Below are 70,000 nucleotides of genomic sequence, written 5' to 3'. Positions count from 1 at the left end.
GCGCTGAATCCATGCGAAACATGAGCAGAGTTTGTCTTAGTATCAACACATTTATATTGAATTCTTTGGTCTCCGTAAACGGTTTCTTCTCTTTTGACTATATTTTGTTATAGGAGTCACTGGCAATAAGCAAATAAAGGGTTAACTCCCCTCCATAAAGTGAGAAATACCAGTTAGGTTACACAAAACTGTATTTTCTAAATTAGACAACTCCAACTAGTTTAGTTTCAGGGTATTAAGGGACAAAACATTTTACTTTTTTGTTTTTTTCATTCTGAAATTCATCAAAAAGAAAAAATAACATACAAGTGCTTCTCAATAAATTAGAATATCATCAAAATGTTAATTTGTTTCAGTAATTCAATAAAAAAAGGGAAACACATATATTATATAGAGTCATTACACACAGAGGGATCTATACCTATATATTATATAGAGTCATTACACACAGAGGGATTTATTCTTATATATTATATACAGTCATTACACACAGAGCGATCTATTCCTATATATTATAGAGTCATTATACACAGAAGGATCTATTCCTATATATTATATAGTCATTACATACAGAGGGATCTATGCCTATATATTATATAGAGTCATTACACACAGAGGGATCTATTTCTATTTATTATACAGAGTCATTAAACACAGAGGGATCTATTCCTATATATTATATAGAGTCATTATACACAGAGGGATCTATTCCTATATATTATATAGTCATTACATACAGAGGGATCTATGCCTATATATTATATAAAGTCATTACACACAGAGTTATCTATTTATATGTATTATATAGAGTCATTATACACAGAGGGATCTATTCCTATATATTATATAGTCATTACACACAAAGGGATCTATTCCTATATATTATATAGAGTCATTACACACAGAGGGATCTATTCCTATATATTATATAGAGTCATTACACAGAGGTATCTATTCCTATATATTATATAGAGTCATTACACAGAGAGGGATCTATTTCTATTTATTGTATAGAGTCATTAAACACAGAGGGATCTATTCCTATATATTATATAGAGTCATTATACACAGAGGGATCTATTCCTATATATTATATAGTCATTACATACAGAGGGATCTATGCCTATATATTATATAGTCATTACATACAGAGGGATCTATGCCTATATATTATACAGAGTCATTACACACAGAGGTATCTATTCCTATATATTATATAGAGTCATTACACACAGAGGTATCTATTTATATGTATTATATAGAGTCATTAAACACAGAGGGATCTATTCCTATATATTATAGTCATTACACACAGAGGGATCTATTCCTATATATTATATAGAGTCATTACACACAGAGGGATCTATGCCTATATATTATATAGAGTCATTACACACAGAGGGATCTATTCCTATATATTATATAGAGTCATTACACAAAGAGGGATCTATTCCTATATAGTATATAGAGTCATTGCACACAGAGGGATCTATTCAAGGTTACAAGCCTGCAGTGTCAATATGTCACCATAAGATGGCAGCAATGCTCCAGAGAGAACTGCAACCGCGAGCAAAGTACAAACACTTTACCCAAGTGCAAACCACCGAGCGGCATAAGACCATCAAACAGAAAAATAAATGAATAACATGGGATTTCCATATTACCTCAAAGATTTACTGTGTTTTTCCAAAAATAAGACCTCCCCCAAAAATAAGCCCTAGTCGCTGATCAATAATGAAGTGTCCATGCAGCTAAAAAAGATACAGATACTGCAGGACACTTCATTATAGAAAGCGTGCACTCCATAGTCACACTCCCCAGACACCGAGCAGAGGACCTGCAGCGATCGCACCCCCGCACACAGTCATATCTCACACACACAATCAGTTCTCACATACAAACATCAGATCGCACACACAATCAGATCACACACACAATCAGATCACACACACAATCAGATCACACACATAATCAGATCACTCGCACAATCAGATCTCACATACAAACATAGGATCGCACACATAATCAGATCGCACAAACAAACATCAAATGACACACATAAACATTGGATCGCACACACATCAGATCGCACACATACTCACCTCATCCAGCTACACCGATCTCTTCTCACCGACAGAATCATTAGAGGCAGTGTGGTGGAGCGCAAGGACTTGCAGAACAGGACCTGCAGACGGACATGTGTCTTCCTCCCATCATTCCTTCCGGCCGATTGCGCTGGATGTAATGTGATGTGTGCAATCTGCTGTGTGTGTGTGTGTGCGATCAGCTGTGTGTGTGTGCAATCGGCTGTGTGTGTGTGCGATCAGCTGTGTGTGTGCGATCGGGTGTGTGTGTGATCTGCTGTGTGTGTGATCTGCTGCGTGTGTGTGTGATCGGGTGTGTGTTTGATCTGCTGTGTATCTGCGATCTGCTGTGTGTGTGTGTCAGTGTGTCAGCCAGCAGCAGGGGAGGACAGCGTGCAGTATCCACTGAAGATCACAAGGAGGACCTGGGAACCACGCAGACGTCCAGGTCCGGTAAGTAAGAGTCTCCTGGGAAGTGGGGGTGTCTGCTTTTTTGGGGGGTAAAATTACCCCCAACCGTGTTTCTCCAAAAATAAGACCTCCTCCAAAAATAAGCCCTAGTGCTTTTTTGGGGGGCAAAAAAAATATAAGACAGTGTCTTATTTTTGGAAAAACACGGTAGTTCACCGTGTCTGAAGACCTCGGACTGTGTGTAGTCCCTCACCCCAACATATGTTTCACGCCTGCTTTGTCAGGGGGCGTGTCTTGGAGAGGGAACCATATGATTTTTTTATGCGTGTGAGCCAATGGGGGAAGTATTAATAAATGACCACAGCACTAGGAGGAAGGCGGCGCCTAGTGCGACTAATGACATCACCTCCGAAGGAAAAGTGACTTTCAGCCATTGCGGCGATGGAACGCAAATCTGCGTATCAGCCACCATTATAGTGGGAGTAAGCACACATACGTGCCGAGTGCGCCGGGTGGAAGTCAGAGGAAAGTCGTAGCTGCGCAGGCGCACTCTCCGGTCATGGCCACTACAAATAATATATGTATTACCTGTATGTTTTAAGGACTCGGAGACTAACTAATATATATGAATAGTATTACATTCATGAATACAGGAATATTAGATGATGATATAAATATTATTACATGCCAAATATACAGTATAAAGGTATATATTCCATAAGTATACAAAAATAAAAATTCCTAAGCTAATAAATATGTCATTAATATCAACCCATGTATATTGAATATGTAAAAAAATACATATAAAATAAGTTTCTACCTATATGTAAAAGTGATGCTTTAAAACCAGAAGTGATAATGACAATAATGTGGGGATGAATAGTAAAAGATGTGCAATATTAAAGTGAATGAAAATAATAATAATAAGACGGCGTGATGTAATGACTATGTACTAAAGTATCACGTAGATTACGGAAACGTTTGTCCACTATGGATGACATCTAAGGCTAGTTTCACACTTGCGTTAAACGGTATCCGTAGCATTGCGTTGTGTGACAGATGCAACGGATGTGTTGCATATAGTGGCACAACGGATGCAACGGATCGTACAAAATAACGGAATCAGCCTTTTTTTTTTTTTTTACACAGTTTCACCGGCGGCAGACTATTGTGAACGATCAGCTGATCGCTCTCAGCAGCCGGTCACCGGGTGATCAGCTAATTGCTCCCAGCAGCCGGTCGCCGGGTGATCAGCTGATCGCTCTCAGCGCCGGGTGATCAGCTGATCGCTCTCAGCGCCGGGTGATCAGCTGATTGCTCCCAGCGCCAGGTGATCAGCTGATCGCTCCCAGCGTTGGGTGATCAGCTGATCACTCCCAGCGGCGGGTGATCAGCTGATCGCTCCCAGCGTCGGATGATCAGCTGATCGCTCGGCCGCCGATAATGTGTGCAGGGGGCTGAGTGCGGAGTGGGTTGAGCCGAGCGGAGCCATGTCGCTGAGGACAGGTGAGTGTGTGTGTGTGTATGTGTATGTGTTTGTGTGTGTGTGTGTGTGTGTATATATATATACACATGCGGAGTGGCGTGCGGGAGGGGGCGGAGCCGAGCGGGGAAGTGTCGAGCTCCCTGCACACGTGGCCAGGGTAAATATCGGGTAAAGCACTTTGCTTGGTTACCCGATATTTACCTTGGTTACGGGTGCAGGGAGCCAGAGAGAGCATGCGCAGTGAAATCCTAAGGATTCCGCTGCTCAAAAAAACGTTACATGCTGCGTACCTCCCGCTGGGCGGAAGCAACGCAGGTCCTTTTGGCACAATCCGTCATCCATACACGTCTTTGGGAAACAGCGGAATCCGTTAACGGATTCCGCTGTTTTCCAAAAGGGCGGATTGTGACGGAAGGAAAACAACGCAAGTGTGAAAGTACCCTTGGGTAAAACATTTCTGAGAATGACATCCGATTGTAAAGCGGGCTTTAAACGCTATGATATTGTTAGCAATTGCTAGCGATATCGTACGCAAAAGCACCCGTCCCGTCGTGCATGCGATATCGTGTGATCGCTGCCGCAGCGAACATTGTCGCTACGGCAGCGTCACACGCACTTACCTGGTCGGTGGCATCGCTGTGACTGCCGAACAATCCCTCCCTCAAGGGGGAGGGACATTCGGCATCACAGCGACGTCATCGGGACATCACTAAGTGGCCGGCCAATCAAAGCGGAGAGGCAGAGATGAGTGGGACTAACATCCCGCCCACCTCCTTTCTTCCGCATTGCGGCCGGCGGCAGGTAAGGAGACGTTCCTCGCTCCTGCAGTGTCACACATAGCAATGTGTGCTGCCGCAGAAGCAACGAACCACATCGATAATCAACCATTACCGATTTTTTTTTTTGGGACGACCTCTCCATGGTGAACGATTTTCACCATTTTTGAGGTCGCTTATGGTCGCTGGTCAGTGTCACACGCTGCGATATCGTTAATGACGCCGGATGTGCGTCACTAACAACGTGACCCCGACGATAAAACATTAACGATATCGTAGCATGTAAAGCCCCCTTAAGTCTTCCAATGCTTACTAATAATGTACCTCATTTTTTGCCATTGATTATGATAGGTAGTGATGAATCGTACTTGGGAGTCTTCTTCTTTTTTGCACAATTCATTATTAGAAAGCAATAATAACAATCTTCTCTGATTATTGTGTTTGGTCTGCTTTTTTATGCAGCAAACTCACACTAAAGGGGGCTTTACATTCAACGACATATCTAACGATATGTCGTCGGGGTCATGGAATTTGTGACGCACATCCGGCGTCGTTAGCAACGTCATTGCGTGTAACAGCTCTGAGCGAGTGTTAATGATCAAAAATACTCACCTTATCGTCATTCATTTTCAAAATCTTGCTGGTCGTTGTGGATGTAGGTTGATCGTCGTTCATGAGGCAGCACACATCGCTACGTGTGACACCCCGGGAATGACGAACAACAGCTTACCTGCATCCTGGGCGTGTCGTTAATGCGGCTACTCTCCGCCCCTCCACCCCTCCGCTTCTATTGGATGCCTGCCGTGTGCCGTCACTGTGACGCCGCACGAACCGCCCTGTTAGAAAAGAGGCGTTTTGCCGGCCACAGCGACGTCACTGGGAAGGTAAGTCCGTGTGACGGGGCCTAGCGATATTGTGCACCACGGGCAGCGATTTGCCCATGATGCACAAACGACGAGGGCAGGTGCTTTCACGAGCGATGTAGAAAAAAGTTTTTTCAGCTCACCTGTCATCCGACGCCATACAAATATCCAGGGTGCACGTGGTCCACCGGCCAGTCTGTGCCGGTATAGCAAAGAGATGAAGAGGATTGATATGGACCCGCCACAAATTCCTTAAAAAAATCTTTGATCCTTTATTGAAAAAATCTTAAAATTCAGCCAAAAAACGCCAGCCAGAGAAAGCACTGTGTAAGGCCCGTTTCACACTTCACACAGACGTTCTTCACTGACATGTAAAACACGCACATGTCCCTCTGTGTTCCGTGATTCACGGCACACGTGATTGCATATGGACATTACTCACCTGCCTTCACTGCTGCTGTCCATGGTGCTGATCTCCTCGGGTCTCCAGCGTCCGCCCACAGCTCTCAGCACCTACTTCCTGGTCGGGTTTTCCTGCCCCTCATAAATATTCATGAGTTAGGCAGGAGCTGTCGAGAACAGAGGGTGCACAGCGAATCACAGGCAAGGTAAGTTGAAAATATTTAATATTTAATATGTTTGTGATTTACTGGTACGTGTTTCACTGATCACACACTGATCACACCATAGTGTGGTCCGTGCGTCATCAGTGATGCCAGAAAAAAACTGACTTGTCTCCGTGCAGAATCACGGCCCCGGTGTACGCTGCACGGAGACAAGTTCAGTGAAAAATCACTGATGTGTGAGCAGACCCATTGATTATAATGGGTCTGTGTATGTCAGTGATTCTGGTACGTTTAAAAAAAAGCACAAACGTACCAGAATCACTGACGTGTGAAAGGGGCCTAAGGGTTACATTACAGGTTAGTCCGTGTGATGGGGCCTAGCGATATTGTGCACCACGGGCAGCGACTTGCCCGTGACGCACAAACGACGGGGGCGGGTGCTTTCATGAGCGACATCGCTAGCGATGTCTCTGCGTATAAAGCAGCCTTTACACATATGGAAAGTAGAAAAGGGGAAAGGAGTGACCAAACTCCACAGGTCCCTGTACAGACTAAAAGACCATAGCTGCACAACTAAAAAACACTACTTTAGACCTGGCTCCCTGAAAGGCCACCAAAGAGTTTCTCATACTTTGTAAGGGATGTTGGAGGAAGCCACCCCATACACTGCTAACAAGTATCGAGCAAGGTGTGCAGGAACAAACCCAGATTGAAGTAAACTGAAATAATTTACCAGGTGGAGGAGCTGGGAATGAAACAAAACCAACACACAGCAGACACTCAACTAGTATTTACTCAAAATTAAACTCCCTAGGCTAAAGGGTAGGAGCCCTCAGTGATTAATCCACATCGAGATATGACCAGCAAGGAAATAAGGTGAGTGGTGAACATATATAAGTAAAGCAAGAATCTGATAAGGCAAACCACAATGAGGAAATGAGGAACACCTTATGAGAAGCAACCAAGAACAGAAAACAAAGACAATAGAAACCATCAAGGCAGAAAAAGTAATAGCTCTTTGAACAGAGGAACCAATCATGAAACAGAAGGTCACCGTATTGAATCACCAAGACATGACAAAAATGTCCCTTGTCCTGGCCCCATCCTGCAATACTGTCCCTCTGTGGTTGTATGTAACAGTGCATGTGTAGTGGCCATTATTGAATACTCAATCTCTGCTCCTATTTACTTCAATAATAAACAATCACTGATCTTGGGGAGACCAGCCAGAGAAAACACTGCCGGCAGCCAGCAAAGGCGCTCAACACAGTGAAATCCTAGGTGCATTGCCCCCTGGAAGTTTGCAAATCAAAAAAGGTCCATGGAGCCTCTGTTAGGAGTCACAACACGAAAAATAGCCAGGTATCTCTTCGGGAAGGACCTAGCCAAGGAGTGGCTCTTTTTAGGAGACCACCATAAACATCATATTAAGTGGCCCTTTTAGTCAATATCCAGCTCTTGACCTTTTTTGATTTGCATACTTCCAGGGGGCAAGGCACCTAGGATTTCACTTTGTTGAGCACCATTGCTAGCTGCCGGCAGTGTTTTCTCTGGCTGGTCTCCCCGAGATCAGTGATTGTTTTGTCTTGCTGGTTCACTAGGCATTGCTCCCACCTGGCCAGAATCCTACTCCACACTGATGAGGGGCAATGTAACACCTGCCTGGATCAACAGACTCAGGTAGGATGTAATGGACAGACTAGAGGGAAGCCCCTCACCAAGCAGGACCCCAGAACCCTTTAACCCCTATACAGGGATTTGGAATTACACAGGGTCCTGGAGATCTCTACCCGTGGAAAGCTGCAGTCCGATGAGAGTAGTCGTCAGGCAGGGTCAAACCAGGAACAGCAGAACAGGGACAGAATCGGCAGGCAAAGGCGTAAACAGAAAACGTAGCAGTGGTCAGATCCGGGTCGGGCAGCGAGGTACAAAACAGCAGGCAGGAGGGTAGTCAACAACAAGCAAGTCAGCGCACAGGAATCACAAAACAAACAGCACATGAGCCAGAATCAGAACTATCTCTGGCAGAGGCCAGCAGACAGGAGAGGGAATAAGAAGGGTGTGGCGTCTTTCCATTAGCTGTAGCTGAATGATGGCACTTCAGCTGGGAGACACCCGCCACCCACAGTCAGCCAGCGGTACTGCAGATTCCAAGATAACCCAGCCCAGTGGATGATCGGAGCCTGCGCCCACTGGTGCCGCTGGCATCGACTCCTCTCCCATCACCAGCACCATCCACGGCAAGAACACGGCGTCGCCTGGCGATCGGAGCAAAAGTCGCTGGAGCAGACTCCGGCGGTGACGTAACAGGCAATACCCCGAAACAGCTGTCTGTGGATTGATACCTGGCCTTGGTATTTCTCTTGTCATATCTTTGAACTCGTCAAGAGTTGGATATTGACTAAAAGGCCACTTAATAGGATGGTTATGGTGGTCTCCTAAAAAGAGCAACTCCTTGGCTAGGTCCTTCCCGGAGGGATATCTGGCTATTTTGCGTGTCGAGACTAATAACAGAGGCTCCATGGACCTTTTTTGATTTGCATACTTCCAGGGGGCAATGCAGCTAGGATTTCACTATGTTGAGCGCCTTCATTGGCTGCTGGCAGTGTTTTCTCTGGCTGGTCTCCCCGAGATCAGTGATTGTTTTGTCTTGCTGGTCTACTAGGCATTGCTCCCACCTAGCCAGAATCCTACTCCACACTGATGAGGGGCAATACCCCGAAACAGCTGTCTGTGGATGGATACCTGGCCTTGGTATTTCCCTTGTCATATCCTTAAACTCGTCAAGAGCTGGATATTGACTAAAAGGGCCACTTAATATGGTGGTTATGGTGGTCTCCTAAAAAGAGCCACTCCATGGCAAGGTCTTTCCCGAAGGGATATCTAGCAATTTTCTGTGTTGAGACTCCTAACAGAGGCTCCATGGACCATTTTTGATTTGCCTATTTACGTCAATAGGAACTGAGCTACGGTGCCCAAGAAGGCATTACAATACTTGGGAATGGCAACTACACAGGGCAAAAAAATATGATGTTTTAGCTCTATACACAGACTACCACCAATAATCTGATATTCATGAATTATCATAAGGAAATAAGTCGTCAGTATGTAAGCAGTGCCAACCCTTTTAAAATCACCATTGACTAGGTCTCGTTCAAGCATGAATTTGCAAGTCTATACTATTCCTTTTTGATCATGAAATCTCATTGAGGAAAAAAGACAATCTAGAGATCGCCAGTGGTGTCACTATTGCACTAGCTACACATAGATAAATAATGGAAGCGGTTACAATACAAGTCTGATATGACAGATTTGGAGTGGTTGTTAGTCACGAGACAATATTTCTAAATAAAGGAAGTTCTCAATAAATATTAAGAAGCTGAAATACAGATTTGATATAAATTATAGGAGAATGTATTTGGACTTACTGAGACAGAGAAGCCATTGATACAACAGAAGTGACCAAGACTCTGGTAGGTATATAGACGATTAATTCAATAGTATAATATAAAGTTGTAATAATTCTCTGTTATACATGACTATAAGAAATTTTAGTAGCTTTAATAGGAATCTAATTGACAAAGTAACATCCAACATTTAATTTTAGACATATAGTAATAAAAAAGAATCATCTGCTCTATAGGGTCAAAAAAATTTCAATCTGTCGAAGCGCAAAATGGAATAGAAAAATTATAACTGCAGAAACTACATTATACAAGGACAGGGTCTTTGAAAATGTAACTAGATTTACTTGTGATTCTTTGTTCTCTGTCAGGACTTTTTCTCTAGGTGATAGAAGAGTCCTTTTGACAAAATGCAGAGCAAGGGTAGATCCCCCCCACAAAAAAAACCTCAAAAATCCTTGTTAGGATGCATAAAAACTGTATTTTGTAAACTGGACAAGTTATGTTTTTGAGGCTTTTAGAGGACCATATACTGCTTTAGTGCACTAATGAAGATGTTTCATTGCCCCACCCAAAAAAAAAAAATAGAATTCGCACATAACCGTATAAAGTCCTCCATTATTTTCCTTGGAATCAATGGATACCAATGTGTGTAATTTTAGCATGCTTTTTTTGTCCCAAAATGGTGCTCACTCAGTGACGTAGATCCTTTAAGCCTCAGGTCCAAGTGAAAAAACAAGTCATGAGTGTCAGTGTAGCAAAAGAGTAAAGCACGTAGGTCAAAGACAGCAGAAAGACTCGAGACCACAGGCAGACAGTTGATGCTGGAAACCACAGACAGGTAGTGTGATACTGGAAACCGCAGGCAGGTAGTTTGATACTGGAAACCGCAGGCAGGTAGTGTGATACTGGAAACCGCATTCTGGTAGTGTGATTGTGGAAACCGCAGGCAGGTAGTGTGATACTGGAAACCACAGACAGGTAGTGTGATACTGGAAACCACAGACAGGTAGTGTGATACTGGAAACCACAGATAGGTAGTATGATACTGGAAACCACAGACAGGTAGTGTGATACTGGACACCGCAGGCAGGTAGTGTGATACTATATACCACAGACAGGTAGTGTGATACTGGAAACTGCAGGCAGGTAGTGTGACACTGGAAACCACAGGCAGGTAGTATGATACTGGAAACCACAGGCAGGTAGTGTGATACTGGAAACCACAGGCAGGTAGTGTGATACTGGAAACTGCAGGCAGGTAGTGTGATATTGGAAACCGCAGGCAGGTAAAGTGCTACTGGACACCACAGATAGGTAGTGTGATATTGGAAACCACAGATAGGTAGTATTTTACTGGAAACCACAGACAGGTAGTGTGATACTGGAAACCGCAGGCAGGTAGTGTGATACAGGAAACTGCAGGCAGGTAGTGTGATACTAGAAACCACATTCAGGGAGTGTGATAGTGGAAACCACAGACAGGTAGTGTGATACTGGAAACCAGAGACAGGTAGTGTGATACTGAAAACCGCAGGCAGAAAGTGTGATACTGGAAACCACAGACAGGTAGTGTGATACTGGAAACCGCAGGCAGATAGTGTGATACTGGAAACCAGAGACAGGTAGGGTGATATTGAAAACCGCAGGCATGTAGTGTGATAGTGGAAACCACAGACAGGTAGTGTGATACTGGAAACTGCAGGCGGGTAGTGTGATACTGGAAACCGCAGGCAGATAGTGTGATACTGGAAACCAGAGACAGGTAGGGTGATACTGAAAACCGCAGACAGGTAGTGTGATACTGGAAACTGCAGGCAGGTAGTGTGATACTGGAAACCGCAGGCAGGTAGTGTGATACTGGAAACCACAGGCAGATAGTGTGATACTGGAAAAAGCAGGCAGGTAGTGTGATACTGAAAAACGCAGGCAGATAGTGTGATACTGGAAACCACAGGCAGGTGGTGTGATAGTGGAAACCACAGACAGGAAGTGTGATACTGGAAAGCACAGACAGGTAGTGTGATACTGGAAACCAGAGACAGGTAGTGCGATATTGGAAACCACAGACAGGTAGTGTGATACTGGAAACCACAGACAGTTAGTGCGATACTGGAAACCACAGACAGGTAGTGTGATACTATAAACCACAGACAGGTAGTGTGATACTGGAAACTGCAGGCAGGTAGTGTGATACTGGAAACCACAGACAGGTAGTATGATACTGGAAACCACAGACAGGTAGTGTGATACTGGAAACCACAGGCAGGTAGTGTGATACTGGAAACTGCAGGCAGGTAGTGTGATACTGGAAACCGCAGGCAGGTAGTGTGATACTGGAAACCACAGACAGGTAGTGTGATACTGGAAACTGCAGGCAGGTAGTGTGATACAGGAAACTGCAGGCAGGTAGTGTGATACTGGAAACCGCAGGCAGGTAGTGTGATACTATAAACCACAGACAGGTAGTGTGATACTGGAAACTGCAGGCAGGTAGTGTGACACTGGAAACCACAGACAGGTAGTATGATACTGGAAACCACAGGCAGGTAGTGTGATACTGGAAACCACAGGCAGGTAGTGTGATACTGGAAACCGCAGGCAGGTAGTGTGATACTGGAAACTGCAGGCAGGTAGTGTGATACTATAAACCACAGACAGGTAGTGTGATACTGGAAACTGCAGGCAGGTAGTGTGACACTGGAAACCACAGGCAGGTAGTGTGCTACTGGAAACTACAGATAGGTAGTGTGATACTGGAAACCACATTCGGGGAGTGTGATAGTGGAAACCACAGACAGGTAGTGTGATACTGGAAACCAGAGACAGGTAGGGTGATACTGAAAACCGCAGGCAGGTAGTGTGATAGTGGAAACCACAGACAGGTAGTATGATACTGGAAACTGCAGGCAGGTAGTGTGATACTGGAAACCGCAGGCAGATAGTGTGATACTGGAAACCAGAGACAGGTAGGGTGATACTGAAAACCGCAGGCAGGTAATGTGATAGTGGAAACCACAGACAGGTAGTGTGATACTGGAAACTGCAGGCAGGTAGTGTGATACTGGAAACCGCAGGCAGGTAGTGTGATACTGGAAACCACAGGCAGATAGTGTGATACTGGAAACCGCAGGCAGGTAGTGTGATACTGAAAACCGCAGGCAGGTAGTGTGATAGTGGAAACCACAGACAGGTAGTGTGATAGTGGAAACCACAGACAGGAAGTGTGATACTGGAAAGCACATACAGGTAGTGTGATACTGGAAACCAGAGACAGGTAGTGCGATATTGGAAACCACAGACAGGTAGTGTGATACTGGAAACCACAGACAGTTAGTGCGATACTGGAAACCACAGACAGGTAGTGTGATACTATAAACCACAGACAGGTAGTGTGATACTGGAAACTGCAGGCAGGTAGTGTGATACTGGAAACCACAGAAAGGTAGTGTGATACTGGAAACCACAGATAGGTAGTATGATACTGGAAACCACAGACAGGTAGTGTGATACTATAAACCACAGACAGGTAGTGTGATACTGGAAACTGCAGGCAGGTAGTGTGATACTGGAAACCACAGAAAGGTAGTGTGATACTGGAAACCACAGATAGGTAGTATATTACTGGAAACCACAGACAGGTAGTGTGATACTGGAAACTGCAGGCAGGTAGTGTGATACAGGAAACTGCAGGCAGGTAGTGTGATACTATAAACCACAGACAGGTAGTGTGATACTGGAAACTGCAGGCAGGTAGTGTGACACTGGAAACCACAGGCAGGTAGTGGGATACTGGAAACCACAGGCAGGTAGTGGGATACTGGAAACCACAGACAGGTAGTGTGATAGTGGAAACCACAGACAGGAAGTGTGATACTGGAAAGCACATACAGGTAGTGTGATACTGGAAACCAGAGACAGGTAGTGTGATATTGGAAACCACAGACAGGTAGTGTGATACTGGAAACCACAGACAGTTAGTGCGATACTGGAAACCACAGACAGGTAGTGTGATACTATAAACCACAGACAGGTAGTGTGATACTGGAAACTGCAGGCAGGTAGTGTGATACTGGAAACCACAGAAAGGTAGTGTGATACTGGAAACCACAGATAGGTAGTATGATACTGGAAACCACAGACAGGTAGTGTGATACTGGAAACTGCAGGCAGGTAGTGTGATACAGGAAACTGCAGGCAGGTAGTGTGATACTATAAACCACAGACAGGTAGTGTGATACTGGAAACTGCAGGCAGGTAGTGTGACACTGGAAACCACAGGCAGGTAGTGGGATACTGGAAACCACAGGCAGGTAGTGGGATACTGGAAACCACAGACAGGTAGTGTGATACTGGAAACTGCAGGCAGGTAGTGTGACACTGGAAACCACAGACAGGTAGTATGATACTGGAAACCACAGGCAGGTAGTGTGATACTGGAAACCACAGGCAGGTAGTGTGATACTGGAAACCGCAGGCAGGTAGTGTGATACTGGAAACCGCAGGCAGGTAGTGTGCTACTGGAAACTACAGATAGGTAGTGTGATATTGAAACCACATTCGGGGAGTGTGATAGTGGAAACCACAGACAGGTAGTGTGATACTGGAAACCAGAGACAGGTAGGGTGATACTGAAAACCGCAGGCAGGTAGTGTGATAGTGGAAACCACAGACAGGTAGTATGATACTGGAAACTGCAGGCAGGTAGTGTGATACTGGAAACCGCAGGCAGATAGTGTGATACTGGAAACCAGAGGCAGGTAGGGTGATACTGAAAATCGCAGGCAGGTAATGTGATAGTGGAAACCACAGACAGGTAGTGTGATACTGGAAACTGCAGGCAGGTAGTGTGATACTGGAAACCGCAGGCAGGTAGTGTGATACTGGAAACCACAGGCAGATAGTGTGATACTGGAAACCGCAGGCAGGTAGTGTGATACTGAAAACCACAGGCAGATAGTGTGATACTGGAAACCACAGACAGGTAGTGTGATAGTGGAAACCACAGACAGGAAGTGTGATACTGGAAAGCACATACAGGTAGTGTGATACTGGAAACCAGAGACAGGTAGTGCGATATTGGAAACCACAGACAGGTAGTGTGATACTGGAAACCACAGACAGTTAGTGCGATACTGGAAACCACAGACAGGTAGTGTGATACTATAAACCACAGACAGGTAGTGTGATACTGGAAACTGCAGGCAGGTAGTGTGATACTGGAAACCACAGACAGGTAGTATGATACTGGAAACCACAGGCAGGTAGTGTGATACTGGAAACCACAGGCAGGTAGTGTGATATTGGAAACCACAGGCAGGTAGTGTGATACTGGAAACTGCAGGCAGGCAGTGTGATACCGGAAACCGCAGGCAGGTAGTGTGATACTGGAAATCACAGACAGGTAGTGTGATACTGGAAACCACAGATAGGTAGTATGATACTGGAAACCACAGACAGGTAGTGTGATACTGGAAACCGCAGGCAGGTAGTGTGATACAGGAAACTGCAGGCAGGTAGTGTGATACTGGAAACCACAGGCAGGTAGTGTGATACTTGAAACCACATTCAGGGAGTGTGATAGTGGAAACCGCAGGTAGGTAGTGTGATACTGGAAACCACAGACAAGTAGTGCGACATTGGAAACCACAGACAGGTAGTGTGATACTGGAAACCACAGACAGGTAGTGTGATACTGGAAACTGCAGGCAGATAGTGTGATAGTGGAAACCACAGACAGGTAGTGTGATACCGGGAACCACAGACAGGTAGTTTGATACCGGAAACCACCGGCAGGTAGTGTGTTCCTGGAAACCGCAGGCAGGTAGTGTGATACTGGAAACCGCAGGCAGGTAGTGTGATACTGGAAACCACAAAAAAGTGCAATTACACAATTGTTTTTGGGATACTTTATTCACCATATTTACAATATGGTAAAACTGATGAGTCGGTGTGATGCCTCAGGTCGTTTTGAGTTAGTAGATACCACATATGTATAGGTTTACTTTTAGCTAAGGGGTTAAAAAAATATCAGATGTTTGTCTAAAAAAGTAGCGCACTTTTCGCACAATATTCCACGACCTGTAGCGTTCTCATTTTTTGGAATATGGGGCTCCATGACATCTCATTTTATGTGTCTGGAGCTGACATTTCATCTCATTGACATCTCATTTTATGTGTCTGGAGCTGACGGTACCATTTTTGCTCAGGTGCTAAGTTTTGATCCCCTGTTATTGCATTTTGCACCAAATTTGCAACAAACTAAACATGTAATTTTGGCATTTGAATTTTTTTTACCGCTACACCGTTTATTAATCAGATTAATTGATTTAATATTTTGATAGATCGGGCATTTCTGAACACAGCAATACTAAACAGTATAGTATAATAGTATAACAGTTTAATTTTCAATGGGGAAAAATGGGGGGGTGATTTGAACTTTTAGGTTTTTTATTTTTTTTTAAAAATGAGAAAAAAATTAACTTTTTTGAATTTACCAAATGGCTGCAATGAAACAAAGAATGAAAAATTTAAAGGGGTCTGAATTTTTTCTGTACCTACTGTATAGCATACCATACTTACCCACAGTCTTCAATATTTGATCTCTCTTATGGCTCTCCTGATGGCTATGTCTACCCTTCTTCTGATGCCTTTCCCTTGCTTTTTACAGCTCCCCAGACTCCTCCTGTGTTGTATATATACCCCATACTGTCACATTTCTACCCATATAACTCTCCATACTGTGTACTCAAATTTCTTCCACCTTCTATATACACCTCTTTCTCTCGCACCCCATACTGTGTTTGTATAAATTCCCCCACCCTTTCTCCCCACACTGTGTACTTAAATTTCTTCCCCCCTTCCCCTACTTACACTAAATCTTTTATGTCTTCAGCTCCAGTGGATCACTTTACCACCAACACTGTCTGCGGCCTCTGCATTGCCGAGGAGTGACGTCGGCAGTGTGACAAGTTGACCTGATCACCTTGCTGTCCAGTGTTATATATAGCGTTGTCTCTCATTACATCGAATTCCCTTTTGTTATTTATAGCGCCGTCTCATATCATATTGTGACGCCCTGGGCAAGCCAGGGGTCACAGGTCACAACAACACACGCACCCCACATTCCCTGCAGGTACACCAGCTAACCAGAAATCCTTGTTGCCTTCCTCCAGGGGCTGGTGTCCACACCAGGGGGTGGAGCCAGGCGGTTGGTGTCCACCCACCGAGGAGTTCACAGCCCTGGAGGCAGGAATAAGCAGGCAGATAGAGTGTGGAGTTTGAAGAGAATGGAAGTCTAGCTGAGGGCTAGAGAGGAGTTCAGCCAGGGAGGAGGAAGTGGAAGGAAGTGAAGTGTAGTGGAGCTGAAGAAGAAAGCTGAAGTGACAGAGAAGTGAAAGTAGAGAAAGTGCAAAGTGGCAGTTTAGTACAGCCTGAAGTGGTCTGAGGCTGTGTGCCTGGACAGAGACAGCAAGGTCAGCAGACGGCGGAGATTGTCTGGAGTGGGACTGTTTGGAGGTTCCTGGAAGGACCGCGGACGGGTGGTGACCCGGCGGTCTGGAGCAGCGTGCAAAGGACAGTCAGCACCAGGGCAGGGGCCTCTCGGACCCCGGCAAGGCTAGGAGTCGCCATAATTTGCCGAATCCGTCAGTGAAGGGGAAGTAGAACCCCCAACAACCAAGTCCCGATTGAAGGCAACAGCTCAACCATTACAGGGGAGACACCGCCACCGCCAGGGCACCAGTTTCCCCAGGGCCAGCGCCTGCGGGCAAAGTGTGGAGCTCCTCCGGCCCAGATTGTAGTCGGGGAGCGGGTAACCGGTGGGAACCCATCGCTACCAATAGACGTAACATAGGTGCAGGGAAGAGTGACCATCACCGCCAACTGCAGGGAACCGCAGCACCGTGAACCGTCCGAGGGACCCGTCCAACCAGCCGTTTGTTTACCGAGAACTGTGTCGTGGTTACTGGCTGAGTGAGTACCTCCGTGCCGCAAGGCACAGTGCTGCCCCCGCGTCCCTGCGCCCACCAGGCCCTGCATCTCCCATCTCATCACCGGGCCCCGGGATCACCAACCCCTACCCACGGAGGGGCAACACAACAACTGGCTGCTCCCCCACCATCACTCCCGGGATCCCCACATCGAGCAGCGGTGGTGAAATCACCACAACCGTGGGTGGCGTCACGGACAATAAACAATCCCCACACCCCAAACATCCCCCTTTCACTCACGGGCGAGGAGTGCCGCTCGAGAACCCCCGGGATCCGGCCTACAGCTCGAGCCACCACTGAGCAGCGGCAGTCGCCGGACCCGAGCAGAAGGGGTGAGCGCGGTGTGCTGACACCCTCCTCCCCGCCCGCGAAAACTTGGCGTCACGAACAGGATCCTACCGCTCTGCCGTTTGGTAGAGGTGCGCCTTGTTACCGTCGGAGGTGTCCGGCTGAAAAATTTCAGAAGTCGCCATCTTTGGCGCGAAAAGTTCCCGCTCGAGCGTCTTCTCGAGTAGCAGAGGCGCGAAGGCCAAAACCCCGCCCCGAGAGAGGAGGGGCCGGAAAAAGCTAAGGGGGACGCGATGGCGGCTGGCTGCATGTGAACGCAGCTATAAAAGCAGGGACGCCAGGAATCTGCAGTCACCCTGTTCCTGGAAGCACGACCATTGAGATGTCCGCTCCAGCCAACAACAGCGAGACCCCCGCGCCCGGCACAGCGGCGTGGATAGAGAGCCGGACTACCCCGCTGAGTCATCGTCTGGAGGCCCGGATGCAACTCCTCCTGGAGGAGTGGGAGGCCGACATGGCGGACGTGGTGGCTGCTATGTGGAGATGCGAGGTGGAGGAAGATCTGGAGGAACGGGTAAGAGACCCACGTCCCTGTATTCCGGAAGGATCGGCCATCGCGGCTGAGGGGCCCGGCCTATACCCGCTCACCCTGCTACCTCCCCCGCTACCCGCGTTAGTTGCTGCCGCCCCGCCACTAGGCCCGCTACCTGCCCAACCGGTAGCGGTACCCTGCCCGTCTGCCCAAGCGGACCGATCGGCTGTAGACGACCGGGGCGACCCTGAACTACTTCCCCAGAAGCCCCTGGAGCCGAGCCCCCTTGATGAAGATGTGTTGGGGGCTCCGGCAGTGATTGTGCCAGACCCCGAGTCCGGGACTGTGGCATGGCTGAAAGCTCGAGTGATTCAATTCCACCAGCGTCAGCAGGAACAAATCCTCCGGATGATGGAGCAGTGGACCAACGAGGTGGAGATACTGATTACAGCTGTCCCGATGTTCGGAGAGGGAACGGATGTAGCAGCGTCGACTGGTGACCCACGTCCCTATGTCCTACCAGGACCGGCCGCTGCGGCTGAGGGGCCCGGCCTAGTCTCGGCCTATGCATCACCCTTGCCGTTACTCATGGGGCGCCTCAGTGTGAGCTCGCCTGATCTGTTGCTCCGTGCTACTGCAGAAGTGCCTGAAGGGCTGGATGCTGGAGGCCAGGAGAGCTGGCGGCAACCCGCCTGATGCAGGAACAAGAAGTGATGGCCCCAACCCCGGGTCTGCTGTTGAGCTTGAGGAAGCGAGTGAGCGTTCCCGCTATGTGGGAGACCCCGTGGTTTTCCACACCCAGCGTACTGGTGGAAATGGGTACCGGGTGCCCCTGTCACAGCAGGCATGTCAGTGCATGTTGGATATGCTGGTGGCAGAGGATGGGTCCGCCTCAGCAGAAGAGTATGAGTAGGGCAGCGGAGCACCGTTGTCCAGTCCCCGTTGGGACCACCAGACTGTGTGTTTGTTGAAAAGTTTGAAAATGATGAAAAATGATAAGTAATGAAACCGTGTACCTCACCTGATTAACTGTGATTTGAAAACCGTTACCGTTTCCGCAATGCCGCCTCCGGAGAGGCAGGTTGGAGGGAGGGCCCGCAGCAGAGCAGGCTGGGGCCCAGCCACCAAAGGAACCGGTGGTTACCCTCTGGAGGGGAAGGACAGATCCCGCTCGGGTACCGTGCGCTGGACTGTGGGTCAAGGGGTGCTGCCTGGGTTTTAGGGGCAGCATCAGGGCCAGGTTACTTGGGTGGGAGAGAGCGGAAACCGTAACCGTAAACCGTTTGAAACGTTAAAGTAAAAGTGCCTCCCGTTATGGGAAGATTCATTAAAAATGTAAATATATTACCGTTTACAATGTTACCCCTTTTTATGCATTTACAGGAAAATAAAATCGGTGTTGGACGGGCAGCCCAAGGACGGTCTGCGTTTTGCTAAGGGGGAATGTGACGCCCTGGGCAAGCCAGGGGTCACAGGTCACAACAACACACACACCCCACATTCCCTGCAGGTACACCAGCTAACCAGAAATCCTTGTTGCCTTCCTCCAGGGGCTGGTGTCCACACCAGGGGGTGGAGCCAGGCGGTTGGTGTCCACCCACCGAGGAGTTCACAGCCCTGGAGGCAGGAATAAGCAGGCAGATAGAGTGTGGAGTTTGAAGAGAATGGAAGTCTAGCTGAGGGCTAGAGAGGAGTTCAGCCAGGGAGGAGGAAGTGGAAGGAAGTGAAGTGTAGTGGAGCTGAAGAAGAAAGCTGAAGTGACAGAGAAGTGAAAGTAGAGAAAGTGCAAAGTGGCAGTTTAGTACAGCCTGAAGTGGTCTGAGGCTGTGTGCCTGGACAGAGACAGCAAGGTCAGCAGACGGCGGAGATTGTCTGGAGTGGGACTGTTTGGAGGTTCCTGGAAGGACCGCGGATGGGTGGTGACCCGGCGGTCTGGAGCAGCGTGCAAAGGACAGTCAGCACCAGGGCAGGGGCCTCTCGGACCCCGGCAAGGCTAGGAGTCGCCATAATTTGCCGAATCCGTCAGTGAAGGGGACGTAGAACCCCCAACAACCAAGTCCCGATTGAAGGCAACAGCTCAACCATTACAGGGGAGACACCGCCACCGCCAGGGCACCAGTTTCCCCAGGGCCAGCGCCTGCGGGCAAAGTGTGGAGCTCCTCCGGCCCAGATTGTAGTCGGGGAGCGGGTAACTGGTGGGAACCCATCGCTACCAATAGACGTAACTTATGGTGCAGGGAAGAGTGACCATCACCGCCAACTGCAGGGAACCGCAGCACCGTGAACCGTCCGAGGGACCCGTCCAACCAGCCGTTTGTTTACCGAGAACTGTGTCGTGGTTACTGGCTGAGTGAGTACCTCCGTGCCGCAAGGCACAGTGCTGCCCCCGCGTCCCTGCGCCCACCAGGCCCTGCATCTGCCATCTCATCACCGGGCCCCGGGATCACCAACCCCTACCCATGGAGGGGCAACACAACAACTGGCTGCTCCCCCACCATCACTCCCGGGATCCCCACATCGAAATCACCACAACCGTGGGTGGTGTCACGGACAATAAACAATCCCCACACCCCAAACATCCCCCTTTCACTCACGGGCGAGGAGTGCCGCTCGAGAACCCCCGGGATCCGGCCCACAGCTCGAGCCACCACTGAGCAGCGGCAGCCGCCGGACCCGAGCAGAAGGGGTGAGCGCGGTGTGCTGACACCCTCCTCCCCGCCCGCGACAATATAGTGTCCTCTTGTTATCTATTGCCCTGTTTTTTATTATAGTATCCTCTATTATGCATAGCGCTATGTTTTGTATATCGCTATACATAAGGGAAAAATATGTGCGTGGTTCTGTATCTATGATTTTACATCTGGAGATGCGCAACCGAGCACTTATGTGTTAATCATGTCACCTATCAAATGATGTCTCAAAAGGGAATCCTGTAACACAGCATATAATACATCGGGTGCTGAGGGGCCCACACCCTCTAAATTGCTCAGATCCTAGGTGACTCTTAATACACCCCTGCTTCCAACTTTTTATTTGCATTTTCACAGTAAAAAAATTAAGAATAAGTCAATAAAGTTAAATTGGGGGAGAAAAAATTATGAAACAAAATTTTACATTTCAGGAACTAATTTTGTAAAATATTTTATGTATATAATTTTTACAATTTTGTTTTCAAACTCTATTGGAGTCAACTCTTAAGCGGGCTTTATACAAAGCGATATCGCTGGTGAAAGCACCCGCCCCCATCGGTTGTGCGTCATGGGCAAATCGCTGCCCATGGCACACAACATTGCTAACACCCGTCACACGGACTTACCTGTCTAGCGATGTCTAGCGATGTCGCTGTGGCCGGCAAAACGCCTCCTTTCTGAGGGGCGGTTTGATCGGCGTCACTAAGCAGCCGCCCAATAGAAGCGGCGGGGCGGAGATGAACGGGCCGAACATCCCGCCCACCTCTCTCCTCCCTCATTGCAGGCAGCCACAGGTACAGTGATTTTCCTCGTTCCTGCGGTGTCACACATAGCGATATTTTCTGCTGCAGGAACGATGAACAACCTCCGTCCTGCAACAGAAACGATAATCGGGATTAGAACGATGTGCCAACGATCAACGATATGGTGAGTATTTTTGATTGTTAACGGTCATTCCTGCATTTCACACGCAACAACGTCGCTAACGAGGCCGGATGTGCGTCATGAATTCTTTGACCCCCAACGACATCTCGTTAGCGATGTCGTTGCGTGTTAAGCCCACTTTATCCAGTCATTTGTGACAGTTGAAAGCTCCATCATACAATATGATATATTGAATTTATTTATTTATTTTCTATTTTATTTTCTAGAAAAAAATACAAGAAAATATTCCTGGTTTATATGACACAGACAAAAATAATGGAGAATCTAACAGATTTCATTTCAATGGAGAATGGCACTGATTCAGGATATACAGATTATTATGACAACTATACCGTAAGTGATGATGAGCAATCCATACCCAAATCCATCGTCTTGGAACGCATTTGCTTTGCGGTGATCATCTCAATACTTTGTTTGTTGGGAATAATTGGAAATGGTCTTGTCATCTGGTTCAGCGTCTTCAGGATGAAAAAGACGGTCAATGTCGTGTGGCTCCTCAGCTTGGCCATTGCCGATTTCTTCTTTGTGTTATTGTATCCTGTGAACAACATACAACGTTTATTAACTAGTTGGCCAAAATTTTTGTGCAAGTCAATACGTTTACTTTTGTTCCTTAACTCTTCGGTCAGTGTCCTCCAGCTCATGGTCATCAGTGTAGACCGATGCATCTGTGTCGTGTTCCCGGTATGGTGCCATAACCACCGAAGACCAAGATTGGCTTTCATCATTGCCCTGATCATTTGGATACTTTCATTTGCTCTGGCGACACCCTACATGTTATTTGCAGACACGATAAAGACTTACGATGGGACATTTTGCATTTTCATGATAGGTAGATCTATTTTCATAACAAAGACAGTTTTGGGCTTTGTTTTCTACTTCATTCTACCTTTGATCATCATTGTCTCCTGTTATATTGTGATTATCCTGCATATGAGAAGGAAACGCATCTTCACATCTTCTAAGCCTTTTAAAACCATCGTGGCCGTCATCATTGCCTTCTTCATCTGTTGGTTTCCCAGCTACTTGATTCAATTTTTCAGCATATTTAGACCCATTAGAATTCCTTTTTATGTAACTTACTATGGCAATTTTATAGCCATTGTCCTTTTTATCGTGAATTCTTGCATTAACCCCATCCTCTACGTCCTTATTGGTCAAGATTTCAAGGAAAAATGTTGTGGCTCCTTCCAGGCTACGTTTGAAAAGGCGTTTATAGAAGACGAAGAGAAGGAAGACTGCGGGAATCAAGACGGGAATATAGCTCTTAAAAGGGTTAATACAAAAGACTAATAAGAAGTCACACATGAGCATGAATTACCCCAGGACTTTGGATCACATGTAGAGTTTTAAGTGATAGTTAAGGGATTTTTTTTTTTTGCTTTTGGCTTTTTATTACCAAAATTACCAAAAATAAAATTGAATCAGATATACTTAATGTTAAAGTTACCTAAGTAAAACAACTTATCATTATGTAATGATTTATTACATCTACTTTGCTTAAGTAATGTAAATAACATTAAAAAGAATGATGTTGCTCTAGGTATATAGTCTATATAACCTAAACCCATAGGAGAACTTTAGAAACCGCAAACCAAGTCCTGAAGACCAATGACCGATAGCAGAGTTACTAAAGATACAGACTGGTACCAGGGTTACTGGAGGCAGGTACTATTATTATTATTTATTTATAGAGCACCATTGATTCCATGGTGCTGTACATGAGAAGGAGCTACATACAGAACACATATACAAGTTACAGTAGACAGACTAATACAGAGGGAAGAGGACCCTTCCCTTGCGGGCTTACATAGGATTTTGCGGAGGAGACAGTAGGTGGGGTGTAGGTTGGGTCGCAGCTCCGCACGGTGGTGAGGCGGCAGCTCCGCACGGTGGTGAGGCGGCAGCTCCGCACGGTGGTCAGGCGGCAGCTCCGTACGGTGGTCAGGCGGCGGCTCCACACGGAGGTCGGGCGGCAGCTTTGCAGTGAAGTAGTGAGGTCATTGTAGATTATAGGCATTTCTGAACAGATGAGTTGTCAGGTTCCGTTTGAAGCTTGCAAATGTAGCAGATAGTCTGACGTGTTGAGGCAGTGAATTCCAGAAGACTGGGGATGCTCGGGAGAAGTCTTGGAGGCGGTTGCATGAGGAGCGAATGAGAGAGGAGGAGAGAAGGAGATCTTGGGAGGACCGGAGATTACATGTTGGAGTGTAGCGAGAGATTAGTTAGGAGATATACGGAGGAGACAGACTATGCACGGCTTTGTAGGTCAGTGTTAGTAATTTGAATTGGATACAGTGGAGGATTGGGAGCCAGTGGATGGACTTGCAGAGGAGAGAAGCGGGGTGGTATTGAGGAGAGAGGTGGATCAGTCGGGCAGTAGAATTAAGGATGGACTGGTGAGGGGCAAGCGTGTTAGAAGGGAGGCCACGGAGGAGGATGTTGCAGGAGCAGTAGTCGAGGCGTAAGATTATGAGGGCATGCACTAGCATTTTTGTAGATTGAGAATTGAAGAAAAGATGGATTCTGGAAACATTTTTGAGTTGAAGACGGTAGGAGGTGGTGAGAGATTGGATGTGTGACTATAGGTAGGTAACTATGAAACTTTAAACTTCAGACAGGTAATAGACTTCCTAAAAACTGCAGATGTTTTGCGGGCGGGAAACAGACCACAGCAGGGGGCCGCTCAAGAAGCTCGGATCCGGGCAGTTGCTGTGGCTCGAGTGGCAGCCTGACCCAGGCTCGTGCAGTAGTCCGTCGCCCACAACTGAATAGGGGGGTTATTTACAGGGGAGAGTTTGTCAGTGACGCCACTCGTGGGTTGAGGTGATTGTTGGTGACACCCCCGCTGCCTTGGTATGGGGTGCCTGGGGCTGATGGACTGGGGCAGCAGGATGGTATCCCCTCCAAGGGTAGGGGAGATGTTGTCCCGGGTCACAGGTGTAGATGAGATAGAGTGATCGGGCGCAGTCTGCAGCGGTGGACCGGATGATACCGGTGTGCTCACTATTTGAATAAAGTCACACAGAGTCCATATAGTAAACTAAGTGCCGGATACCGGTAGCCTCCAGAGGTGTGTGCTTGGGTCCCACACACCGGTAGACAGGACAGGGGCCCTTCCTCCTGCACTTCTGTGTTGTTGTCTTGTGTGTTGACTAAGGGGGAAAGTCTATTCCCGGTGACTTTTCTGTGGGAGCTGTGGCCCACGAGATCTGACCCTTGGGATAACAACAGGCACTTGCAGACGCCCTATCCCCCGCATTGGGCTTCCGTCTCCCTCTATCTGGGCTGCTAGTAGGACAAGACTTGGAATCTTGTCCCCTGCTGGTAATTGGAAAGGTGCTTGCAGCTGTCCTCGCCCTAGGGTCCAGGTACCACGACAGTGCACGGCCTCCGTAATGGATCCCGCTGTCGGCACTGGCTGGCTACAGCCCTGCCCTGGTCCATTTAAGGTCTCCTGCGACCGGATCTCCGTTACCTGTGGCCCTGCTCTGCCCTCCGCCACCTAGTCAGCTCAGGTAGTCCTGTAGTCCGGGAGCTACAACTCCTGACTAAAACTTCAATCCTCTCCTTTCCACTCTCCAAACTTCACTGTTTCTCTTTCTGACTCAGACTGACTTGTTCCTTCCCAACACCTCAGAACCCCTAGGTGGGCGTCACCATCTGCCTGGCTCCGCCCACTGGTGTGTCCCTATTGTCCTGGAGGGGTGACTAGGCTTTGTGGCTGGTGTATGTACCTGTGTGTGGGTTGTGTTGGAAGGACAAGGAGGAGAGAGTCCTGCATCTGGAAGATGGATGCAGTCTCCTGTTTTGTCAGGGCATCACACAGACAGATAGCAAAACTAGAAATTGAAGACAGGTAGGAAACAGTGGAACTGGAATCTCAGACAGGTAACATACAAAACTCTGGAGTAACAAAAAAGTCTAATATAATGGAAGCCGCACACAGCTAGAAAAAGTCCTGAAAACCTCAAGTGTACACATAGAAGAGGTCCTAGAAGACCAGGATAGGTAACAGAGTGAATTCCAGAGAAATAGGAAAGTCTGAATACGATGGAATCCACAGACAGCAAGTGTTAATGCCAAGAGACAGGTGTGTGTCAGGGAAGACCTGAAATAGGCCTAGGAAGAAAATAACTTGGGAGCGGGCTGGGTTAATGGCAAAGCCTAACATGAAGCATAAGAAAGTCCAGTGGACCGGGGTGCAGGGAACCGAACCCATACAGGGGATAGGTGTGTAACACAGGTTCCAATGATGCAATAATATCCTATCTCCTGGTTATTATCCTGTAATTATTTTCCCTGTCCTGGGCTGGCCCCAATACCGTAATATTGACCTTAATTTTGCCCCCAATTCTTTAATAATATTCTAATCCTGTAGCAATATTTCCATCATTTTATAAAATTTCCATCCTGGAATAATGGATTTTGCAAGTACACACTAATTATTCTGGATGATATAATTTCACTTAGCGAGAAAGACAATCTGGAGAACTAGGGGTCGGGGGAAAGGCCAGGATAGCAGACAGAGGCGGGTAAATAGAGCAGGACCCGACCCACAAAGGCTCGCCCCTGTCTGCTGTCCTGGACCTTTCTCCCCCGCCTCTCCTTCCCAGGACAGCAGACAGAGGCAGGTGAAAAGAGCAGGTCCCAAACCACAAAGGAATGCCCCATCTGCTGTCCTGGCCTTTCCTTCCTGCCACTTCTTCCTAGGACAGCAGACTGGGGCAGGTGAACAGAGAAGGAACAAATCCACAAAGGCCCGTCCCTGTCTGCTGTCCTGGGCTTTCATTCCTGCCCCTCCTTCCCAGGACACAGAAAGAGGCAGGTGAACAGAGCAGGTCCCAACCCACAAAGGCCCACCTCTGTCTTCTGTCCTGGCCTTTCCTATCCGCTCCTCCTTCCCAGGACAGCAGACAGCGGCAGGTGACCAGAGCAGGACCCAACCCACAAAGGCCCACCCCTGTATGCTGTCCTGATCTTTCTCCCCATCCCTCCTTCCCAGGACAGCTTACAAGAGTAGGTGAACAGAGCAGGAACTGACCCACAAAGGCCCACCCCTGTCTTCTGTCCTGGCCTTTCCTTTCCGCTCCTCCTTCCCAGGAAAGCAGACAGAGGCAGGTGACCAGAGCAGGACCCAACCCACAAAGACCCACCCCTGTCTTCTGTCCTGGCCTTTCCTTTCCACTCCTCCTTCCCAGGACAGCAGACAGAGGCAGGTGACCAGAGCAGGACCCAACCCACAAAGGCCCACCACTGTCTGCTGTCCTGGCCTTTCTCCCCATCCCTCCTTCCCAGGACAGCTTACAAGAGTAGGTGAACAGAGCAGGAACTGACCCACAAAAGCCCACCCCCATTACACACATGAGTCAAAGTACAGTGCATTTCTGCAACTTTGATTACAGATATTTCAGCAAGCAATCATCTGATCTTTCTACAACAGGTATGCTTAGATTCAGCATTCTAGTGCCAGTATGGTACTGCCTTTACTTTATATAGCAAAATCCTTGTGATTTGTTTTCTTTAAGAGTGGTGTCCTGCACCCTCCCCCCCTGCAAAGTTGGACTGGAAGCTAGGTGTCATGCATGAGGATATTAGTTGTGCTCCCTCAGCAGGCACACGGCCTCGGCTTCTGCGTGCACTGCCATCAGCACATCCACTTCCCCCTCCCTTACCACATGCCTTTCACATTGTAAATTAGGTAAATACTATATAAGCCTGCAAACTTTATGGTATTAATAGGGAAAATATTTAGCCCTAAAAATGACTTTTAGCTTTAGGTTGCAGTAGCAGTATAAATATATAAAAAAAACAGCAAGCTTAGGCATGAATAGAAGAAAATCCTTAGTATATTTTACATCTAAGCTCAGTGTATGTGTGTGTGTGTGTCAGCTAAAGGAATTTGCATTGTCGCATTTACAATCACGAAATTTTGCACAGACGCCCCATATGACCTAGGGAACGTCATAGACTATGTTTTGATGGGAAAATGTAACCCCGCGCTTTACAGTTAGTCTCCAAAATCCTGCCTCCATTATACTGAATGGAGGTGGGAGCTACTGGCTATTAATAGCAACTGTCAGTGGTTGCTATAGGAACAAAATAAACTGTTAGTATAACAATCTTATGTGTAAGGTAATAAGATGTCGGTGGTGAGACGGATAACGAGAGACAGAAAGAGACAGACAGACAGAGACACAGACAGAGGTGGAAAGAGACAGACAGAGACAGACGGGCAAAGATACAGACAGTAAAAGAGACAGATGGGCAAAGAGACAGACCTGGAAAGAGCCAGATGGGAAAGAGACAGACCAGGAAAGAGACAGACCAGGAAAGAGACGGACCGTGAAAGAGACAGCCCTGGAAAGAGACAGCCCTGGAAAGAGACAGTGCTGGAAAGAGACAGACCGGGAAAGAGACGGACTGTGAAAGAGACAGCCCTGGAAAAAGACAGCCCAGGAAAGAGACAGATGGACAAACAGACAGACAGACAAAGAGACAGACGGGCAAATAGACGGACTGGGAAAGAGACAGAAGGGGAAAGAGACAGTCTTGGAAAGAGACAGATGGAGAAAGAGACAGACAAAGACAGACAGACAAAGAGACTGACGGGGAAAGAGACAGATGGATAAAGAGACAGACGGGCAAAGAGACAGACTGGTAAAGAGACAGACTGGGAAAAAGACAAATGGGGAAAGGGACAGACGGGGAAAGAGACAGACCTGGAAAGAGACAAATGGGGAAAGAGATAGACAAAGACAAATGGGGAAAGAGACAGACGGGGAAAGAGAGAGACAGACAGACACACACATAGAGACAGACACAGAGATAGAGACAGACAGACACAGAGCTGGAGACAGACTGATACAAATACAGACAGATAGAAACAGACAGACAGAGGCATAGACACAGACAGACAAGGAAAGAGACAGACAGAGAAACAGACAGACAGCGACTGGGAGAGAGACAGAGAGACAGTTACTATCCCGGGCAATGCCTGGGTACTACTGCTAGTATTAAAATAATCTGCACCGGCAACAACAAAAATTATGTGTGGAAAAGAAATCCAACTAGTTTTGGCAAGTAAACTATGCCTTAATAGGGATCCATCATGAAAGCCCACTCGGCAGTGACCAAAGCTCTTATTAGCAGAAAGAATCACAAGGCTAGACTCAAATTTGGTGAGGAGCATGTTGTGTGGATAGAGGAGAAGTGTCCACAGTTAATTTCAGTGATGAAAGCAAGTTTAACTTATTTGAATCTGATGGGAAACATTATGTTTGTTGACAAACTGGGGAAAGATGGAACCCAAAGAGTGTTAAGAAGTCAGTGAGTGGCGGTGGAGGAAGTGTCATGGATTGGGGAATGTTTTCTGCAGGAGGGGTTGGACCTCTCATACAGCTACATGGCAGAGTGAATGCAAGTGTGGATCAGAACCTTCTTCAACAACACATGGTTCCTTACTTTTACTTGTGTCCATCACTCAATCAGCAGCAATTTTCATGCAGGACAATGCCCTCTGTCACACAGCAACATGGGTAAAGCAGTTCCTTGAAACAGAAAAGATTGAAACAATGAAATGGCCGCCCAGAGTCCTGATCTAAACCAAATAGAAACCTATGGAAAAGGCCTACCCGCTATGCTCTTTCCTGGTATTCAGGGCCCCACTGCATTAGCTAGGCTGAGGCCTTCGCCTCTGTCACATCTGGTAATTCTCTTACCCGTATGGCAGGCTGCGTGGCCCATCGCAGGTAACGCTTTGCTGACAGCCGCTCCAGGTCCCTAATCTGCGGCTTTGCCTTCAGGTGGTCTGTGGGGCCAGGAGACTTGTAATCTTCCTGCCCTCCAGATTTAGCTACCAGGGCTTGAGTACCCAAGCAGCCATGGACTCCGAGTTCCAGTTTCTAGCGTGCCCTTCTGGGGTGAGCCGGCTTAGCTCCACTCCACAGAGTCTTCCTCCTTTTTTGCCTCCTTGTCAGACTCCGTTACCCTTGGCCGAGCTTCTCTCAGCTCCCTGACCTCAGGAAAAAACGGTCTGCTCTCCTCAAACTCCTGGCTCCAAATCCTCTCTCTCCAACTGTCAACTCCCAACTGTCACTCTTCTAACTCCTCCCCCAGGTCAGAACTTCTGGGAAGCTCCTCAGAACACCCGGTTCAGCGCTCCCTCTGCTGGCCCAGAGTAGGAACTGTGTTGAATGTAGGTACATACTGATCAAGGGAACTCTCGCTTGCTTCCAGGCTTAGTATTAACGCCTCTGTGGGGGCAATACTACTGTGACAACCAGACCTCTGGGGTGCCACACAAGAGGTGAGGAAAGTGCACAGTGATGGCAAAATAGAAAACAAAAACTAATTTGCCCAGAAACACACAGTACCTGACGAAGCCATTTCCTGGTGAAACGTACGTCGAGGCTGTCTTGCCTTACACCTGGTAGCCTGACTCTTCTCTGCTGTGTAACAATGTCTCAAGGTATTGTTTATTATAGTTAAGGCAGGCTGTTTATGGAAGAAGCATTTTGGAGTGACTTAAGCGTTTACTGTGTGATTTACATATCACCACCCTCTCCTTCAGCCCTTACTATATTAATTGCATGGTACATTATACAGTAGATTGCATTACCATCTTCAGGTCTATCTAGGTACTGTGTGTTTCTGGGCAAGATAGTTTTTGTTTTCTATTTTGCCATCGTTGTGCACTTTGTTCTCCTCTTGCATTAATAAATATTTGATGTATTTTACAACTTACCCTTTTTGGTCCTTTTCTTTGTGATTCCCTTGCATTTATTTATATTTATTCTTACATTGGGTATCACTCGCTTTGGTTCTATGTTTAGTCTTTGGACCTTGTCCTTTAAGGAAAGATGATTTGCAGGTTTATAAAAACCTTCAAATGTTGATCAATGTAGATTACAGTATTTCTGAAAAAAGCAAGAGATCATACATTGTTCTCTAGTTTTGATCTCCAGTGTAGATAAAAATATGGAAACAGTTACAACACAAGTCTGATAAGAAAGATTTTGAGCATTTGTTAGTCATGTGAAACTATTTTTATATAAAGGAAGTTCTTAGAAAAGATTGTGAAGCTGAATTACAGACATAATACATATTATTTGATAGTAGAATATATCTGGACTTACGGAGAAAGAGAAGTCACCAGTGCAAACAAAAGCGGGAAAGCATATGGCAGGTATATAGACGATTACTCAAATGATATAGTGTAAATTTGTAACAATTCTATGTTATACATGCATATAAGAACCAGAGTCTTTAATAGGAATCTAAATGACAAAGCAATATGAAACTTTTTGTTTAGAAATACAGTAAAAAAAGAATCATCTGCTATATTTGGTAAAATAAATCTAAAACTGTCACAGCTCAGAATGGAACATTAAACCATCAACTGTGACAACTAAATGATACATGGGCAGATTCTTTCCAAATGTAACACCATATTTTTTTGTAATTCCGTGGTCTCTAAGGTCTTTCTTCCCTAGGAATTAGAAGAGTCCCTTTGACAAAAGAAGCAGATCAATTGTGGAGTCCCCTTCAAAATTTGAGAATTCCTTGTTAGGAAATATCAAAAGTGTATCTTGTAAAATAGACAACAGCTTCAACCAATTTAGGTTTGTGATGTTGGAGGACTAGATACTTTTTTATGCTTTTAATACATGTAGAGCATCATACAGATGCTAATTATATGCAACAAAAGATCAAAAATAACACAAGCTCGTGTCCAGAGATTTTAATATTAAACAATTAAATATCTGTTTTTAAATGTTGACTTCTGCACTAGAGATGTCCATACTACAGTGTGATTTGGTCTTGGATCTAATCCACTTATGGTATTTTTAAAAAATGTACAAATGTTTAATCCTAATGTGGAAGTTGTGGCCGGAACTTCTTAGTTTCTTAATGGTTTGGGTGCTTCAAGTGAAACAACTTACTTTCATATTCACAATAAAAATATAATGACAAGTCAACAAACAAATTGGTTGGGAAGGGAGAAAATAATTAGACAGAATTTTTGCAATTGAGGAATTCATTTTTGGTGAACAAATTTTCCAAGCGGAATTTAATATACCGTGTTTTTCATTTTATAAGACGTGCCGGATTATAAGACTCACCCAACTTTTGAAGGAGGAAAATAGTAAAAAAATAATTTTTACTTTTAAAATGAGGGTCCATCTTATAATCCTAGTGCCTTTTAAATCAGACCACCATGGAGGAGCATCGGTGGTGGAGTGGCTCAGGAAGGTCCCAAGAGGCAGGGTAGGCGATGCTGCGGGATCGAACGAGGGGTTGTCGCGGCTCAGGAGAGTCAGTGTGCAGAGGGTTGGCGATACTGTGGGCTCGTGGGGTGTCACGGCGGCAGGTGCCATTGATCTGTCGGCAGGCTTGGAGGAAGGGGTGTCATGGCTCAAGAGGGACAGTGTGAGGAGGCGGAGGATCGGTGATACTGCGAGCTCCATTGAATCGCTGGTTGTTGACGCGATGGACTTTAAGAAAATGGCCACAAAGGTGGCCATTTTCTTGAAGTCCATCACCTCAACCGCCGGCTATTTAAAGCAGCCCGCTGTCCGCTGACAGTTAATGACGCCTACCGCCGTGACACTTCACAAGCCTGCAGTATCGCTGACCTGCCACTGCTGCACACTGACCCTCTTAAGCTGCGACATCCCCTCCTCTGAGCCCACCACCATGACACCCCACAAGCCCACAGTATCGCCGACTACGATGACACCCGCTCCGAGCCTTCCATATCCCTGAACCTTTTCCACCACTTCTGCTCAGGTAGTCCATATGTGTTTTGTAAGAGGCACACCCATTTTTCCCCAGTTTGGGGGAAAAAAAGAGCATCTTACAAACCGGAAAGTATGGTAAGCTTAACAACAATTTTTTTCCATGCTGTAATCTATTGTCCTGTCATTTTCTTATATAGCAATGAGAGTCAAAAGTTACCAATATACAATAACACATTGATCTAAATTGTTTTGTATTTATTTTATCTTCCAGAAAAAAAATCGAAGATAATATTCCTGGTATATATATGACACAGAAAAAATAAATAATGGATAATGTAACACATTTTGATTACAAGCAAAATGCCACAGATTGGGACTACACAGAATATTCTGAAAAGTTTATCAGAACCTCAAGCATTGAGGAAATTTGCTTTGCGGTGATCCCTTCAGTGTTTTCTTTGTTGGGAATCATCGGAAATGGTCTTGTCATCTGGTTCGGCTTCTTCAGGATAAAAAAGACGGTCAACGTCATATGGTTCCTCAGCTTGGCCATCACGGATTTCTTCTTTACATTAATGACTCTTGCGTACATTGCGCAATATTTAATAGCAAGTTCGTCAACATTTTTCTGCAAGATGCTGCCATTAGCAATGTATCTTAACTCGTCGGTCAGTGTCCTCCAGCTCACGGTCATCAGTGTAGACCGATACATCTGTGTCGTGTTCCCGGTATGGTGTCATAACCACCGGAGACCAAGATTGGCTTTCATCGTTGTCTTGATCATTTGGATAATTTCATTTGCTGTGGCGATACCCTACATTTTATATGCAGACAAGTTAGAAACTTATACTGGAACAATTTGCCTTTTCAGTATGGACAGATCAATATCAGTAAAAAACATGACTTTTGGTTTCATTTTTTACTTTCTTCTTCCTTTTATTAGCATTGTCTCCTGTTACATTGTGATTATCCGGCACATGAGAAGGAAACGCATCTTCACATCTTCTAAGCCTTTTAAAACCATCCTTGCCATCATCGTTGCCTTCTTTATCTGTTGGTTTCCCAGTTACCTGATTTATTTTTTCATTATATTTAGAAATAATATTTATGTTATTTATTATGGAGGTTTTATAGCCATTGTCCTTATTATTGTGAATTCTTGTATTAATCCCATCCTCTACGTCTTCATTGGTCGAGATTTTAAGGAAAAATGTTGCGGCTCCTTCCAGGTTACGTTTCAGAAGGCGTTTATAGAGGATGACGAGAAGGAAGACTACGGGAATCAAGAACAGAATATTGCTCTTACAAGGGGTCATACACAAGACAAATAAGAAGTCGTACATAAGCTTGAATTACACTATGACTTCGTTCAAATATTGATTTTTAAGCTATAATTAAAGAATCTTTTATTTTTTTTTGCCTTTGGCTTTTTGCTACTCATTTACCAAAAATAAAGAAAGCTTCCCCAGATACCTATAGGGACAAGTTAACGCAGTGAAACTATGTATCATTATGGAAGGATTAGTTATATTTTCTTTTGTGTAAAATAAAAAAAAAATAATTTAAAAAATGACTTTACTCCAGGCTATTTAATGGTGTTCAAGCATATTTAGGATACAATTTGTTTTTTTGGGGGGGTGTTTTATTTTTTACTTAAATATATATACTTTGGGCTATGAAAAATTGGTAGAATCAGGTTTCATGCAATATTTTGTACTTTTTAGCATTTTAATGTTTTTTTGTTTCTGTCATGCGGTATCCGAATTTGCACACGCGGATTACTAGTATGGCGTCAGACTTTCTTCGCCAGGCAACCTTGTCTCTCTTAAGTACTCAGCTCTACTGAGCGTCGGCTGAGTTGTTTCACTGCTCCCAGCTATGCAGAAGTTAATCCTTTTTGGAGCAGTGTGTTAAGGACCCTTTACACACTGCAACATCGCTAGCAATATCGCTGTAACGTCACCGATTTTGTGACGTAATAGCGACCTCTGAAGCGACATTGCAGTGTGTGACACGCATCAGCGACCTGACCCCCGCTCTGAGGTCGCTGATCGCTACAAGTCATTCAGGACCATTCTTTGGTCCTTTGTTTACCACTGCGCAGTATGCATCGGTGTGTTTGACACCGTTACAACGACATCGTTAGCGACCAAGCCCATAGGCGTGCTAGTGTTCCCTTTCCAGCGAGGTCGTTCTGCAGGTCCGTATTGCTGCCGCATTGTTGGCCAGGTTTGCCTGTTTGACAGCTCACCAGTGACTGTTAGAGACTTTCCAGTGATCCCAGGTCAAGATTGCTGGTGGGATCACTAAAAAGTCTCAGTGTGTAAAGGAGCCTTTACACTTCTGAGAGCCAGGTTGCTGATTACCTTCTACAGCTGGTCTCCTCCTATTTAAGGCTGGGGAGTATAGTATGAGACCACCAAAGATAGAAAATGCTTAGCTTTTGCAATTTTCCAGTGTCCGTGGCGATCTACAGTTTGGTGACCAGCAATTTGCTGCCTGCGCTGTATGAAAGTTCCTTGGTGTGACTTTCTCCTTCCCCTTTGGTTTATCCCCTCTAGTGTCTTTTTTTGTCTTCCCTTTGTGGACATTTGCTGTGCGCGTGAGATTCAGTTTTACCCCCTTGTCTTTGTCTTGTAGGAACTTCATTACTTCGTGTCCTGCCCAACCCTGGGTTGAGGGTACGGGGATATTATGTCAGGACCTGGCAGGAGACAGGGCCAGGTCGGGGACCAAGACCTCCCTACCATTAAGGCTACCTCTGGGGTAAGTGGGAGAACAGGGGTCCCAGTCTTATTGCCAGCATAGGTCCCCCTGTTCATATTCCGGTACGGTGCAACATTTTGTCACCACCTACAATGCAGAATTGTCAGATTTTTGCTTTCTATGAAAAAGAAAAGGTCTCTCACCCTATTACAGGTGGCAGCTGGCAAAAAATAGTATTGCCCAGAGAGGCTTTTTGGATTCTTACCCTAGATAGCAGGGCTCCTAAAGGAATGAATCAGAAAAATTATATTATATATATATATATATGTATATATATGTATATATATATATATATATATATATATATATACAGCATGTATATATATATGTATATATATATATATATATACATATATGTGTATATATATATATATATATATAATCAATTTGCATATAATTTTTTCCTGATAAGGGTTTATTTTTTGTAAACATATATTTATATTTTAAGTTGATATTTTTCTATTTCTAAGTTTCAGTTTTTTTATTTTTTTCAGATATACTGTATATGGGAATTTATTCAGTCTTTTGTTCTTGCTGAATAAGGCTAATTATTCACCTTCCTTTCACCTGTTTTAACCTTATGTGGTAAGAATTAATTGTCGTTGAATAACCCCTTCACCCCCGGGCAATTTTCCGTTTTTGTTTTTTTTTTACTCTCCTTTTTCCACGAACCGTAACTTTTTTATTTTTCCTTCAATCTTGTCAGGGATGAGTTGTACTTTTAAATTAAACCATAAGTTTCAGCATATAGTGTACTGGAAAATGACAAAAAAAATTCCATGTTGGCAAAAATTGCAAAACAGTGCGATTTCACGATTGTTTTAAGGATATTTTATTTATCGTGTTCACTATATGGTAGAACTGATGTGTTGGTGTGATGCATCACGTCGGTACAAGCTTGTAGATATCAAACATGTATAGGTTTACTTTTATTTAAGGGGTTAAAAAAAATTCTGAAGTTTGTTGAAAAAAAAGTGGCACACTCTTTGAGCCATTATCCATGACCCGTAGTGTTCTCATTTCTTTGGGGTATGAGGCTCAATGATGGTTTATTTTTTGCATCTTGAGCTAATGTTTTTAACGGTACCATTTTTGCACAGATGCTACTTTTTGATCGCCTGTTATTGCATTTTGTGTAATATTTGCGACAACAAAAAAACCTTAATTTTGGCATTTAGAATTCATGTAATGGTACTTGGGCGTGTGTGACCAGAGGAAGGTGTTTTGTTTAAGCATGTGGCAGACACAGACACGTCCTCTCCCTGTAGCAGCTCCACCACCACCAGCAGCAGCACCATAGCCATGTCCGCTATTTGATGCGCTATTTATTCTTTGCACCCCAAAAATTGTTGAGCAATCCATGGCCTTTATAAAGAGAGAGAGTGCCAAGCAGATTATGACACTGCCTGTATATGCAGTGTCCACATAGACCCCTTTTTAAGAGTACACCCACAGACCCTGAAGAGTACCCTCACAGAGCCTGGTCCTGAGTGGCCACAAAGAGCCTGTTTTATGAGTATACAAAGAAAGAGGAGTATAAGACTGTATTTCTTATGGTTCATGTAATGCCTGTGATGCCTCCACTTAGTGGAGACTTAGCTGTGTCCTGCCAGAGTATTAGTTTTTGGCCTGGGCAATTTACTACTGCAGCCCATCTTTGCTGTAAGTAATACTTAATTCTTGGAGAATATTTATTCCTCTTTTTGCTATTTTTATATTTAGTGTAGGGATTTACAAGCATGAGATTGCCAAAACACGTGGGTTGTAGGCTTCTGTTTTATGGCCATAATACCAACTAAAACCTCCTATTTTTCTGTACAGGATACAGCCAGGCCCCTTTCTGTTAGGCCTTGCATATTAGAGTTCCTGTCCCTGTATGATGCACAGTTGGGATATGGCTTGGCAGCCCGCCTGATCTAATAGTATGGGCGTCACCTAATAGGCTGCAACTTTGTGACTGTGCATCTTCATGTGTGAACAGCGCTCAATGCAAGCCATCAGTGTGCAGTTTTATCATCCAGCAATCGCCCCCTCCATGTTTTGGAGGTGTGTGTGTGTGATTTCCTCCTCCTGCACCAGTGATACCTCCACTTAGTGAGGGCTTAAGCTGTATCCTGCTAGAGTATTAGATTTTGGCCTTTTGCGATTTACAACTGCAGCCCAACTTTACTGTAAGTAATACTTCATGTAATTTTACTTAGTGAAAAAGACAATTTGAAGATCTCTAGTGGTGTCATTAATTGCATTAGCTACACAATGGATAAAGAATGGAAGCATTTACAATACAAGTCTGACTTTGGAGTTGGTAGACATGTGATACTATTTTTAAATAAAGGAAGTTCCCAGTAAAGATTGCGAAGCTGAATAACAGACATGGTATATATTGTATGGTAGGAGAAGGGACTTACAGAAAAGGAGAAGTCACCAATACAAACAGAAGTAGACCAGCAATGGTAGGTATATAGATGATTACTGCATTTGTATAGTTTAAATTTGTAATAATTCTATGTAGAAATCTAAATGACAAAGCAATTTGAAACTGTATATGTTAGAAATGCAGTTAAAAAAAATCAACTGCTCTTTTGGGTAAAAGAAACCTCAACCTGGCACAGCTCAGAGTGGAACATGAAATTATCAACTGCAGCAACTAAATGATAGATGGGCAGAATCTTTCCAAATGGAACACCCTATTTATTTGTGATTCTTTGGTCTCTTAAAGGGCTTCTTTCCTTTGTCAAAAAAACCCCAAAACAGATGAAGGGTAGAGTCCCCTCCAAAAACTCAGAATTCCTTGTTAGGATACATCAAAACTGTATTTCGTAAAATAGACAACAGCTTCAACCCCTTAGGTTTGTGATGTTGGAGATCAGATATTGTTTTATGAATTTAATACATGTAGAGCATCATACACAACAAGTACATTTTGAAAGCATTTAGTTTCCACCCACAAAAATAGAATTTACTCATACATATAAAGTCCTATATTATTTTACTTGGAATTAATGTTTTCCAAAATGTATAATCTCTGTATACATTTTTTTGTTCAAAACATTAAGGTTACCTTTACTTTATGGGACAATGAAAAGATTTATGCTTTTGTTCTGAAATAAAACGCTTACACATTACAATGAGTTACTATAAAAAGTCATTCACTGTATTTTTCATTTTCTAAGATGCACTGGATTATAAGATGCACCTCAAATTTAGAGCTAAAAAAGGTAAAAAAAAAATGTGGTCCGTCTTATACTCCGGTTGTGTTTTAACGGAGGGGGTGTGGCAGCGGTGGTGGAGTGATGTCACAGGCAGGGGCAGTGCTGGAGATGGAGGTTGCTGCAGATGCTGTGGTGGGGGCTGTGCTGGCTACTGTGGGGGCTGTCGTGGCTTCGGGTGCTGTTCTGGCTGTGTGGAAAAGGGCAGTGCAGTGGGTGTCAAAGATACTGTGTCAGTGGTGCTGGCTTCAAAGAAATGGCACTTAGACTTGCTCAGATTGAGCTCTTGGTTCAATGACAAGCTGAAATTTCATCTGCATATGCGCCACCTCTTGGTGTCATTTTCCTTTAGTCCTCTGCTGGGAGATCAATGGGCCAGTTCCGGCGCATGTGCAGATGATATCTTGAGCCATGAGCTCCATCTGCGCATAAGCCGACTCCAGGTGCCATTATTTGAAGCTTGCACTACCAACAGAGCATCTCCCCTGACACACCACCCTGCTCTACACAGCCCCCACCTCAGGCAGTGTAGCCCCAGCCGCAGCCAGCATAGCCTCCTCCACAGCCAGGACAGCCTCCACTGCAGCCAGCACAGCCTCCTCCACAGCCAGGACAGCCCCACTGCAGCCAGCACAGGCCCCACTGCAGCCAGCACAGCCCCCACTGCAGCCAGCACAGCACCCTGCAGCCAGCACAGCGCCCATTCTCCACCCCCCCGGTAAGCTATATTCGCATTACAAGATGCACCCCTCATTTTCTCCATAGTAACTGGGAGGAAAAGTGCATCTTATAATCTATATATATATATATATATATATATATATATATATATATATATATATATACTAGCTGTACTACCCGACTTCGCCCGGGTTAATAACTACTGTTAACAAAATAGAATGTATTAACAAAAATGTATTCTGCACACAAAAAACACAAAACAAATAGCTATAAATGCAATTATAATGTCTGTCTCTCCCTCTGTATATATCTCTCTGTCTCTCTCTCTATCTCTTTGCCTGTCTGTCGCTTTCCCTGTCTGTCTCTGACTGTCTCTGTCTCCGTCTGTCTCAATCTCTTTCCCTGTATGTCTATCTATCTCTGTCACTTTCCCTGTCTGTCTCTTTCCCTCTCTTTCCCTGTCTGTCTTTTTCCCTCTTTCCCTCTGTCTCTTTCCCTGTGCCTGTCTCTTTGTCTGTCTCTTTACCTGTCTTTTTCTGTCTCTTACCCTGTCTGTCTCTTTCCCTCTCTTTCCCTGTCTGTCTGTTTCCTGTGTCTGTCTCTGTCTCTTTGTCTGTCTCTGTCTCTTTACCTGTCTGTGTCTGTCTCTTAACCTGTCTCTCTCTTTCTCTCTCTTTCCCTGTTTGTCTCTGTCCCTGTCAGTCTGTCTCTTTGTCTGTCTCTTTGTGTCTGTCTCTTACCCTGCTTATGTCTGTTTCTTTCCCTGTCTGTGTCTGGCTCTTTCCCTGGCTGCATTGTGACACTTCAACATTCCATTTAAGGGCGTGGCTGCGCATTCTTCTGAAGTTCTGGCTTCATTGTGGCTCCCAGCTCCATTCGCTTTAATTGAGGCAGGTTTTTGGTGAATAACTGTAAAGGGCGGGGTTAAAATTTCCCCTCAAAACATAGCCTATGTCACTCTCGGTGTCCAGAAGTTTTAGTGTGCAAAGTTTTGTGGCTGTAGCTGCGACGGTGCAGATGCCAATCCCGGACATACACACACACACACACACACACACACATACATACACACATTCAGCTTTATATATTGGACTTGCTGTACTACCCGGCTTTGCCCGGGTTAATAACTGCTGTTAACAAAATAGAATGTATTAACAAAAATGTATTCTGCACATTTCACATATTCACATATTCACACACATACACACACATACACACATTCAGCTTTATATATATATATATATATATATATATATATATATATATATATATATATATAGCAAAATCCCAAAAATAAAACAAATCACAGTTCACTTTTGCACTAGAGATGTCCATAATACCTTATTATTTGGTTTTGGATCTAATTCCCTTATGGTATGTTAGAAGAAATGTACAAATGTTTAATTCTAACTGAAATAATAATAAGGAAGTTGTGGCCGGAACGTCTTAGTTTCTTAGTGGTTTGGCTGCTTTCAGTGAAACAACTTTCTTGTATCTTCAAGACAAAAAAATAATGTTGAGTCAACAAACTTAAATTGGTCGGGAGGCGAGAAAATAATTAGACAAAATTTTTGCAATCGAGGATTTAATTTTTGCTGAACAATTTCAAGCAGAATTTTATATAAGTTTCACAACTATTTTTTTCAACGCTGTAGAGGAGTAAGCTATTGTCCTGACATTTTGTTATAGAGAAATGAGAGTAGAAAGCTACCAATATACAATAACACAAATTTACCTTATTATTATTTTTTTCTTCCAGAGATAATATCGTTTCCATATATGACACAGAAAAAAATAATAATGGATAATGTAACACCCATTGTTTTCTTGGAAAATGAAGAAGATTCGGAATATACAGAATATTATGAAAACTCTACCAGCAGTGACGATTATAGACCAAGAAGCATTCGGTACATTTTCTTTCTGGGGATCCCTTCACTGTTTTGTTTTTTGGGAATCATCGGAAACGGTCTTGTCATCTGGTTCGGCTTCGTCAGGATAAAGAAGACGGTCAACGTCGTGTGGTTCCTCAGCTTGGCCATCGCTGATTTCTTCTTTACATTAATGATTCTTATGTACAGTGTGCAAAATTTAATGGCAAGTTCATCAACATTTTTCTGCAAGATGCTGCCATTAGGTTTGTATCTTAACTCCTCGGTTAGTGTCCTCCAGCACCCGGTCATCAGTGTAGACCGGTGCATCTGTGTTGTGTTCCCGGTATGGTGTCATAACCACCGGAGACCAAGATTGGCTTTCATTATTGTCTTAGTCATTTGGATAATTTCATTTGCTCTGGCAATACCCCACATGTCATCTACGGAAACATCAAGCCTTTTTGGTGGAACAAATTGCTTTTTCGATTTAGAAAGTTTTACATCCATAAAAAAGACAGTTTTTGGCTTTGTTTTCTACTTCCTTCTACCTTTGATCATCATTGTCTCCTGTTATATCATTATTATTCTCCATATGAGAAGGAAACGCATCTTCACATCTTCTAAGCCTTTTAAAGTCATTGCGGTCATCATCATTGCCTTCTTTATCTGCTGGTTTCCCAGTTACTTGATTTCCTTTTTCAGTATATTTGAAACCATTGAAACGAATGAGAATTCAATTTATTTTGCAGTTTTAATTGTCATTGTCCTAATAATCCTGAATTCTTGCATTAATCCCATCCTCTACGTCTTCATTGGTCGAGATTTCAAGCAAAAATGTTGTGGCTCCTTCCAGGCTACGTTTGAGAAGGCGTTTATCGAAAATGAAGAGAAGGAAGACTGCGGGAATCAAGAAGGGAGTACAGCTCTTACAAGATTTCATACAGAAGACAAATAAGAAGTCGTACATGAGTCTTAACTACACTGTGACTTGGATCAAATGTGTGTTTTAAAATTTTAACTGAAGGATCTTTTTTGTTGCTTTTTGGCTTTTTGCTACTAATTTATCAAAATAAAGAAAGCTGCACCACATATTTTTAATGTAAGGTGATTTCCTGCAGGGTATATAATAAAAAACAAACACACGGTGCCAATCTCAGTGCGTTATCAAAGCGACTATCTGATTCAATTTAAATGAAGTTTTATGCACTCACCTTTTGCCACAAAACTTCAAGCATATATGATTTTTCCAAAGCCTCTTTACACTCCTAATGTTTATCTGGGTCTGCTGCTTGCCTTGAATAGATCCTGTGTTTCATCCAGCCATGGATTCCCACAGGTGAAAAGGTTAAAAATGGAGTGAATAAATTATATAGTGGCTGCGCTCCCCGTAGTGATGATTTTGAAACCTCTTGTCCACAATTGGAATTTATTGTTCAAAGAAACATTAAACATACGGAAATAAAAAACAGATACAACATGTTTCGGCGGAACCAACCGCCTTCCTCAGGTATCTAAGCTTAGATACCTGAGGAAGACGGTTCTTTCCGCCGAAACGCATTGTATCTGTTTATAACAAGATATTTTTAATGCTAAAGTAACTGAAGTGAAACAATGTATCATTATGGAGGGATTAGTTTTATGCTCCACTAGACTGAAGATACTGTTCAACGGCCTGGAAGAGCCAAGTTGACTGACTACCGAGTCTTCACTAAAGCTATCGGAGGTAGCGATAGGTACACATGCTGGTAAGAGGGCAGCACCAGGGGATCTGCAGTACCTCAGCAGCTGGTGCCATGGATGTGCACAGTTTCTGATGATAAGAGCAACAGAAGCAGCAGTAGTCGATGATTCAGCTGGGATGGATGGATGGAACAGCAGTGGCTGGTGTGGAGACTTTCAGAGTGGCAGTACATATCAAATGAGCCAAAGTAGCAAAGAAAAAATGCTGGCACCACTCAAGCACTCAGAATCTCAGAAACAAAACCCCAAATGGTAGAAAAATAGAGGATGTGGTGCAACACATGTAGAAAAAAAGCCATATGACATTTAAGAAAAAAATGTAGAAAATCAGATGGCACTCACCATCCGTAAAACACACCTTTATTCTGCATATATTAAAACTCCAGGCAGGACGGCATGGCAAGGATGCAAGGCGCACAGACAACAACCATTTCACTTGTTCCACATGCTTCTAGACCTGTTGAAGGAGCATGTAAAATGGCTGTTGTCTGTGCGCCCTTCATCCTTGCCATGCAGTCCTGCCTAGTTTTAATGTATTCTGAATAAAGATGTGTTTTACAGATGGTCAGTGCAATGATTTTCTATACGTATCGAATGAGCAGCTGACGGGGATGGTGGCAGCCGCAGAAACAGCATAAAGCACAAAGACAGCAGGAGTATATAACAGCAGCAGCACATAGGACCTGAGAACTAGCAACATACAGAACTTGTTGCCCAGATGCCTCCTTTAAGGGAAAGGTGCCTGAAATACTTTAATCCCATCTTCTGACCTAAGAGGCACTAACGGGTCATGGCACCCTGGCCTTTTAAGAAATGGGGCTTGTCCTCTGAGCATTTCTAGGAGACCTGTGTGGTATGTGAACGCTATGGGAGACAGCAGTATGGACGGATCAGCGATGGGTGGACGGTGAAAGAGTTGGCACCCCAGCTGGGGGAGAGGGGCAGGATTGTGAAGTGAGGCTGACATGGGCGTTACAATTAGTTATATTTACTTTTGTATAAAATAAATAAAAAACAACAAAAAATTACATTGCTTTAGTGCATTTAATGATGTTCAAACATAGGATAATATTATTGTGGGTTCGTGGTTTTTTTTTACTTTAATATATATATTTTGGGCTACGTAAAAATTTTAAAAACAGTTTTCATGCAATTATTTTGTATCTTAGTCTTTTAAAAATTTCATTTCCTACATCTTCTCCCCATCATGTAATAATGTTCTTCATGCTGGTCCCATTCTGTAATAGCTTCCACTATTCTGTCACTTATCCTGTAATAATATCTCTTTTCCTATCCTCCATACTAAAATCATTTCTTAAATATCAGCCTCATCCTGTAATAACGTCTCTTGTCCTGGCCCCCATTCTGTGATAATGTTCTGCTTATCTGCCCCCAACCTGTAATAATATCCCCCATCCTACCCATCACATACTGTAATAATTTCCTACATTTTGGCCTCTTCCTGTAATAATGTTCTTAATGCTGGTCCCATTCTGTAATATCTTCCACTTTCCTGTCACTAATTCTGTAATAATATCTTTCTTCCTATCCTCTATACTATAATCATTTCTTAAATATTGGCCTTATCCTGTAATAATTTGTCTTGTCCTGGCCCCCATCCTGTAATAATGTCCCCCTTATCTGCTCCCAACCTGTAATAATATCCCCCATCCTATCCTCCATATTGTAGTCATTAACTAAATCTTGCCCCCTTCCTGTAATAATGTTCTTCATGCTGGTCCCAGTCTGTAATATCTTCCACTTTCCTGGCACTAATCCTGTAATAATATACTGTATCAGTTGTGAATATATTTGAATTAGATTCCAGTTTGGGGCTCCCTCTTGTGGTCAGTGCTGGTAGGGCAGTTGACTTGCTAAATGGGAACCTGCAGCTGAGTAGGATTTGCAATCAGGCCATTTGGTTTGCACCTATATAACTGTGTAGCTTCCTTTTGTTACTTGCCTGTGCTCAATTGTATTTCCTGTGTGCTAAGGACATCCTGAAACCAGCCCTTTTCTCTGTGTCTACCAGAACTCTTCTCAGATGTTTGTCTTTGTACCTTTGCTTTTGGTTTTCACTTTCTTGTTATTTTGCCTGTGTGGAGTTCCTGGTGGAATTGGATTATTCCCTGCTGGGAGTATCTGTGTACCTTGCTCCATGTTCTGTTATGTATTGGGTTTTGTCATGCTTGGTACAATATTCAGTCCCCTCTCTATATCAGTGTTTTTCTTGGATCCCAGTAACATCAGAGTCCTGATATAGCAGGGGAAAGCCTGTGCAGGCTCAGTATTTTTCCATGTCAGGCGTGCTGGTTTTTATTAGGGTTTTTACGGCTGCAGTCAGTGTCCTTTCCTATTCTGTCCTATGCAGATAGTTTGGGCCTCACCTTTGCTGAATCTGTTCTCTAGCTACATATTGTGTTTTCCTATATCACCGTAATCTTTACATGTGGGGGGCTATCTATATCTTTGGGGACTACTCCGAAGCAGATTAGCTTTTCTAAATTTCTCTCTGTTAGAATATTTAGTTCTCCGGCTGTTTCGAGACGACTAGGTCATCGTAGGCTCATCCAATGGCTACTTCTAGTTGTGTGTCAGTATTAGGTCTGCAGTCCGGTACGTTTCCAGCCACTCTGGTTATTTTCTGGGTTTCCAGGTTATTGCTCTTTTGATCCTCCTTGGTCACTGGATCATAACAGCACCTCTTTCTATCCTCCATACTATAGTCATTTCTTAAATCTCAGCCTCATCCTGTAATAATGTCCCCCTTCATTGCACGCAACCTGTTGTAATAGCCCCCATCCTATCCTCCTATCATCCATACTGTTATTATTTCCTAAATCTTGGCCCCATCCTGTAATAATGTTCTTCATGCTGGTCCCAATCTGTAATAACTTTCCCTCATTCTTGGCACTAATCCTTTAATAATATCTGTCATAATTGCCCCATAGTGTAATAATGACCTCCATATTAGTGCTCATTTGGTGATAATAGCCCAATCCTAACCCCACCCTGTACTATTGGATTTTGCAACAGTATAATATTTCTTATTGTTAATGTAATTTTACTTAGTGAAAAAGACAATTTTATGATCGCCAGTGGTGTCACTATTGCACTAGCTACACATAGATGTCTGATGAGAAAGTCTGATGAGAAAGATTTGGAACATTTGTTAGTCATGTGAAACTATTTTTAAATATAGGAAGTTCTCGTTAAAGATTGTGAATTACAGACATAATATATATTGTTTGATAGCAGAATATATCTGGACTTACGGAGAAGAAGTCACCAATACAAATAGAAGCGGTCAAGCAAATTGTAGGTATATAGACGATTACTCCAAAGGTATTGTATAATGTTGTAACAATTCTATGTTATAAATGGCTATAAGAAATTCAAACTTTGATAAGAATCTAAATGAAAAATCAATTTGAAACTTTTTTTTTAGAAATGTAGTAAAAAAAGAATAATTTGCTCTATCTGGTAAAATAAATCTCACACTGGCACAGGAAACTATCAACTGTGACAACTAAATGATATATGGGCAAATTATTTCCAAATGTAAGCACATTTATTTTTGCTTTCTTAGTTTCTTAAGGTCCTTCTTCCTTAGGAAGAGTTCTTTTGACAAAAAAAGCAGATCAATGGTGGAGTCCCCTTCAAATTTTTAGAATTCCTTGTTAGCAGGTATCAAAACTGTATTTTGTTCTGTTTCAGCCATATTCCAGCGGAGATTTGGGAGTACCCAATCTTCGGTTATACCATGGAGCTTTAGAGGTGACTTGTGAGTGTTGGATTAGTGATCAGTCCCTCAGATAGTTGCAAATAGAAGCTTTTTATTCTCCAAAAAGCTCCACTCAGATGGTGATAGAGCAAGAACTAGTGAAACTAACTCAAAGAAAATATTATCTTCGTACTATGTCCTTGGTTATTTATTGATGGAACAGGGATAAAGAGATGACTTTGGGCTTACACAGTGATATTGCTAACTGCTCTTTTGAAACATTAGTCACATTTCTTAATCTGGTCATCTGGGAACAATGTGGCACTGAGAAGATTTCAGATATTAAAGTTGGGTCTCATCTTTGTTCATTCTCGAATTTGGTAAACAGGTTTTCCTTACCGATGTCTTATTTCTATAAATTTTTACAAGTTAGGCATCTTTTGACTTCTTAACCCTAGAACGCGCAACCATGGAAATCAACCATAGAAAACAAGTAACCTAGCAAGGCCCAGGTATGCGTTCTAGGGTTAATGGTGTATATGGCCTAATGTTTCATCATTGTAAAGCTGATGTATCTGAATACTTTAATTATTTTTTGCTTTGTTTGTTGTTTTATGTGTGTGAATTTTGAAATTTTTAAATAAAAATTGGATTAAAAAAAGCTACGCATTTTTCGGATTATAAGACGCACTTTCCCTCCCCAAAATTTGGGAGGAAAATGAGAGGTGCGTCTTATAATCTGAATGTTTCTAACCAGGGATGGTGGAGAGAGGTGACAAGAGCAATGCCGAAGGCTGTAGCTGCACTGTGCGGGGGCTGCGGGCCGAGGGCACTTTTCTGCGCTGAGCCTCAGGGTGCTATGCTGGAGCTGCAGGCAATGTGCTGGAGCTGCGCTGTGCTGGGGCTGCGGGCACTATCCTGAAAATTTTGGCGGTGGGGACTTCAAAATAATGGCGCCGAGAGTTGGCGTGTGTGTAGATGGAGCTCTCGGCTCAAGATCTCATCTACACATGCGCCAATCTCCTTAAGTCCGCTGCTGGGAGATCAAAAGGCCGGAAATGGCCCATGCATAGATGAGATCTTGACCCAAGAGCTTCATCTACACATGCACCGACTGTGGGCGCCATTAGTTGAAGTCCACACCACCGACATGTTCAGGATAATGCCTGCAGTCCCAGAACAGCACAGCGCCTTCGACTCACAGCCCCAGCACAGCACAGGTCCAGCACATCACCAGCAGCTCCAGCAGATTGCCCACAGATCCACAGCATCACCCTATTCCACCACCTCCTCTGCCTGTGACCCCGATCCAGCACCACTGCAACCCGCTGCCAGTAGGACACCATCAGATTGTAAGACAGACCCCAAGTTTTTTTTACCTTTTTTTCCTCTAAACTTGGGGCACGTCTTATAATCCGGAGCATCTTAAAACCCGAAACATACATTATAGTTTGTAAAATAGACAACAGCTTCATCCCATTTAGACTTGTGATGTTGGGGACCAGATACTGTTTTCTGCTTTTAATAAATGTAGAGCATCATACACAATAATTACTCTTTTGAAAGAGTTTAATTTCCTCCCCCCAAAAAATAGAATTCATCCTCATACATACAGTAAAGGCCAAATGTTTGGACACACCTTCTCATTCAAAGAGTTTTCTTTATTTTCATGACTCTAAAAATTGTAGATTCACATTGAAAACATCAAAACTATGAATGAAAACATGTGGAATGAAATACTTAAAAAAGTGTGAAACAACTGAAAATATGTCTTATATTCTAGGTTCTTCAAAGTAGCCACCTTTTGCTTTGATTACTGCTTTGCACACTCTTGGCATTTTCTTGATGAGCTTCAAGAGGTAGTCACCGGAAATGGTCTTCCAACAGTCTTGAAGGAGTTCCCAGAGATGCTTAGCACTTGTTGGCTCTTTTGCCTTCACTATGCGGTCCAGCTCAACCCAAACCATCTCAATTGGGTTCAGGTCTGGTGACTGTGGAGACCAAGTCATCTGGCGTAGCACCCCATCACTCTCCTTCTTAGTCAAATAGCCCTTACACAGCCTGGAGGTGTGTTTTGGATCATTGTCCTGTTGAGAAATAAATGATGGTCAAACTAAGCGCAAACCGGATGGAATAGCATGCCACTGCAAGATGCTGTGGTAGCCATGCTGGTTCAGTATGCCTTCAATTTTGAATAAATCCCCAACAGTGTCACCAGCAAAGCAAATTTGGACTCATCAAACCAAAGCACAGATTTCCACTGGTCTAATGTCCATTCCTTGTGTTCTTTAGCCCAATCAAGTCTCTTCTGCTTGTTGTCTGTCCTTAGCAGTAGTTTTCTAGCAGCTATTTTACCATGAAGGCCTACTGCACAAAGTCTCCTCTTAATAGTTGTTCTAGAGATGAGAAGGTGTGTCCAAACTTTTGGTATGTACTGTATGTAGACCTACATTATTTTACTTGGAATCAATGTTTTCCAAAATGTGTAATCTTAGGATGCATTTTTTTGCTCAAAACATTAAGGTTACTTTTAGGTTGGGCTTTATGCTTTTGTTCAGAAATAAAACCTTTACACATGACAATGAATTGTTATTAACTCCTTGTAGACATTGGACGTATTCGGTATGTCCTAGATAATGTCTGTGTAATCACCACCGGGTGCTGCGGTGAAGCTGGTGGTGATCCCGCACATGTCTGCTGATTTGAACAGCAGACATGTGTGGCTTACAGGCACAGGTGGATCCGTGATCCACCCTCGCCTGTTAACCCCTTAGATCGTGCTGTCAAAATGTTTTGACATTTTGACAGCACAATGTAAATGGCCATGACAGGGAACGTGCCTTCCCTGCCACCATTGGAGGCCCTGTGACGTGATCATGGGGAGCCGATGTTTGCCATGGGAGCACAGGGTCATGTGATTACTCCTGTCACTATCATGACGTAGTTCCTGTTACAGCTGACAGCGCGCCCTCTGTAGCTGAAGAGTAGCATTTCTGCTGATCAGAGCTGTGTTGTTCTGATCAGCAGAAATGAACAAGCGATTAGACTGCTGATCCTTATAGTCCCCTAGGGGGACCAGTAAAATAAAAAAATAAAAAAAGTTTAAAAAAAAATTTAAAAAAATAAATAAACATAAGTAAAATTAAAAAATAATAAAAGTTTTAAAAAATGTAAAAAAATAAATATAAGTTCATATCCTCCCCCATTCGCCCCATTGAAAATTAAAAAAAAAACAAACAAAATACACATATTTGGTATCACCACTTTCAGAAATGCCCAATCTATTAAAATATAAAATCAATTAATCTGATCAGTAAACGGCGTAGCGTCAAAAATATTCCAAATGCAAAGTTATATTTTTTGGTCCTTGCAAATTTTGCGCAAAATGCAATAACAGACGACCAAAATATAGCATCTGTGCTAAAATGATACATACAAAAACATTGGCTCAAGACGCAAAAAAAAAGCCATCACTGAGCCCCATATCCTGAAAAATGAGAACGTTATGGTTCCTTGAAAATGGCGGAAAAAGTGTGCCACTTTTTTTTTTACAAACTTCAGATTTTTTTTAACCCCTTAGATAAAAGGAAAACTATACATGTTTGATATCTACGAACTCATGCTGAAATGAGGCATCACACCGACACATTAGTTTTATCATATAGTGAACACGGTGAATAAAATATCCCAAAAACTATCGTGCAATTTTTCCGCATTTGGAATTTTTTTTTGCCATTTTCCAGTACATTATATGGTAAAACTCAAAATTTCATGTAAAAGTACAACTCGTCCAACAAAAAACAAGCCCCGTAAAAAAAATAATAAGGAAAAAACGGAAAATTGGCCGGGGTGAAGGGGTTTAAACCGATAACAATTTACTTCATAAAAAGGCTGCATATTTACACTTTTGCACATTATATATTTGCATATATTTGTGATAAAACCTTTCACCTATTTAAAAATTGGAAAAAAAGGATTTGTTTTAAAGGTGCTGATTAAATGCAACAAGATACTAAAAAAAATACAAGCTCGTGTGCAAAGATTTAACATTAAACAATTAAATATCTGTTTTCCAAAGTTGAATTCTGCACTAGAGATGTCCATACTACAGTGTGATTTGGGCTTGGATCTAATCCTCTTATGGTATTTTAGAAAAATGTACAAATGTTTAATCCCAACTGAAACAATAATGAGGAAGTTGTGGCGGCACTTCTTAGTTTCTTAGTGGTTTGAACACTTCCGGTGAAAAAACTTACATCTAAACAATAAAAATATACGAGTCATCAAACAAATTGGTTGGGAGGGGAGACAATAATTAGACAGAATTTTTGCTTTCAAGGACTTCATTTTTGATGAAGATTTTTTCCAAACATATATTTATATACCGTATTTTACGGATTGTAAGGCTCATTTCACACATCCGGAATTTCACCGAACTGGCACACTCGAGTACAGTGCACTATTGTAGAATGGCGTCACGGCAGGCTCCGGTTATAGGCTTCGGTCACATGACAGCACGTGACCGGAGCTTGCCACGATGCCATTGCACAGTATTGCACTGTACTGGAGTGTGCCGGATCTGGCAATCCGGCGAAATGCCGGATGTGTGAAATGGGCCTTAGACGCACATTTCCTCTCAAAAATTTGGAAGGAAAATGAAGAGTGTGTCTTACAATCTGAATGTAGCTTACCAGGAGGTGGAGAATGGGTGCTGTGCTGGCAGTGGGAGCTGTGCTAGGGAGAATGCTGGTGCGGACCCATGCTGGTGTCGGGGGCTCTGCTGGCGGTCGGAGCTCATGATGGCGGCTGGGGCCCTTGCTGGCAGCTGGGGACTGTGTGGCGGCAGGACCCCTGCTTTTGGGGGGCCCTTGCTGGCAGCGGGGGCTATGCTGGTGTTGGATGCCTTATTGAGAGATGCTCTGTCAGCGGTGAGGGCTTCAAAGAAATGGTGCCTTCAGACCATTGATTTCCCAACAGCAGATGAGATCTTGGCTTGTCATTTAGCAGAGAGCTCTATATGCTCCGGGCACCATTTCTTTGAAGTCCACACTGCCGACAGAGCATCTTACAGTGGGACACCTCCTGCACCACCCTGTTCCACATTGCCCCATAGCCAGAACAGACCCCGCAGCCAGCAGAGCCCCCGCAGCCAACAGAGCCCCCGCAGCCGGCATGGCCCTTGTAGTCAACACAGCCCTCACCGCAGCACCTGTAGCATTGCCCTACTCAAGCACCATCCCTGCCTCCTGTGATCCCACTCCACCACCGTTGGTGCCACACCTCGGGTAAGACACCACCGGAGTATAATATGAACCCCATTATTTTTACCTTTTTTTCTCTAATTTTAGGGTGCGTCTCATAATCTGTTGCATCTTATAAAACGAAAAATATGGTAAGTTTCACAACAATTTTTTTCCATGCTGTATTGGAGTAAAACATTATCCTGTCATTTTGTTTTAGAGAAAGGAGAGTCAAAAGTTACCAATATACAATAACACACATTGATCTTATTGTTTAATTTTTATTTTATTTTCCAGAAGAAAATCGAAGATAATTTTCCTGATATATATATAACACAGAAAAATAAATAATGGATAATGTAACACATTTTGATTACATGCAAAATGCCACAGATTGGAATTACATAGAATTTTCAGAAAACTTTATCAGAACCTTTAGCATTGAGGAAATTTGCTTTCTGGTGATCCCTTCAGTGTTTTCTTTGTTGGGAATCATCGGAAATGGTCTTGTTATCTGGTTCGGCTTCTTCAGGATAAAAAAGACAGTCAACGTCATGTGGTTCCTCAGCTTGGCCATTGCTGATTTCTTCTTTACATTAATGACTCTTGCGTACATTGCGCAATATTTAATAGAAAATTCGTCAACATTTTTCTGCAAGATGCTGCCATTAGCGTTGTATCTTAACTCATCAGTCAGTGTCCTCCAGCTGACGGTCATCAGTGTAGACCGATGCATCTGTGTCGTGTTCCCGGTATGGTGCCATAACCACCGAAGACCAAGATTGGCTTTCATCATTGTCTTGGTCATTTGGATAATTTCATTTGCTGTGGCGATACCCTACATTTTATATGCGGACTTGTTAGAAACTTTTACTGGAACAATTTGCCGTTTTGATATAGCAAGATCTACATCAATAAGGAAGACAATTTTTGGCTTTATTTTTTACTTTCTTCTTCCTTTTATTATCATTGTCTCCTGTTACATCGTGATTATCCGGCACATGAGAAGGAAACGCATCTTCACATCTTCTAAGCCTTTTAAAGCCATCGCGGCCATCATCGTTGCCTTCTTTATCTGTTGGTTTCCCAGTTACCTGATTTATTTTTTCATTATATTTAGAAATAATATTAATGTTATTTATTATGGAAGCTTTATAGCCATTGTCCTTATTATTGTGAATTCTTGCATTAACCCCATCCTCTACGTCTTCATTGGTCGAGATTTCAAGGAAAAATGTTGTGGCTCCTTCCAGGCTACGTTTCAGAAGGCGTTTATAGACGACGAAGAGAAGGAAGACTGCCGAAATCAAGAACAGAATATTGCTCTTACAAGGGTTCATACAAAAGACAAATAAGAAGTCATACATGAGCATGCATTACATTATCACATTGGATCACATGTAGATTTTTAAGATATAACTAAAGGATTTTTTTTCCTTTTTGCTTTTGCATTTTTGCTACTCATTTACCAAAAATAAAGAAAACTGCATGATAAAGTAACTGAAATAAAACAATGTATTAAGGATTAAAAATTTATATTTACTTTTACATAAAATAAAAAATAATTTAAATAATGACTTTTCTTTAGTCTATTTAACGATGTTAAAGCATATTTAGGATATTAATTTTTGAAGTTGTTTTTTTTATTTAAATATAAATATTTTGGGCTATGTAAAAAAATGTTAAAATCAGATTTCATGGAAATATTTTGTAGCTTAGCCTTTTAATGGTTCTTTGTTTCCCTGTATATGGCTAGCTGCAAAATAAATAAACGGTCAGGGCCTGGAAGGAGACTGGGCCAGGTCGGGGACCCAGACCTCCCTACCATTAAGGGTACATCTGAGGTGAGGGTGAGTGCAGGGGGTCCCAGTTTTAGGGACAGCATAGGTCCCCCTGTGTCCTCTAGTCACCCATGACAGTTTCATTGTAAATTACTAGCTGCAGAATGAATAACCTGAGTATCTATTAGTGAGTTTGTTTTAATAGGAAGTTTGTATTTCCACTTTTTAGAGCTCGTCTCAACTAATTTATGACCACATGAAAGTTACGGCCAACTTTGCTGTGGTCAGTGCTCATAAATCAGCACAAAGGAGATCAGAAAAACACAAAAAAGAGTTATAAATTACTCAGAATGAGATAAGGTTTGATAGTCTCTTGCTTTTATAGATATAACATCTGCCAAGCAAAAGGTTCAAAAATTTTCATGTGAGTAAAAGAAGGTTTGTACACAAATGAGATGTGAGCGATAATGTGAGCATATGTACCGTATTTTTCATTTTATAAGACGCACTGGATTATAACACGCACCCCAAATTTGAAGGAGGACAATAGGAAAAAAATATTTTTTACTGTTAAAATGAGAGTCCGTCTTATAGTCTTAGTGCCTCTTATATTAGCTCATCAGGGGGTAGCGGTGGTGGTAAAGTGGCTCAGAAATGTCACAGGAAGTAGAGTGGGCAAAGCTGCGGGCTCAGAGGAGGGGGTGTGGTGGCTCAGGAAGGTCGGCGATGCTGCGAGGTCGGAGGAGGGGGTTGTGACAGGGTGTACAGCAGAGCAAGGAGAGACAACAGGCCGAGGATGATCCAACAGGTTTACTAACAGGAATACAGGAACAGCACACGACAAGTCCAAATAAAACAGATTCGGGGCACCTCCCGATAATCCAAAGTGCCAGATCACGATGTAATAGTCCTTTTCAGAGTCCCAGAAATCCCACACAATCCACTGGACGGCGAGATCTGTCCGCAGAATCAGATCTCGCTCCCTTCCTCTTCAAAACTCAGCTCCCAACTGCACTTAGAAATAGGAGTGTATTGTCTGAGCTCGTGGGCCCGCCCCTCAAGGGTAGGGGTCTATGCAATGGTTGGGCCCACTAGAAGATTCTAGAAGGTTGGCACCGAGATGTCTACAGGTTTGTGTAGTTGGCGTTATCCACTGCTTACGAAACAATGGGAAGTTCCCCTGGCTGTGTGGATAAGAGATAATTGCATAATGGGCCCAGAGACACAGGAGATGGGGGGAAGGTATGGTTACTTACATCCCAAGACATTTCAAAGTGTTCAGTAAGTACAACCAAAGGAAAGTGACATCACATCCTGACATAGTATTACAGCAAATACAGTGAGAAGGTAAAATACATCACATGGCATCTTATACAAAAAATATGGGATGGAGAAAAGCACATACATCATGACAATCTCTTTCCCTCCCAACTTGTGTACGTACTAGGGACCTCTACAGGTTGCTGGTCAAGTACACGCAGGCATGGCTGACAGGACTAAAGGCTCCTCCTGCCTGGACAGTCCATCTGCATTTTGGTGTTGGCTGCCTCTTCTATACTGTATGGTAAAGTTATAGGGCTGCAGAGCCAGGCTCCATCGTAATATGCGTCCATTGTCCCCAGAGACTCTGTTCAGCCAGGTGAGGGGATTGTAATCAGTAACCACAGTGAATTCTCGCCCATACAGGTACGGCCTTAGTTTCCTAAGGGCCCACACTACAGCCAGACATTCTTTTTCAACAGTTGCATAGGCCACTTCTCGGTCCAGCAGTTTCCGGCTGAGATAGGCGATGGGGTGTTCGTCCCCACCTGCATTCACCTGGCTGAGGACAGCTCCCAGTCCATAAGCAGAGGCGTCCGTTTGCACAATGAATCTCCTGTTGTAGTCTGGAGAAGCCAGGACAGGATCGCAGATCAGAGCTTCCTTCAGCCGGTTAAAAGCCTCATCACAGGCTGGAGTCCAGGTCACCAGCCGGGGCATTGTTTTCTTGGTCAGGTCGGTAAGAGGCTTGGCCACAGTGCTGAAATGAGCAACAAATTTTTGGTAATAACTGACAGTGCCCAGAAAAGCCATAACTTGTTTCTTAGTTTGGGGTACAGGCCAGTCTCTAATAGCCTGGATTTTGGCAGGCTCAGAACGGGGCTTCCCTCCTCCCACTCTATGCCCTAGGTACTGGACTTCCCCCATCCCCAATTGGCATTTATCGGTTCGAATGGTTAGGCCGGCTGCAAGAATCAGGTCCAGAATAATGGCTACTTGATGCAGATGTTCCTCCCATGTGTGGCTGAAGACGGCGATATCATCCAAGCAGGCACAAGCAAAGTCACCACATCCCCGGAGGATCTGGTCCACCATTCTCTGGAAGGTGGCCGGGGCATTTTTCATTCCAAAAGGCATGCTTAGAAATTCATACAGACCAAAGGGGGTTATAAAAGCGGATCATTCTCTCCCTTCCTCCGTTAGAGGGATCTGCCAGTATCCCTTACTGAGATCCAAGGAAGTGACATATCGGGACCCAGCCAGTCGGTCTAGAAGTTCGTCAATACGAGGCATTGGGTAAGGATCGCTGACGGTATGGTGGTTTAGTCGCCGATAGTCCACACAAAATCGAGTACTCCCATCCTTCTTGGGTACTAACACCACAGGGGAGGCCCAAGGGCTATGGGAGGTCTGGATTACCCCAAGCTGTAACATCTCCTCCAGTTCGTGCTGCATGGTGCTTCGAACTGATTCAGGGACCCGGTAAGGAGCCTGTTGTATGGGACGGATGCCCTGAGTGTCCACATGATGTTCGGTGACGGTGGTTCGACCTGGTTGGGATGAGAAAGCAGCCCGTCTCTGTTGAAGCACTTCCAGCATCTGGATTTTCTGTAAGGAATCCAGGTGATCTCCCAGGGGAACCTGTTCCACAGTGGATGGGGCTCTCGCTGCTTCCATGAGATCAGGTAGAGAGTCCTCATCCTCTTGACCATCTTCTGAAGCCAACCGACAGCTTGCTATCATTGGAATGTTCCGGTCATGGTACTCCTTAATCATATTCACATGGACAGTCTTTTGTCTTAGCCCCTGATCATCTAAAGCAAGAAGGTAATTGGTATCATTCAGTTTTCTGAGAACCCGGAAGGGACCCTCCCATGTGGTCTGCAGTTTATTCTGCCGATGGGGAACAATCATTAAGACTTGTTGTCCTTCTACAAACTCCCGATAGCGTGCTTTATGGTCATACCATGTCTTCTGTCTGGTTTGAGCCATACGCAAATGACTCTGGGCAAAACTAGCAAGTTGGGCCAGGGTTTCTCGCAGCTTTAGGACATAAGGGACAACAGGGGCTCCTGTATCTTCAACTTGCCCCTCCCAGTATTCCTTGAGCAGGGTTAAGGGTCCTCGGACCTTTCTTCCATAGAGTAGTTCAAAGGGGGAGAACCCAGTGGACTCCTGGGGAAATTCCTGATAGGCAAACAAGAGATGGGGTAGGTACTTCTCCCAGTCTGAATCTCGGTCCGTGAAGGCCCTCAGCATATTCTTCAGAGTGCCATTGAATCGTTCACAAAGTCCATTTGTTTGGGGATGATACGGGGTAGTTCGGATCGCTCGTACTCCACAGGTGCGCCACAGACACTGGACCAACTCTGACATGAACTGGGAACCTTGGTCCGACAAGATCTCACTGGGGAATCCTACTCTGGTAAAAATAATAACCAAGGCCTCGGCCACCTTAGCTGCAGAAATACTTGACAAGGCCATGGCTTCTGGATATCGGGTGGCATAGTCCACAACAGTGAGAATGTACTGCTTTCCAGATTTACTTGGTTTAGCCAGAGGTCCAATGATATCAACAGCTACTCTTTGAAAGGGTTCTTCTATTATAGGGAGCGGTTGCAGGGGTGCCTTTGGGTGATCTCCGGGTCGCCCTCTACGCTGACATATGTCACAAGTTCGGCAGAAATGCGCCACTGCTTGGGAAATTCCCGGCCAATAAAAAGTTTGAGTCAATCGTCTCTCAGTGCGGGTTTTGTCTTGATGGCCGGCAGTAGGAATGTCATGAGCCAGGTGTAATAGGGGAATTCTGTATTTCTGAGGAACAATCAGCTGTTTGCTATAAGTCCAGGGCTTATCTAGGGAGTCGGCATTGGCAACCCGATACAGAAGTCCATTTTCTCTGATAATTCTTTCTCCGTTCTCCCCTAGCTGCCCTATTTCAGCTCGAGCTCTAAAACTAGCCAGGGTGGGGTCAGTCTCTACTTCTTGTCTAAACTGAACTTTATCCCAAGTAACATTCATATTATCCCCACAAGAAGAATCACTCACCGGCTGTAATGGCAGTTCTGGTGGCCTCATTTCTATGGATGGGTTGTACACGTCCACATGCACTGCTCTCTTGGCTTGACTTCTGGTTACCGCACCGACAAAGTGGCAATGAAGATTCCCCACATCAGGCACAGAATCCAGCTTTTCTCCTGGTGAAGGTGTCTGTAGATAATGAACAGGCAAAGGCGGTCTGTAGCTGTTCTGCCTCCGAACACCTGGACATTGGAATTGCATGTGCCCAGGCTGCCCACATCCATAACATCTGCGCTCTGGGATTCTTCCTCCACGTCTTATTCCCAAAGGTGGAGCAGGAGTAATGTGAGGCACAGTCACACGAAGGTCCCCATGAGTTGATGGTCTAGGGCAGGGGTGGGGGACCTCCGGCCCGCGGGCCTCATGCGGCCCGCAATGACCTTTTATGTGGCCCCCGAGCAGGTTCCCGAGAGCTGCAGTGATGGGTTCGCCGCTGCAGTCCTGTAGGTTGCCAGCCCTTTCAATCACAACATACGCCGCTGTCCAGTGTCAGAGTGCTCAGCAGTGTGTGTGTGTGTGCCCGCCCCTCTGCTCTCTGGAGCGGTGTGGCCGCCCCTCTGCTCTCCGGAGCAGTGTGCCCACCCCTCTGCTCTCCGGAGCGGTGTGCCCGGCGCCTGCACTCCCGACACTCTGTGCCCGGCGTTTGCACTCCCGCCGCTCTGTGCCCAGCGGCTGCACTGACGCCGCTCTGTGCCCGGCGCCTGCACTGACGCTGCTCTGTGCCCGGCGCCTGCACTGACGCCGCTCTGTGCCCGGCGCCTGCACTTACGCCACTCTGTGCCCGGCGACTGCCCTCCGTGCCCCGTCCAGTGCTTTGGGGCCTTCCAGTTCTGTGTACCAACCCCCCCAGAGGTGTGTGCAACGCTCAGTGCTGTGTCCCCCCCCACTCATGTGGTGTATGTCAGGGCTCTGCAAGTGCTGTGTGCAGCCCGGACAGTGCCGTGTGCCCTCACAATGATGTGTATCACCCTCACCCCCAGTGTTGTATTACCTCAGTCATGCCTGTGCTCTGAAAGTGCTGTCTGTGCCCCCATTCCCCCCAGTAAGGTCTCTGCCCCCCCAGTGAGGTCTCTGCCCCCACAAGGAGGTCTCTGCCACCCCCCAGTGAGGTCTCTGCCACCCCCAGTGAGGTCTCTGCCCCCCCAGTGAGGTCTCTGCCCCCCCAGTGAGGTCTGTGCCCCCAGCCCCTCTTGTAATGTGTGCACCCCCAGCCCCTCCAGTGATGTCTCTGCCCCCAGTGATGTCTCTGACCACAGCCCTTCTTGTGATGTGTGCGCTACCCTGCCTCTCCAGTGATGTCTCTGCCCCCCCAGTGATGTCTCTGCCCCCCCAGTGATGTTTCTGCCCCCCCAGTGATGTCTCTGCCCCCCAAGTGATGTCTCCGCCCCCCCAGTGATGTCTCTGCCCCCCCAGTGATGTCTCTGCCCCCCCAGTGATGTCTCTGCCCCCAGCCCCTCTTGTGATGACTGAGCCCCCAGCCCCTCTTGTAATGTCTGTGCCTCCAGCGTCTCCTGTGATGTATATACAAAGAGTTGACTGCGCTACAGACCGAGACAAACATAGAAAAGCAGTTGTCAGAAGCAACATGATTTCTATCATCAAACATCACAGCCACACCAAAGAGAAGGAGCTGCAGCTACCACAGTAGGGGTGAGTTAATTGTTTGACCAAATATAGAAGGGTTATTTTCACATTGATAATTTGGTGCGGCCCCCGAAGGTTGGTAGAAATTGCCATATGGCCCCCGGCGGTAAAAAGGTTCCCCATCCCTGGTCTAGGGTGATGGTGAACATTGGGGTCAGAAGGACCAGGGGCCACCAGCGTTGGGGGGCTGGTGTTTTTTTCTCGCTGAGTAGTAGTTTTTTCCACTGAGGCTTGATGGTGAGAGCCTCATCAGCTAGAGCTGCAGCTTCCTCCACAGTGGCTGGTCTCCTTTCATGCACCCATTCCCGGATCTCAGCGGGGCACTTGAAGAAAAAACTGCTCTTTTAGGAGGACCTGGAGGACGGTCTCCAAGGTTAAGGCCTCCTCTGCCTCCAGCCAACGATGCCACAGATGTTTGAGTTTGTGGGCATACATCTTGAAAGACACTTCCTCATCACATGCTAAAGTACGGAACTGAGTCCTGTAAGTGTCTGGCGTTACAGCATAATGTTCTAGAATAGTCTGTTTAATATCCGCATACTCACAGTTCCACCGAGGGTCCATAGCTCTATAGGCTGCGGCAGCTCCACCCTCTAAGAGCCCAACCAGATGCCAGGCGCTCCCTTTCTGGGACTTCCATTAATCGACACTGATGCTCAAAGTCTTGGAAGAAGCCCTCAATGTCACCAGCAGCCTAATTAAACTGCTTGAAGTCTTTGCGGGACACTCTGGGAAGTTCCCTCATGGTGGGTGCTGGGGTTACAGTCTGTCTGGAACCTCTAGCGGCTTCCACAGCGAGCTGTTTATCCAGCAATGCCATCTCCTCCATCCTGCGCTCCTTCTCTTTAGCTCCACGCATGACCTCCATCTTATATTCTATGGTGGTCTCCTCTCCCAGGAAGGCCATCTCCTCCTTGTACCACACAACCCACTGACTTTTTTGGGTATTTACCTCCAGCTGCCATCTTTCTTCCGTTTGCTGGGAGGATCCTTCCTCAGCATCATTTTGCGAGCAAACTCCTTCCAATGCCTCAATCAGCTGCTCCTTGGAGAGTCCCTTGTAGCTGACTCCCAGTTCACGGGCTTTGTTTGTAGGTTCACCGCAGTCCAGTTCTTGTACTCTGAGGTTCTGGTTCCAGCTGTTGATGGGCCGTTGTCCTCCATTCCTTCTGCTCTGATCCCACCGCTGCCAATCAGTTTGTGACGGGGTGTACAGCAGAGCAAGGAGAGACAACAGGCCGAGGATGATCCAACAGGTTTACTAACAGGAATACAGTAACAGCACATGACAAGTCCAGAATTCATTTCGGGGCACCTCCCAATAATCCAAAGTGCCAGATCACGACGTAATAGTCCTTTTCAGAGTCCCAGAAATCCCACACAATCCACTGGACGGGGAGATCTGTCCGCAGAATCAGATCTCGCTCCCTTCCTCTTCAAAACTCAACTCCCAACTGCACTTAGAAATAGGAGTGTATTGTCTGAGCTCGTGGGCCCGCCCCTCAAGGGTAGGGGGTCTATGCAATGGTTGGGCCCACTAGAAGATTCTAGAAGGTTGGCTTCGAGATATCTACAGGTTTGTGTAGTTGGCGTTATCCACTGCTTACGAAATAATGGGAAGTTCCCCTGGCTGTGTGGACAAGAGATAATTGCATTATGGGCCCAGAGACACAGGAGATGGGGGGAAGGTATGGTTACTTACATCCCAAGACATTTCAAAGTGTTCAGTAAGTACAACCAAAGGAAAGTGACATCACATCCTATTACATAGTAATTACAACAAATACAGTGAGAAGGTAAAATACATCACATGGCATCTTATACAAAAAATATGGGATGGATAAAAGCACATACATCATGACAGGGGTGTTGTGGCTCAAGAGGTTAGGTGTGCGGAGGGTCAAGATACTGCAGGCTTGTGGAATGTCGTGGCAGCGGGCACCATTGATCTGCCAACAGGCTTGAAGGAGAGGGTGTCACGGCTCAAGGGGGTCAGTGTGCAGCAGCAGAGGGTCAGCGATACAGCGGGCTCGTGGGGTGTCGTGGCAGAAAGCGCCATTGATCTGCTGGCGGACTGCGGGCTTCAATGAATCACGGCGGTTGATGCAAAGGACTTCTAGAAAATGGCCACGGAGGGGGCACATGTGCAGATTGGCCTCTGTGGCCATTTTCTTGAAGTCCATTGCGTCAACCGTGAGGCGATTCAAAGCAGCCTGCATTCCGGCAGCAGATCAATGGTGCCCTCCACAGCGATAGCCCACAAGCCTGCAATATCGCCGACCCTCTGCTGTTGCACACTGTCCCTCTTGAGCAGCAACACCTTCTCCTCCGAGCTTGTCGGCAGGTCAATGGCACTCACCGCTGTGTCACCCCATGAACCCTCAGTATCGCCAACGTTCTGCTGCTGCACACTGACTATCTTAAGCTGCTCCACTGCAGTGACACCCCCTCCAAGCCCTCCGTATCGCCGACCCTGCGCCACTACTGCTGCCCCGATAAGCCATATGCAGGTTGTATGTTTTGGGGGGGAAAAGGGCAGCTTACAAACTGGAAAATATGCTTTTTATTTTTGGAAGTGAGTTACTAGAAATCCGTGGACATTTGTAATATTTGAGTAGACCTCAATATCATTTGAATACAATCAGGTCCAGACATATTTGGACAGTGACCAAATCTTTGTGATTTCAGCTCTGCAGGCCACTATTTTTTAATTAAAATTAAACAACTGAGATGCCATTGATGGGGAAACTTTCAAGTTTAATTAAAGGGATATAAAAAAAATATCATGCTAAATGTTTAGAAATTGCAGCCATTTTTCTCCTCATTTCAAAGGATCAAAAGTTATTGGAAAAATAACTTTATCATAAATAAAATGTTAATTTTTAATACTTTGTAGAGAATCCATTACGGACAATGACTGCCGGAAGTCTTTAGGCCATGGACGCCACCATTGCTGGTTTCTTCCTATGTGATGCTTTACTGCAGCCAACTTCAGTTGCTGCTCGTTGTCCTTTACCCCTTGAGTTTTCTTTTAATAGTGTGGCCCAAAAGCAGAGCATTTTTCTCCTAACTTCCGATCTATTTAGTCCCATGATCTAAGCTATTTTCTAATATACTTACTTTACAAATTCCCTTCCATTCCCTAACAGGTACTGTGTTTCTACCTTTTATTTCCTGTCTGATGATGCTTTGTGTGAGTACCGTAGTTCTGAAATGAAATGTCATCAGTGACGCTTATTTTAGGGGTGGTGCCTTCTCTGTTATGTCCCTGAGTGTCTACCTCGTGCAGTGCTTAAATTCCAACCCCCTACCGTGCATTCCCTAACTAACAGGTACTGTGTTTTTACCTTCTATTTCCTGTCTGATGATGCTTTGTTTGAGTACCCTAGTGCTGAAATGAAACGTCATCAGTGACGCTCATTTTAGGGGTGGTGCCTTCTGCGTTATGTTCCTGAGTGTCTACCTCGTGCAGTGCCTAAATTCCAACCCCCTACCGTGCATTCCCTAACTAACAGGTACTGTGTTTTTACCTTCTATTTCCTGTCCGATGATGCTTTGTTTGAGTACCCTAGTGCTGAAATGAAACGTCATCAGTGACGCTCATTTTAGGGGTGGTGCCTTCTGCGTTATGTTCCTGAGTGTCTACCTCGTGCAGTGCCTAAATTCCAACCCCCTACCGTGCATTCCCTAACTAACAGGTACTGTGTTTTTACCTTCTATTTCCTGTCCGATGATGCTTTGTTTGAGTACACTAGTGCTGAAATGAAATGTCATCAGTGACGCTCATTTTAGGGGTGGTGCCTTCTCTGTTATGTCTCTGAGTGTCTACCTTGTGAATTGGCTAAATTCCTGCCCCTACCGTGCACTGTTTTCCTTGTGCAGTATCTCCCTCCATGCCTTGTTCGATGATCATTGCGTCCAGATTGTTGTTGACTTATGAATAGTAATAAGCTGGCAGCAGAGTGATGTCACTATCCCTGGCAGAGACCACTGACGTCACCTACAGTGCAGCGTTGATATAATGATGACGCTCTGCTTGAGGCTTATTACTATTCATAAGTCGACAACAGTCTGGAAGCTGCGATCATCGCACAGCGTAGGTGGGAGATACTACACTAGGCAGACGTCATAAGAATCTCTTTCAAATGTGTAAACCTTGAAGCACGCGTCTGGTCTCATAGGGACAAGGGGATGTTCAGGTCTCACAATCTCAAAGCCCAAAAAGCTGAAGGTTCGAAGGAGCACAGCTCTATCATCTCTGTTCTTGTGCAAGCAGATGATGACATGCTCGACTTGGAGTTCCCCCTTCTTGAGCTCTCATTCCATCCAGATAGCTTCCCATGGGCATGATTCTGAACTAGTCAGGCCCCAGTCTTGCTCTATCCCCATTGTATATTGAGGTTGGCTGACACAAAGGGGAGGATTTAAATGTAGGGACTAGGAACATACCGATTGGGTATATATTGTCATGGTGGGATGGGTTTTACGCTTTTTTGATCAAAATTGTGTTAACTAAGTACCCTATATTATTTATATGTACTATTACTATTACTTTATTTATTTAGTGCAGGGTGTATGCTCATTTTGTTTTTATCAGTTTTGTGCTGTCAATTGCAATACAAGTCTGATAAGAAAGAATTGAAGCGGTTGTTAGTCATAAGGTCATGATAATAAATAAAAAAAAAATGTTCTCAGTAAAGATTAAAAAGCTGAAATACAGATATGATATAAATGATAGGAGAATGTATCTAGACTTACAGAGAAGGAAAAGTTACCAATAGAAATCAAACTGGGAAAGCAACTGGTAGGTATATAGACGATTACTCCAATAGCATAATATAAAGTTGTAATAATTATTTGTTCTACATGGCTTTAAAAAAAGTAGACTTTAATAGGATTGTAACTCAATTTGCAACTTTTAATTTTAGACACCTAACAAAAAAAGATTAATCTGCTCTAGTAGATTGAAGAAATCTCAATCTGTCACAGTTCAAAAACAAATAGAAAACTAATAATTATAGCAACTACAGTACATGGGTAGCATCTTTCTAACTGTAACATCATATTTATTTGTCATTCTTTAGTGTCCATAAGAGCTTATTTGCTAGCTGTTAGAAACAGAACCTGGAATATAAATGGTAGGTATATAGACGATTAATCTAATAGCATAATATGAAGTTGTAATAATTCTCTGTTATATACTGCTTTAAGAAAGGGAGACTTTGATAGGAATGTAGTTAGCCAAGAATTTTGCAACTGTTAATTTTGGACACCTAACAAAAAAAGATTAATCTGCTCTAATGGGTCTAAGAAAGCTCAATCTGTTACAACTCAAAAACTAATAGAACACTAATAATTGTAGCAACTGTGTGATACATGGGTAGGGTCTTTCCAACTGTAACATCATATTTATTTCTCATTCTTTGGTCTCTACAAGAACTTCTTCCCTAGTTGTTAGAAGAGTTTCTTTGATACTGAACAGATCAAGGATGGACTCCCCTCCAAAAACTCAGAATTAGTTTGTTAGGAAACATCAAAACTGTATTTTGTAAATTGGACAACTTCAACCCTTTTATGTTTGTGGTATCACATACTGTTTAATTTTTGTTGAAAAAGTTTAATTTGCAAAACAAGAAAAGTACTGCAAAACGTGTGATTTTAGTTTGCATGTTTTTGTCCAAAACATTGGGGGCAACTTTACTTATTAGGTGTCTATATTGTTTAGGCAAAAAAAAAAAAAAAAAAGTCTTACACATGTAAAAGCTTTATTAGAAAGTGAGTATATACAAAATATGCCTGAAAGAAATGCTATTCCCCCACATTTGTGCACTATTTGTTTAGATACATTTAGAGAAAAAAAAGCCAGAAATCAAAGAATTATTTTCCCTTTGTTAAAAAATAGAGAAAAAGTTTTGTATACAAATGCAACAAAATAACAAAGAAAGAATACAATAATGTGTCCAGAGATTTTGACTTTAAATATTTTTTCCTGGATGAAGCTTGATGCAAAATATGCATCAGTTATTTTTTCCATAGGTGAAGTGTGATGTGAGGAATACGACATATCCATACAGGCTAGTCACCGGCCAATCATACATATTTCCACACATCCTGACCTGCATCATGAGATATTCAGGATAGAAAGCCTCCCAAAAGTTTGGGAGAAAAATGAGGGGTCTGTCTTATAATGCGAATGGAGGTGAAGAATGGGCACTGTTCTGACTGCGGTGGGGGATGTGCTGGCTGCGGCAAAGCAGTACTGGCTGTGGTGGAGGCTGTCTGGGGAAGGGAGGTGTGGTGGGTGAGATGCTCTGTAGGCAGTATGGGCTTCAAATAATGGTGCCTTGAGTCGGCGCGTGCGCAGTTGGAGCTCAGCTCAAGAACTCAACTGCGCATGCGCCACCTCCGACACATTGATCTCCCAGCAGCAGACTTAAGGAAAATGGTTCCCAGAGGTGGCGCATGACGATGACATCTCAGCTTGTCATTGAGCCGAGAGCTCAATCTGCGCACTGGATGACTCTGGGCACTATTTTTTCTTAATCCAGCACTGCAGACAGAGCATCTATGACACTCTGCACTGTACTGCTTCACACAGCCAGCACGACTCCTGCAGCTAAGGCAGCCTCCACAGCCAGCACAGCCCCCATTGCAGCCAGCGTAGCTCCCACAGCAGCACCTGCAGCATCACCTTACGCCAACACTGCCCCTGACTCCTTTGAACCCGCTCCACCACTGCTGCTGCTGTCCCTCCAGTAAGACACCAGAGTATAAGATGGACCCCTTTTTTTTTACCTTCTTCATCTCTAAATTTGGGGTGCATCTTATAATCCAGTGTGCCTTATAAAATGAAAAATATGGTAAATTATCGAAAGGAGAAAATAACTAGACAAAATATTATATTTTAGGAATTTATTTTATTGAACAATTTTACAAGGCAGAATTTTCTGTAATTCTTAACATTTTTTTTCCAAACCAGTTAGGTTTTCGTAAGATAATATTACCAAGTCAACTTTTATCCAGCCATTAATCTATAGGGCCATTAGGAATACAAAACTACTGTCTTTCAATATGATTTGATAATCTCATCTTTTTTTTGTTTCAGAAATAATAGAAGAAAATATTCTTGATATCTATGAAACAGAAAACAAAAATAATGGAGAATGTAACAAATTTCTTTTCCCTGGAGAATACCACAAATTTGGAAAATAAAGATTATTATGAAAACTATACCACAAGTTACAATTTTGAAGCCATAGCCATTGTGGGCTTTTGCTTTGCTTTGATCGGCTTGATGTTTTGTTTGTTGGCAATCATTGGAAACAGTCTTGTCCTCTTTTTTGGCTTCTTCAGGATGAAAAAGACAGTCAATGTCGTGTGGTTCCTCAGCTTGGCCATCGCTGATTTCTTCTTTACCTTATTGCTTCCTGTGTACATTGCCCAATTATTATTAGGAAATTGGTCAAAATTTTCATGCAAGATAATGCCACTACTTCTGTATCTTAACTCATCGGTCAGTGTCTTCCAGCTCACGGTCATCAGTGTAGACCGATGCGTCTGTGTCGTCTTCCCGGTATGGTGCCATAATCACCGGAGACCAAGATTGGCTTTCATCATTGTCTTGGTCATTTGGATAATTTCATTTGCTCTGGCGATACCCTACATGTTATATGCGGACACATCAAACACTTTTGATGGAACAATTTGCAAGTTCGACATAGATAAATCTATATTCGTAAAAAAGACAATTTTTGGCTTTGTTTTGTACTTCGCTTTGCCATTTATTATCATTGTCTCCTGTTATATTGTGATTGCTCTGCACATGAGAAGGAAACGCATCTTCACATCTTCGAAGCCGTTTAAAACCATCGCGGCCGTCATCGTTGCCTTCTTCATCTGTTGGTTTCCCATTTATTTGATTACCTTTTATATGATATTTGGATCCACTGGGATTAATCTTCTTGTATTTTATTATGGAGGTTTAACTGCCTTTGTCCTAACAATCCTGAATTCTTGCATTAACCCCATCCTCTACGTCTTCATTGGTCGAGATTTCAAGGAAAAATGTTGTGGCTCCTTCCAGGCCAAGTTTCAGAAGGCGTTTATAGAAGACGAAGAGAAGGCAAATTGTAAGACTCAAGATGGGACTATAGCTCTTACAATGGTTCATACACGAGAAAAATAAGAAGTCACACATGAGCATGAATTACATTATCACTTTGGATAAAATGTAGATTTTTAACATATAACTAAAGGATCTTTTTGTTTTGCTTTTGACATTTTTAGTCAACTACTAAAAATATAGCAAGCTGCATATTTAAGATATTTAATGATAAAGAAATCTAAGTTGAGGATTAAATATATTTACTTTTACTTACGGTATATAAAATAAAAAATATTTAAAAATACTCTAGTATTCTATTAATTAGTTTTCAAACTTATTCAATATAGGGATACTTTTTGGTGTATTTTTTATTATTTAAACACATATTTTTGGCTATGTTAAATTTTTAAATTTACAGGAGATAAACTGTGAAAAAAGAAGCGCAATAGGGTCTTACCCCGGTAGCAAGGGGGGGATAAAGAAGGGTGGTATTACTCACCTATAGGGGTTGTGAAAGTCACAACTCCTATAACAGCATGTAAGTTACTCCAAGCCACGGCAGCGGTCCCCAAATTGGCAGATAACAGAGAGTAGTAGAATAGGGTGTCCAAGCCGCGCCAATGACTAGCCGATCATGAAGATTGTAGATTAATGTTGCTTTTATTCAATGCACAGGTCAACGCGTTTCGGGAGACACAGCTCCCTTCCTCAGAACAGACTGGCAAGAAACATCAAATCTCTGATTTGCCGCGCCGGTGATCAGGGAACGGTGAGTATGCGAGAGGGGTACTCCATTTAGTCGCTCTGGTGATTAGCGGTCACCGGTGAGTCCTTCACAGGTGACCGCTAATCAGGACGCGACACAGACAGAGCCGCGGTATGAGGATGAAGTCGGGTGAAGTTCACCCGAGTTCATTCTCAGCGTGCGACTCTGTCTGCTGTCAGCCGGCATGTATCAACGACATTTAACACTAGAACTACTGAGGTAGTCATTTTGACTACTTTGCACCATGTATTTCTATATAGGTGTCACGAGTCCAGTAGTTCTAGTGTTAACATCACACACGGACATTTCACATGGACAACACACACACGTCAGTTAAGTTTCACACACACACACGGCCATTCCACACGCACACGTGGTTACCATACGCCGGACACACAGCCACCACACGTGCGTTATTTACGGACCAAAAAACGGATTACGGACATGAAAAACGGCCCGTATTACACGTGCTTGGTTATCAAGGACGTGTGTTTTAGGCCTTAGTCAGATAGCCCTTACACAGCCTGGAGGTGTGTTTGGGGTCATTGTCTTGTTGAAAAATAAATGATGGTCCAACTAAATCAAATCGGATGGAATAGCACGCCGCTGCAAGATGCTGTGGTAGCCATGCTGGTTCAGTATGCCTTCAATTTTGAATACATCCCCAACAGTGTCACCAGAAAAGGCCCCCCCCACACCATCACACCTCCTCCACCATGCTTCACAGTGGGAACCAGCCATGTAAAGTCCATCCGTTCACCTTTTCTACAAAGACACGGTGGTTGGATCCAAAGATCTCAAATTTGGACTCATCAGACCAAAGCACAGATTTCCACTGGTCTAATGTCCATTCCTTGTGTTCTTAAGCCCAAATAGGTCTCCTCTGCTTGTTGCCTGTCCTTAGCAGTGGTTTCCTAGTAGCTATTTTACCATGAAGGCCTGCTGCACAAAGTCTCCTCTTAACAGTTGCTCTAGTGATGAGAAGGTGTGTCCAAACTTTTGGTCTGTACTGTATCTATGTATCTATCTATCTATCTATCCCTCTATCTATCTATCTATCTATCTATCTATCTATCTATCTATCTATCTATCTATCCCTCTATCTATCTATCCCTCTATCTATCTATCTATCTATCTATCTATCTATCCCTCTATCTATCTATCCCTCTATCTATCTATCTATCTATCTATCTATCCCTCTATCTATCTATCTATCTAAAAAAATAAAAATTTAGAAAAGCATCACAATTGCACACACTAGGTACCAGGCCTTACCGCAACCTTCCAAAAAGTTGCTTAGTATATCTAGAAAAAAAAAAGCAAAGGCAGAACTCCAGTTTTTTAGTGAGGAA

At 44.2% G+C, this 70,000-nt stretch overlaps 4 protein-coding genes and 1 pseudogene across 4 annotated transcripts; all 5 read left to right on the top strand.

Annotated features, from left to right (window-relative positions):
• The first annotated feature begins 22,291 nt into the window (after positions 1-22,291).
• Positions 22,292-23,329, top strand: LOC142256867 (chemerin-like receptor 1). Its single transcript, XM_075328810.1, has one exon. The coding sequence runs from the start codon at positions 22,292-22,294 to the stop codon at positions 23,327-23,329; it is 1,038 nt and encodes a 345-aa protein (XP_075184925.1).
• Positions 23,330-33,104: 9,775 nt separating this feature from the next.
• On the top strand, positions 33,105-34,172 carry LOC142255762 (chemerin-like receptor 1; annotated as a pseudogene).
• Positions 34,173-41,234: 7,062 nt separating this feature from the next.
• Positions 41,235-42,306, top strand: LOC142256916 (chemerin-like receptor 1). The gene has a single exon (XM_075328903.1). It carries the CDS (start codon positions 41,235-41,237, stop codon positions 42,261-42,263), a length of 1,029 nt encoding a protein of 342 aa, XP_075185018.1. The 3' UTR covers positions 42,264-42,306.
• A 10,056-nt stretch (positions 42,307-52,362) lies between these two features.
• LOC142256557 (chemerin-like receptor 1) lies at positions 52,363-53,500 on the top strand. The gene has a single exon (XM_075328315.1). The coding sequence runs from the start codon at positions 52,363-52,365 to the stop codon at positions 53,365-53,367; it is 1,005 nt and encodes a 334-aa protein (XP_075184430.1). The 3' UTR covers positions 53,368-53,500.
• A 13,400-nt stretch (positions 53,501-66,900) lies between these two features.
• LOC142256442 (chemerin-like receptor 1) lies at positions 66,901-68,125 on the top strand. Its single transcript, XM_075328130.1, has one exon. The coding sequence runs from the start codon at positions 66,914-66,916 to the stop codon at positions 67,961-67,963; it is 1,050 nt and encodes a 349-aa protein (XP_075184245.1). The 5' UTR covers positions 66,901-66,913; the 3' UTR covers positions 67,964-68,125.
• The last annotated feature ends 1,875 nt before the right edge of the window (positions 68,126-70,000 follow it).

The sequence above is a fragment of the Anomaloglossus baeobatrachus genome, chromosome 11 (genome assembly GCF_048569485.1).
Source record: "Anomaloglossus baeobatrachus isolate aAnoBae1 chromosome 11, aAnoBae1.hap1, whole genome shotgun sequence".
NCBI classification, from domain to species: domain Eukaryota; kingdom Metazoa; phylum Chordata; class Amphibia; order Anura; family Aromobatidae; genus Anomaloglossus; species Anomaloglossus baeobatrachus.
Note: the sequence above shows the minus strand (reverse complement) of the source record. Positions and strands in the feature narration are given on the sequence as shown.

Bases quoted from the DNA above. Each gene is read 5' to 3' on its own strand.
- LOC142256867 (XM_075328810.1), top strand. From the start codon at position 22,292: ATGGAGAATCTAACAGATTTCATTTCAATGGAGAATGGCACTGATTCA.
- LOC142256916 (XM_075328903.1), top strand. From the start codon at position 41,235: ATGGATAATGTAACACCCATTGTTTTCTTGGAAAATGAAGAAGATTCG.
- LOC142256557 (XM_075328315.1), top strand. From the start codon at position 52,363: ATGGATAATGTAACACATTTTGATTACATGCAAAATGCCACAGATTGG.
- LOC142256442 (XM_075328130.1), top strand. From the start codon at position 66,914: ATGAAACAGAAAACAAAAATAATGGAGAATGTAACAAATTTCTTTTCC.